At 37.7% G+C, this 72,089-nt stretch overlaps 1 pseudogene; it reads left to right on the top strand.

The window, feature by feature from the left end:
- Positions 1–5,179: 5,179 nt before the first annotated feature.
- LOC142440560 (ATP-dependent RNA helicase DDX19B pseudogene) lies at positions 5,180–46,605 on the top strand (annotated as a pseudogene).
- The last annotated feature ends 25,484 nt before the right edge of the window (positions 46,606–72,089 follow it).

Consider the following 72,089-nt stretch of genomic DNA (forward strand, 5'->3'; position numbering starts at 1 on the left):
ACCTGAATTTCCATCATATTTCAAGATGTTTTCTCTATTGAACATTAATGACAAGATACCTCATGAGCAGCGGGGTGACATTAAGATGACTACTCAGGAAAAAGCTAAATGTTATTAAAATAAAAGAAAGAAAGAACAAAGTGGATATCAGATGAGACACTGAAACTTTTTTATTTTATAGCATAGCTAAGGGAAATGGAAGAAATGAAGAAGTCACAGAACTTAAAAGGGCAACTCAAGAAGACAAATTTAATTATTAAGATGAAATTTGAAATGAATTAGAAGTTGAAAATCAAAATGAAAGAATATACTGACCTTATATTAAGCTGAAAGAATTCAAGAAAAATTCAAGCCTTGAGATAAAATATTGAAATGTTCTATTAGCAAAAGATCGAAGCAGTCAGGTAGTATCAAAAGAATATGCAGAACATATAGAGCAACACTGTGCCAAAAATAACCCATTGCTATTCCGCTTTAAGGAAGTAGCATATGCGAAAGAACTAATGATAAGGAAAGTCATTCAAGCTTCAGGGAAAGTATATGTCAATGAGTTGATGAACCACTGGAAGTAGTCACTCATCTATGGCAAGAAATTTGTAGACAGTTACTTGTCAACTGACTGGAAGAGATCCATATGTGTGCACATTCCAAATAAAGGTGACCCAAAAGAATGCTCAAACTATAAAACAGTGTCATTGATATAGCATGCAAGTAAAATTTTGCTGAAGATCATCGAACCATGGTTGCAGCAGTACATTAACAGAAAACTGCTGTACGTTCAAGTCTCATTCAGAAGGGGATGTGGAACAGGGGTTTTATTGCTGATTTCAGATGAAACTTGGCTCAAAGCAGAGAATCTAAGAACTTGTGTTTTATTGACTGTGCAAAGCATTTGACTGTGTGGACCTCAATAAATTATGGATGACCTTGAGAAGAATAGGAATTCCAGAACACTTCCTTGTGCTCCAGAAGAACTTGTTACATGGATCAAAGGCAGTTGTGCAAACAGAACAAGGGAATACTTCATGGTCTAAAGTCAGGAAATGTGTGTATCCTGTCACTACACTTGTTAAATCTGTATACTGAACAAATACTCAGAAAAACTAGCTTATATGAAGAATAATGCTGTATCAGTATTAAAGAAATACTTATTGACAACCTGTGATATGCAGATAACACAATGTTGCTTGCTAAACGTGAGGATGATTGAATTGCTTGTTTATTAAGATCAAGGAGTTCAGGCTTCAGTATGGATTAAGACTCAATATAAAGAAGATCAAAATCCTTACAAATGGACTGATAGGTACTATCATGATGAATAGATAAAAAGTTTGAATTTGTTGGGGATTTTGTCTTCCTTTGATGCACAATCAATACTCATGAGAGCAGCAGTCAAGAGATCTAAAGACTTATTGCCCTCAGTAAATCTGATGTATAAGATCTCTTTCAGGTATTGAAGACTCTTGAATCATAATGTTTATATTTATATTTTTATATTGTATTGCATTAGTTTTATATTGCACAGCTATATTTATATTTTTATATTGTATTGAAATGAAAAAAATTCAATACTGTTGTACTGTATGACAATGTTTAAATGTCTAAATATTATAGCTAATAATATATTCTCATAATACTTTAAGATGATAGAATTGCATTTGAAATAATTTGCATATTAATAATTCTGTAAGGCATAAAACTTCTACATCTTATACTCTCCAAGCATGTAGCAATTGAAGAAACTAAAACAAGGTATATAGTTGATCTTTTCTTTTCAGAGATTTCAGCTGTCTCTTTTCAGTCAATACTCTGCTTAACTTTGGCCTCTTTAGGGATGTTCAGCATCTTGCTCAGGCTTCCATTGCTGCCAAACACAGCTCCAGGCAAATGTCATGTCCTTTGGCTCAATGTGCATTGCTCTTTTTGTGCCATATTGATTCAAAACTATAACTTCATGGTTTTATTCCTGTGAACAAAGGCTCAAAATTCCAAATGTGCTTTAGTTATAAGGGAAGTCGGACAGAAAAATGACCTTGAAGATTTACATGCCTGAGATTTATACTTCACCATCTGGAGAATGATCACTGAGCCAGATGAGCAGCAAGGATACCAAGCAGTATGGAGCACCTTTTCCCTTAAAATAAATAGATGTTATTTCATAAATACTGGTGAGGGACAAGACTCAGCTCCAAGAAATAAAAAAAAAAAGAAGCTTTTTGAAGTTGTTGTTTTGGTTTTTCCTAGAAAGTTTTAAGACCTATCTTAACTGAAAACAGTAAAACAAAATAATAAAAGAAAACTTAATTTAAAACACATTTTGTAGATTATTAATTTGAGACCAACTTTGAGTGGCTTTGCTTATTTGATACCAAAACCAAACCAAACTCACTGCCTCTGAGACAATGCCAACTCATAGTGACTGTACAAGTCAGGTGAGAACTATGTCTCTGTGTTTCAGAGACTGAAAGTCAAAGGTCATAAACAACTTAACTTTTCTCCTGCTGAGAAGCTGGTGGTTTCAAACTGCTAATCTTGTGGTTAGCAGCCCAATGCATAACCAGTGTTCCACCAGGACTCCTGGCATACTTGATAAACCTACTAATATGTAAATGTAAAATGTTTCCTCAAATAGCTGAAAATGTTTATAAATTGAATGATAATATTATGTATAATTCGTTTACTTCTTTGAGAATGACCAAATTTAACAATGTTGACTTTATTATACTTGGTATTAAAATATTTTTATTCATTTTATATATCTTTCAAATGCTATCTCATGATTAAAGATAAAACTAAAAACAATATTATCAAGTAAGTGTGATGCTTGTTTTCCTTCTCTGCTGTAATTGAGTGCTGACAGTAATTCATATTTGGAATTAAAGAAATTATGTAACGAAAGTGAAATATACTTAGAAAATTCCACTCCTTTTCTTGTTTCCCCTCTCTTTTGTTTTTGTTGCTGTTGTTGTTTTCATTTTATTGAGGGAGGACTCTTACAACGCTTGTCACAATCCAGACGTCACTTGCATCAGCCTAATTTATACATAATGTTGAATTCATTCTTCTCTAGACGTTTACTTTCTGTTGAGCCCTTGCTGTCAGCTCCTCTTTCCCCTCCTCACCCCCACCCTCATAATGTCTTGATGGATTGTACATTGTTATTATTTCCATCTCTCACACCGACCACTGTTTTACTTCCCACATGTTTTCTGTTTTTCTTACCCCTAGAGAGGGGTTTATGTGTCAATCTTTGTGATCAGTTCCCCCTGTCTCCCTTCCTCCCCACCCTCGTCCCCCTACCTGTCTGGTATCACTATTCCCACTTCTGTTCCTGGATTCTGTGTGTCATGAGCTTCCCATCTCTTATCTATACCTGTGTACATGTCCCGGTCTAGTCTGAATTGAGAAGCAACACTGAGCTCATGGTAGTGGGGGGTGAGGAAGCCTCAAGGAACCAGAAGAATATGATGTGTTTCATCGATGTTTTATCGCACCCTGGTTGACTCGACCCTTCCCTGTGGCCCCTCTGTGGGGAGATTGTTCCATTGTCTAAGATAGGCTTTGGATCTCTGCTCCACACCCCCTCATTCTCAACAATATGTTTGTGTTTGCTTGTTATGTGTCTGCTGATGCCTATTACCCAGTCCCTGTGACTACTCACTTCCAGGGAGGGGGTCAGTTTGGCTCTGGTTGGGGCCAGCCCTGTAGCTCTCTCTTTTCATGTGTTCCTCCATTTGGCCACCTCGTCCTCATGGTTTGGTGCACTGCTCTAGGGTCTGCATGCCCACTCCCGGTTCTGTGGAGACAAGACCAGTACTCTCCTCTTGGGTGGATTAGCACCCTGCTCCCTCCTTCATCATTTCACTTTTGCCCTCCCACCCCCACATCTTGTCTCCTTCCTTTCCCCATTTTTGTGTTAGACTAACATGTACCTCCTTGGGTTTGGTCCAACCTCCTCCCGACTCCCTATATCTCAACCCAAATGTTGTGATATAAGTGGCTTCTCTTCTATACCTACTGTGCTGATTACACTTACCTCAGGGGACGCTTGCTGTACCTCTCCTTTGTGATTGGATGACTTGGCTTAGCATAATTTCCTCCAACTCTTCCCGTGAAAAGACGTTTCGTGTGCTTATCAGTGCTTTTTAGCGATGCACAGTACTCCATTGTGTATGTGCCAGAGTTTACTGATCCACTTGTCTACCGATGGGAATTTAGGGTGTTTCCATCTCTGCGATTGTGAATTGAACAGCAACAAACATTGGAGTATATATGACCGGAGGCGATTTATTTCTTACCTCAATGGGTATATTCCCAGTAGAGAAATGGCTGGGTCATAAGATAGATCGATTTTCATTTTTTTAAGTATCGCCAGACTGGTTTCCATAGCAACTGCACATAGCTACAAGACCACAGCAATGGAGGAGGGTTCCTGTACGGCTACACCCGCTCCAGCGTTGGTTGCTGCCTGATACTCTGATCTGGGCCGGCCTCAAGGGCGCTAAATGGCATTTCATGGTGGTTTTGATGGGCATTTCTCTGATGGCTAATGATCAGGAGCGTTTTCTCATATGTTTATTAGACATCCAGGTGTCATCCCTAGTGAAACTTCTTTTCAGTTCTTTTGACAACTTCTTCAAGTGGATAACTGTTTTCCTCTTTTTGCAGACAAGGAGGGTACTGCAGATTTTCATGATAAGCACTTTCTTGTACCATTGCTAGAAATCCTCTCCCAGTCTGTGGGTTGCCTTATAACCCAATTTTAAACCTAAGTGCCCTTCAGTGGCATAGTACTAGGAAATGTGCTGCATAATTTCATACTTAAAATATTTAAGCAAATAAAGTACAGTCCAAAATAGGATATAGAAAAAAATCACACAAGTGAAGACCAAGCAATATCTAAAAACATATTATTTCATCCATTTATAGGAATTTAGTTGTCTCTACATTTGGCTATTTTGAATAATGCTTCAGTGAACATTGCTGCACATGTATGTGTTTGCTTTTAAATCTGTTGGATATGTCCATAACAGTGGGATTGCTGGGTATCACAGATCCAGTATAGATTATAACTCAGTATAAAGAAAATAACAATCCTCACAAATTGACCAAGAGGTAACATCATGATACATGGAGAAAAGACTGAAGTTGTTAAAGATTTGTACTGCTTGGATTCACAATGAATGCTCTTGGAAATCTTGGGAAAAAATTGGTCAAATTTGCTGTACAAGATTACGTTAGAGGTTTGGAAATCAAGGATGCTACTTTGCAGATTAAGGTTTGTCTGTGGCAAGTCAGGATATTTTCAATCCCCGTCTATGCATGTGAAGTTGGACATTGAATAATGAAGACCAAAGAAGGCTTGATACATTTGAAGTATGGTGCTGGTGCCAAATCTTGAAAGTACCATGGAATGCTGAAAGAAGCAACAATCTGTCTTAGAAGAAAAGCAGCCAGAAAGTTCCATGAAAGCATGGATGGTGAAACTTTGTCTCACATATTTTGGACATGATATCAGGGTATTGTAAAAAAAATAAATTAAAAAAGGAAGTGAATGACATGGGACTGGGCCCTATCTGTTCTAATGTAACTAGGGTTGCTATGAGTCAGAATGGACTCAAAAATCTCAACAACACAACTTTACAAACCTCAGGGCACTTCTACTCTGCCTAAGAGGGTTGCTATGCATTTCAATCCACCCTGTGGGTTTAGTTATTTTGCTATTATTGTTTTGGTATTAAGCTTGTTGTTTTATGGTATAGTTCTGCTTTAGTTTTTTGAAGAATTACCATGCTATTTTACACAAAAGCAGTATCATATCACATTACCACTAGTGATAGGTAAATTTTCCAATACCCCCTATCTTTTCTATAACTTGTTATTTCACATTATTTTTGAATTACCCTTTCTAAAACCCACTGCCACAAAGTTGATTCTGACGCATAGCAGTGCTAAAAATATTTATGGGAAATAACAGCCTCATCTGAATCCTGACTTGTGGCTGGTGAGATTTGAACTGCCAACCTTGCAATTAGCAACCCATTCTCTAACCCACAATGTCACCAGAGTTCCTTTTATCCATCCTAGTGGGAGTGAAGGAGCCATGCTCTTGCTCATATTTTGCCTATCTCTTAGCCCCAGAAATCCTGTTGTGGAGATACAGTCATTGGATAGAATGAATTTAAGGTAGATTTGTAAGGATATCTCTTATTGGTTTCATTTTCACATAATTGTCTACAGGGTCAAATCCATTTTATGAGTAATTAATATGTTAAAAAGATTAAATTTAAATACCTTCATGAATATCATTTTTAAATAATTATAAAAATAGTTATGGCAGGCCAAGAAATGGTTCTCCTCAAAATCACCCATAATTCTTAAATCTGGGGATTTATTATATTACACAGAGAGAAGAGGTACAAGTGTTGTTAAATGATCAGGAGAGTTGGTGATTATCCTGGTGTGTTAGCTATGTTTGGTGGCAACATAATTAGGCTAGATTCTCAGCAGTTTGGCAGTTGAGATCTCCCCTATGCTGTGATCTGACACAATGTAATCGGTTGCATGATAGATCCTGCTGTGAACAGCCAGCAGCTATGGGAATACTAAGGAGGAGGGATGTCTCCACAGGAGATGATGTTTCCTCAGGGTACTGGTCTAATTCATGTATAACAACTGTTTTGGAGGTCTTCTTTACTTTATGCTGATCTGGATCCTGGAACTGGCTGACTAACCTCCATGCTTTTTGTTTTTTAAACATGAGCCAGGGGACTGCCATACTGTGTGTTGAATCTGGGAGCCATCAAAACCTTCCATTTCACCTGCCATTTGATGTATGATTCTTGGGTTTTACCTCTCGGCATCCAACAGCTGTGGTCTTCATGTTCATCTTTCTGCTTCCTAGTTTATCTTCTTCCTTCTTTATCAGTCCAGCAGCTCTCTAATTCAGGAAACATCTCCAGTTTAACATATGACCCGCATACTTAAACTAGACTGCACTGGACGTATCTTCTCCAAAAATGTGTGAAGCATTTTATTGATATACATTTCTTTCATCCCATATATGAAACTGGTTTTACTTCTCTTAAGAATCCAATCTAACATACCTAGATTATCCCATGGGAGCCCAATCTCATCACTTAAACCCATTAAAATTGAAGAACTATGTCTACTTAAAAGTATTACTGTACCAAGAGGCAAGAGAGATTCTAAGCATGCGAAAGTTTCAGCCTGTCTTTGCTGACTTTAACACAGAGGAAAGGAGTGATGAGCCATAATTCTGTGGACAGTTTGGCTCCAAATGGTCCTTAGCTGACATGTACAGGAGCTGAATTTCCTCAACAATTTGAAAAGTAAGCTTTTCCCTGACAACTGCTTTTAAAATTTTTTGTAGTAGTATTATTACATAGATTTTAGACCACTGGGATAAGGATCAGAATTCTGAGCTAGAATTGTGATAGGATAAATGTAAATTGTGGTATTATTGTCATACAATAATTCTCAAAAATATAGAAAGAAAGAGGTTTTCAGCTGACTGGGAATGTCAATACTTGTGATAGGTTGTGTTAGTTCAAGAGGACTAGAGAAACATATTCATAAACACTCATATGTGTTCAAGAAAGAGCTTTATATCAAACATCAATTGTATATTGTGAAAACATCCCAGCCCAGTCCAGAGCAAGTCCATAAGTCCAATATTAGGCCATATCTCTGACACTAGTCTATAAATTCTTCTATAGACTCATGCAACACATGCAATGGCACTGAGTACAGGAAAATCACAGGCTACTGAGTGCAAAGTCTTGTGGAACCAATGGCAGTTGAAGCATCTCAGCACTGGGGTGGGTCTCCACATGAATCCTCCAGCTCCCAGGTCAAGCTCCATGTGACTTATCAGCAGGAAGACAAAGCAGAGAGAGTGTATCCACCCTCCTGTGAGCTATTTAACTCTTCAGCAACTCCCAATGTGGTCATCAATTTGTGACCTGACTGACAGGCTAAGCTCCACCTCTTCGCAAGTTGACAGGAATTATGTAACTGCCACACAGATGCATAGTGGTTCATCTTCTGCTGTGATACATATTCCTTGTATTTTCCTTAAATTCTTAGTAATATACTATATTATACCCAAATATAATATAATATACTTAAACCAAACAATTGCAATGGAATCAATTCAAGTCCAGCTCATACTTAGGACAAACCTATGAAATCCTAGTGTAGAGTAACAAAAACTCTTTCTTTTTTTAGTTATAGAAATGAGCATTCTAATAAATACAACATGACTTTTGTCATAGTCACATATAATTAAATAAATGTCCAGAAAATTGGTTAGGATAATAAATTTAATGAATGTAATGATCACCTCTGAGGACAAAGGTATGGAATTCTGACTAGAGAATTAAAAAAAAAACATAATATGAGAAGGTTTAAAAAAATTCTGGGAAAAAAAGTTTTTTTTCGATTTTTTTTAACCCTGGTTTTTATGAACATTTTGAAGATCTCTCCTTGTATAAAACAAGTACAAAACAAATCATTATAAGAGAAAACTCTTGATTGGTTGATGCTAAATTTAATTATGTGCCACAACTGAAGACCTCTTGTGAGAGACCTGGTGACTTAGTGATTACATATTAGGTGGCGAACCACATGGTCACCAGTTCAAAGTCACCAGCAGCTCTGTACGAGAAAGACCAGGCTTTCCACTCTTATATGCAGTGACAGTCTCAGAAACCCACAGCGATAGCTAAAAGTCAACATAAACGCCATGGAAGTGAGTTTGCTTTGGTTTGGAAGACATCTAGAGTGGAGTCAGAAAGTAAAATTTGAGTTGATTATAAAATTGCAATATTTCTCTCCTTTTTTTACGTTTCAAAGCTTGCATGTAGTACAGGCTTGAAAGTTGAACTTACAAAGCAAAAAAGCCACCAACAAGTTTAGCCATGGGCCTTCATTTAAGGAGTTTTAAAGGTAATAGACCACTATTCTTCCTCGGCAGCTTATACATTTATCTTCTTAGGAAAAAAAGATTAATGTATGAATTAGTTCTCTAATGCTTTCTTCCAGAGGCTTTATCCTGAAATTATGCATATTTCTTGCTAGAATTCATATTTATACTAAAAACAAACAGGTCAGATACTCAGATCTATTCCAGAATTGATGCATGAGTTTAGTCTACTTCTTCAGCTTTGTTAGCCTTAGTTAAAGATTACTGCTAATGGCAATGTATCTGAAAATGCATTATAGGCTAGAACGTATTGAAAACTTGGTAAACATAATTCTTTATATCAGCGAATATAGTAACTGTGTTGTAATTGAAAATAGAAACAATTACCTAATATTGTTTCCCCTTTCTTCTGTTGAAATTAATTAATAGCCTCCCATGGTGATTAATTTCCAGCTTATCTGAGACATATTTCATACTCATACTTAATAACATGCTAATTGAAGGGGTATGCTTGTATTTAAAAGCATTTATTAGGCCACCTTTCCTCAGGATAAATGGGTAATAAATATCAGAATATCTTTAATTTTCACTCTCAGCCCCATCTTGTTTTGCTCTCCCTGGAAAGAGTCAAACACTGTTATCATAATCAAAAAATGGTCTCATTGATTCATTTAAAAAGTTGGAAGTATAATTTTATATCTTCATCATTAAAATTTACTTATGTAATCTTATAGGGAAGATATATTTTCAGTTCATTGTGCCCCCTTATAGACTCATATATAATTCATATGCCAATGGATAAAACACACATCTCACCAAAGATGACATCTGAGTGGCCAATAAATATATGCAAAAATGCTCAAGCTCACTAGCCATATAGTAGATGTAAATCAAAGCAAAAACAAGGAGCAATCTTACACTGGAAATGAGAATCATGCTAAAGCAATGGCAACAACCATAAATAAACCAAAAACAAATTAAAAATACTCCAGAAGCTACATAGATTTGATCATTAAATACTGCAGGCTGGTTTATAAAAATATGAAGTCATTGAGGAAAATGTTATGTCACTATGTTACAAAACTGGGACTAAAAATTCCATACAACTCAGTAATTCCTCTGCTGGATATAGAAGGAGACCATTTACCATACCAAGAATAAGGAAAGAATAACCTAAATAAATAACTAACAGTAGAACATTTTGGTACATATGGAGGGCTACCACCCAAAATATGGAATTTGTATACCAAAGCTATGTATTTAATTTTTTTAGCAAAACAACCTATAGCTTTCAAAGTACACTCCATTATACTTAATACATTTGTCAAATCTGTGATTCCATTCTTGGAAACATTTTCAAACTCATCTGTTTGGATGGCTGACAGCATCACCTTCATATTTTTCTTTACTTCTGTATCATCAAATCACTATCCATTCATGTCCCTCTTCATTTGTGGAAAAAATAAAAACAAGTCACACAGAGTCAGGTCAGGTCAGCTGAGTAAGGTGTGTGGGGCAAGAGAGGCATGCTGTTTTTTGCCAAACACTGGTACACTGAGATGGCTGCGTGAGCAGGTGCATTGTCATGGTGGCAAAACCAGTCCCCCACCTGCCACAAGTCAGGCCTGCTTTTGTTGCACACTGTTACATAATATTTTCAGAACCTCAGAAAGCTTGATTAACAATCTGACCTGGTGGAACCAAATCCAAATGCACTATACTCTATTACCATCCAGTGGTATGGACCTGAAGTGAATGAAGACCCAAAGAAAGAGTGGTCAGTGGACTGATGATCCAATGACAAATTTTATTTCCAAAGTACTGCTGTATATCTAATGGGGCAAAGGGTGCACAGTGCCGATAGTATAACAATAACATGGTGATAAAATTGATCTGGGCACAAACAATTCCTTGAGACTAATTCTATCTTCACAAATGCACCTGTGTTCTCAGTGTACACAGGGCATTTTGGAATGTGAGAAAACATAGGACCAATACCCCAATGTTCCGGTTACACAGTGTCCCCAAACACCCCATAAAGTCACTATTATACTTCAGTTAAAACTCAGCGACTCTCTACAATCCTCCTCACGTGAAAAAAAACCCAACAAAATAAAAACAAATGAGCATCATTTTGATCTTTGATTCCAATTGATGAAATTTTGGGGTAAGGTGACGATGGCATCTTCCAATGACTTGATTGATGTTTGCTTTCAAGATCGTAAGAATGGCACTATGTCTCATCATTAGTAATGACCTTGGAAAAAATGACTGGGTCGCTTCTGAGCAGTCCTTTCAGAGGATGACATATTTTTACTAAACAGTCATTTACCTGAAATGACCAAGACACAAATTTCACAGTGACCCTCCTCATTCCAAAATCTTCTGTTAAAATTTGCTGAACTGAGCTCCAAGACAGTCCCAGATAACTTCTCTATCTCTTCAATGATCTGTTGCTCATCTTCAAGCCCAAGTGCACAAATTTTGTTGACATTTATGTCCATTTGGGAAGTGGACGGATGCCCAGAATGAGTTTTGTCATAACATTTCACCTTTTTTGAAATTAGAAAAACACTGGTACACGTGAGTTTTCCCCATAGTGCTGTCCTTGCAAGCTGTATTCAACATCACAACAGTTTCTGTAGCATTTTTTCTGAGCAGGACACAACATTTCCCAGTCACATGCCATTCTTTTAAATCAGTAATCACAAAAGACAGGGTTCCAGTGAAACTGCTTTCATGAAAAAGAAAATCACTGTGACCAGAGAGAACTTCCTAGGCAACACCACTGTGTGTACTAATGCAGAGCGAGTTGCTAGGGAAAAAATGTGTAATAAGGAATTCCTCCCAGAGGAACTTTTTTCTTTCTTTTTTTTTAGGAGTTATCCCTCCTGTACAAAATGGAATACTATGTGTCACTAAAACACAATAAAGAAACCACTAAGCACCTCAAGGCATGGATTGACCTGGAGAACATTATGCAGAGTGTAATTAGTCACAAAGGTGCAACTATTGAATGAGCCCACTATTAAAAGAATAAGGAGGACAAGAGAAGAAGGAACGATAGGTTGGAGCAGAGATCAGAAAATTATGGCTTGTGAGCCATAAGTAAGTTTTTCAGTAAGTACATGTGACTCTGAAATAAAATAATTGCTGCCCCTGGACTGGAGTATTGAAAGTTATTAATTAGGTGAAGGGAAAAATTGATCAACAAGTGAAGTGGCAGAAAATAAATTACAGGAAGTGGGTAGGGTAAGCCAATGAGGGTTTTGGTAAGTAGCCTAAATTGTTGAATGTAAATTTATTATCAGAAATGCAATCCCACTATCTGGTTCACAATATAAAAAATAACACAATGGATTAAATAATTATGCTACATACTTAGAGTAAACAAAAATATATTGAGTAGATATTTTCACAGCTTGTTGGAAAATCTTTGTTCATTGTACTAGTCTGGGTAGACTAGAGAAACAAATTCATAAACATATGTGTATAGCAAAGAGATTTATATATAAGAGCAATTGAATATTGAGAAAATATCCCAGCCCAGTCCAGATCAAGGCCATTAGTCCAATATTAGCATATATGTCTAATACCAATCTATAAAGTCCTCTTCAGAGTCATGAAACACATGTAATGACGTTGAATGTAGGATGATCACAGGCCAGTGTGTGGAAGTCTTCTGGATTCAGTGGCATTGTAAGCATCTCAACACTGGCAGGGGTCACCATGTGTCTTCTTCAGCTCCAGAGGTCTGCTTGCATCAAGGTAGGTTCATGTAACTTTTCCTTATGGATTTTTTGCAGGGAGTCAGCCTGGTCAGTAAAGAATCTCCAAGGGAGTGAGCCTGAGCCAAGAGAGAAGTGTCTCCCGCCTCCAAGGAGGAAATACAGGAGCTCCTAGAATCCTCAGGAGAAGGCTATGCCCATACAGAGGCCTTATTGGTTCTTGATTGACAGGCCAGACCCCACCCCTCCATTTGTAATCCTCTCAGATTGACACCAGATTATGTAACTCCCACATTCATGTAGTAAGTGTTATTAGCCATAGTGAAGCACTTTTCTTGAACCCTGATATCATTACTTGAAATTAATTACAGAATTAAATAACAGTCTCTGACACTCTCTAAGAGCACTCACATCTAAATTTGAGCCTACAGCATGGGTGCACCATTCCTTAAACATTATATGTGAGAGAATGTCATAGCTATCAAGTACATCCAGCAAAAGCTTCCCTACAACTCTCCATTTCTCTGCTTCATTACACTTCAAAGCTTGAGCCTTGTATTTCAACCACTTGCTTTAACTAATATTCTTAAATGCCTCTTATTTTAATTATATCACATAAATTTACCTTAAATATCATAATTAATTTAATTTAAAATTTCTATATTTAATCTTGTAACTTCAAATCTCTCTTTCTTGTACTTTGTCTGTCTCTCTACCTCCCTACCTACCTGCACCAACTTCAAGGCTTTGGACTATTTTTCCTTCTGTATTCTGTGTAATTGGTTTATTTCTTGTATTCTCTCTGAACAAAGAATCCTTAGGGTGAACATTTGACAATGACATGCTAATAATTATAGATGCAATGTTTTCCCTCTGTTAATGTTATTTAATGTACTAACAAGGCACTGTCTACAATAATGAAAATCTGTGAGTGTGCTTTTCAATACAGTACTCACTAGATACATGCATCTCTTAAGCACTTAAATTTTGTTTTGTGAAACTGAGAGACTGAATGTCTAGTTTAATTTTATTTTAAATAGCCATATGTCACTAGAGATTACTATATTGAATACTGATGTTGTAAGATTCCTTTTTCTCTCTCTCTACATAATATGGTTTTCTCTGTATTTGATTTACTTCTAAATCATCTTGCTCTAAGACTGATCATTAATTGCTTTCTTTCTTTATTTCAGACATGTCTTCCAATATTTCCTCTTAAAAGTTCAGTATATTTATAAATACAGGGTTAATTACATGAGTTATATTGAAAGCAACAACTTTGTGAGGTCTAAAAGTGCTCTAGGTTTTTCTCAATTAATAAAAAATGAAAGTGTGAGGAGAAATCAGTACTTAGAAAAGGACATCTTACTTGGTAGCGGCAGAGGGGGAATGAAGAAGTGGAAATCCTTGGACACAATGAATTGGCACAGTGGCTGCAGCAATGAGATGAAACATAACAATTATGAGGATGGTGCGGGGCACGTCAATGTTACAGTCCACGTATTGGAACCAATTCAATGGTCCCTCACAACAAAAAATGTTGGTTAAGTATGCAATCATAGCACTATGTTACTAACCTCTTGAAACTATTTTAAATCACTTTTCAAAAGTCTGTATATGTTTTGTTGAAATTCAGTATATGATTAAAATAGACCCTTAAATATTACAAGGACAAAGAACATAGAAATTTGTGGTTGAATTCAACTTTGCTATTGGATTATTATGTAATTTTGAATCTAAATTTTTTCCAGATTACAAATGATCCTTCATGTACACCAGCCACACACAGAAATTAATGTTCTTAAAATAAAATATTTAAATACAAGTCTTTCCAAATTTTTATTATTAATTCAAAATGATGTCCATTTCTCAAATGAGAGATCTGAAGTATAAAAGGACCAAATAAGTAGTTGGAAATAACATTGCAAGTAAACAGGAAAGCTGGTTTTAAAATCAAGATCTAGTAAATTCATTCTCAACCTTCATGAATTGCTCCCTCTGTCGAATGCCAATAGTGAATTAATGCTTATACACACCAAGGGCTTTTTAACTGGGCAAATTTATGTACTGAAATCGCATGGAGGTTATTTTTGAAATTGTTTTATGTACATTTAATACTAATTAAATAGATAAAACTTTTAAAATGTGATATTAATAGTATGAGATAGTGAAGCAAAATAGATTCTCCTATACTTTTTACATACTTCAGAAAAGAAGATTCAGAATGACATGGATTGGCAGAGTGACTACAAAGGACTCAGAAATAATGATTGCCAAATGAGGTAAGACCATCTAAATGTTCTGTTGTAACAAGGTCACTGCGAGTCTGAACCAACTCAACTGTGACTACCAACAACAATAAGGAGAGTATACTGCCCAGCAGAATTGTGATTGACATGATCTTTTCTGAGAGTAATTTGGTAATAAATTTCAAAGTCTTACCAAATTATCTCTCTCTAACTATGCCTCTTTTAAGAATTTATTTTGCATGAGGTTGAGATTATTTTCTTTGATGTTTTCAGAAAGACATAGTCATGGCAGAAGTCATCAGAATCAGAATGCTGAATTATAGATTAGTAAATGATGTAATTATTTTTAATATATATGAGATATATTATATACCAATTAAAGTAATAGTGTGAGCATGCCCTGTCATCACACATGTTTATATTCCATCTGAATGTAAATTGCAACCATAAATGGACTAAAGTAATTTTTAAAATGAATTTTATCTCTATTTATAGAGATGATACTAACCCATTAAAACCTTTAAAAATCTGTTTTAAATATATTATGGAATGGGGTATGTTATATTACAATGCTCTAATGGGTCACAGAGATATTTAAATTTTTTATTCTCTTTTTTTAAACATTTTATTAGGGGCTCATACAATTCTTATCACAATCCATACATATACATACATCAATTGTATAAAGCACATCCGCACATTCCCTGCCCCAATCATTCTCAAAGCATTTGCTCTCCACTTAAGCCCTTTGTATCAGGTCCTCTTTTTTTTTGCCCCTCCATGCCCTCTCCCCCCTCCCTCATGTGCCCTTGGTAATTTATACATTGTTATTTTGTCATATCTTGCCCTACCCGGAGTCTCCCCCCCCCCTTCTCTGCCGTCCATCTCCCAGGGAGGAGGTCACATGTGGATCCTTGTAATCAGTTCCCCCTTTCCAACCCACTCACCCTCCACTCTCCCAGCATCGCCCCTCACACCCTTGGTCCTGAAGGTATCATGCACCCTGGATTCCCTGTGCCTCCAACCCCCATATGCACCAGTGTACAACCTCTGCCCTATCCAGTCTTGCAAGGTAGAATTTGGATCATGGTAGTTGGCGGGAGGAAGCATCCAGGATCTGGGGGAAAGCTGTGTTCTTCATCGGTACTACCTCGCACCCTGACTGATCCATCTCCTCTCCTAAACCCCTCTATGAGGGGATCTCCAGTGGCTGACACTTGAGCCTTGGGTCTCCACTCTGCTCTTCCCCCTTCATTCAATATGGTATATATATATTATACACACACACACACATATATATATTTTTGCATGATGCCTTATACCTGGTCCCTTTGGCACCTCCTGATTGCACTGGCTGGTGTGCTTCTTCCATGTGGGCTTTTTTGCTTCTGAGCTAGATGACCGCTTGTTCACCTTCAAGCCTTTAAGACCCCAGACACTATCTCTTTTGATAGACAGGCACCATCAGCTTTCTTCACCACATTTGCTTATGCACCCATTTGTCTTCAGCGATACTATCATGGAGGTGTGCAGCCAATGATATGATTTTTTGTTCTTTGATGCCTGTCTCTTTCTTTCCATCTTGGAAGCTTTTGTTTAAGACAAAAATTGAGGGGAAAGAAAAGTTGATTTTATATTTATGAATGTATTATGCATCCACCGCTAGGAGAGCTCATGAAGACAATTCCTGATTACCCGTGTCACTTGCTTTAACTGCTGCATGGTTCTCTTAGACAATGTAAAATTACATCACACCCCAGCCCCACCCCACAAAAAATGGATACTACAATAACACAATATCAAGTAGAATCTGCTTGGACAGGATTCTTCAATGTAAAAATCCTCAGAGGCCTGATTGGCTATTTAAATGGAGAAGAAAATAAAGCTGTGTTTTAAGTTTGTGCAACTTGCTGTGTGACTGCAGACTCTGGTGTCTACTTCAACTAAACCAAGCAGGTGCTACTTAAATCCAGTTCCCACGGTACGGGTCTGTCAGCGTGGTGCCATGGATCTTGTCAGCAGAGCATTTCTCAGGGAGTGAGCAGAGATAGTATCTCCTGCCTCCAAGGAGGAAATACAGGAATTCCCAGAATTCTCAGAGGAAAGCTATGCCCACACAGAGAATTTATTGCCTATGCCCCGATTGACAGTCTAGACTCCACCCCTTCACTCTTAATCCTCGCAAGTTCCTAATTGACACCAGATTATGTAACTACCACACCAGGTTCTTCTGCTTTTTGGCTGCCCTTCTGCTTCACCAATCACAATGTCCTTTTCCAGGGTATGGTCTCTCCTGATAACATGCCCCATGTATTTGACATAAACTCTCACCGTCCAATTTTTATGGTTTATTAACATTTTGTTTAATTCTTTTGACCAACAAAAGAACCAACCAAAGGTTAATTAATAAACTCATGACAGCCAAGGAAAATAAACCAAGGGATTAATAAAATCTAAAATCTGAACACACATACACAAAGCAACAAACATGTCCATAGAATAAATATGCTTCTTATACTGGTAGTTGAACTTCTTTCTTAAGAATCGAGGTCAAATACATATGTCAAAAGTAGGCAGTAGCTAGAAAGTACCTTTTGATTCCATGGAGGTGGATGTGCCTCTGCTTTGGAAGGACTCTGTTGTCATTGTGCTTTACAGTTTTGTGTTTAAGACTGGTATATGACACTTGTTTCAAATAAGATTCTAGAATATTAAGGAATATTGAAATATGAAATGTGATTGTTTCTAGGAGGAAACACTTAAATCAGAGAAATCAAGTATATGAAATTATAGGGAAAAACACAATTGTAATAGAGTTGCATGGTGTAACAAAATGAAGAAAATAAGATATAAGGGATCTATTTGTATTATATTCCAATAAAACTTAATTTGTAATACTTCATTTATTTCTGAGTGTTTCATTACGATTTTATATGTGTGTTTGTGTGTGTGTTAAGGACAATAATAACAGTGCTTAAGGGATAGGTCATTTATTTCTAAACAAGGCAAAAAAAAGGCATAGTTTTTCAATATGATTTCTGGAAAAAACAGAACTATATTACTGTTACTGAAATGTTCTTCAGTAAATGTAGGAGACCATTGAGTTCTCAATAATGCCTAATGAAATGTATAAGTAAGATGACAAGCACTTTAGGAGAAATCATTTTGCTTTGTGAGGAGTGTTCTAATTGATTTAATGAGATTTTTCATTTTGATGTGTGTAGCTCTGCAATAAAAAGGATTATTTCGACTCAAAGTTGTATAAATTGAGAGAACAAAGAGTATATTAGAGGATAGAGACGGAAATCTTACACAGTCGATCTCTGCTAGCAAACATTCCGTGCTCTGCAAGTAGAATTCCTTCCCCCACCAAACAGCGCCAGATGCTGCTTTGTCTGTTTTGCCACAGGCTGTGGTGAATCCCTACGGCACTATAAACAAAATCAAAACCTGGCAGTGTTATCACAGTTATAGATACACCTATGTTAAATAGCTCTGTGTTGTGAAACCAGGAAAACACTATATGCAAAACCTTCATTGTGTTTATTTTTTAATACATTTCTGATTACATTGTCCATAATTGCAAGATAAATCACTTTCTTCCTAGAATTGGGATATAATACATTCTACACATGACCTATTTATTCTACTCCTCCTTTGATAAGAGAAGTACAATGAGATTTTAACTGTGATCCACAGTATTTTCAATGGCTACAATTGATAGCACTAAGTCAATTGATAGCACTAGGTCAGATGCACTGTTGAGTAGATTTTCACCTTCAGCCTTTCAGTTAGTAGCCAATGGAAGACTATGAACTTCACCTAGGATACTTATATGCATATCTATGTTACATAACTTTGGTGAAGTAAAAAGTTCCAATATGGCTTTTCTGTCTACTAACTCCCATGGAATGATAGGTGGAACCATGCAATTAAGATATGTGAACTGTTAATAGAGGGGTTTGGTCACTTTTAGTTGCAATTGCCCTTCACTATGGATAAACCAACTCAGAAGCAGGAACAATAAGAGAAATGCAAGGACCACCAAGGAAGAGGAGTCAACAATGACTTGAGAGCTCTGTCTTAGCAGCAGAGGTAGAGATCAAAGGAACCAGAGGCTGTGGCACAGAGAAAGGAACCAGGACAGACCATAGACCAAGTTAAGGAGACCATAAAGTAGAACAGGATATCAGTGCAGAGACTTTGAGAAAGCACAGTGATCTACCTTCCTGGTTCATGAAAGCAAGCACAAGGAACCAAAGAGATAAGAGGCTGATGACTAGATTGCACTTTAGCTTCTCACTGAGGAGCCATGTTGTGGTGGAAGACAGCATCTATCCTTACAGATACTGTTTACTGATCCTAACTTGTGGTAACTTGTTAACTTCCATCATGAACCCCCTCGATTATGAGTGTTTGGGTGAGTTCTGTGGGGCCATTTCAATGGATGATAAAGCCTAGCATAAAAGTAATGTATTGTGGGAAAAACAGTTGGTGGTACAATGAGATAAATAAGGACAGAGTATGGAGGCATATGTGATCATTGCCTCATGGCAATAGGCTCTGAACTGGTGATGACAGGGATTCTCTTTCTCCATGTGTAGCCAGAAATGGTCAGAAATGGCCGCCATACTAGTTTCTTTCTTTCATTTTTTTCCCCCTCTGTTCCACCATTTTCATAATACTCTTACTGTATACACACACACACACACACACACACACACACACACACACAATTGCTTTCTGCAGAAAATAAGCTGCGTTTGTCCCAGATCACTTACATTTGTATATTAAACATGGTTTTATTATATTGCCTATAATTTGAGTATTTTTTCTATTACTTGAATGTATTGGGTAGTGATTATACGTATGTTTCATTGCAATGAGTTGGTGGATATATACTTCATGTTTTATGTTTATAACTGAATATCTAATCAAGGCAACTATTGCTTCCTTTGTGTATAAGTCTTATTTAACACATACATAAGATAAAATTTATTTTGTAAGTTTAAGGAAGAGTATTAGGATTCTGGCAGGACTGCATAGCCCACTTTAAGCAACATATGTTTGATATCAGAGGATATAATTCAAATATCATTTGCTTTTCTCTTTCTTTCCCTTATCTCCCAGCCCAAACTTCTCGATCCCATCTCCCAAAACTCAAATACCAAATTCAATCCCATCGCGTCAATTGCAATGCATAGTGACCTAATAGGACAGAGTAGAGCCCCCCCTACCCCTCCCCCCCCCACTGAGTTTCTTAGACCTACATAGAAGGCCTCATCCTTCTCCTGAGGAGAAGCCCCAATGAAAACCACTATCCCACCAGGCCTCTTTATTTTCCTGTGAATGATTACTTTGCCTTTTCTCTAACAAGACTTTTAATTTCTTCATTATGACTGTTGCTATTTGCCATCAATTCAATTCTAGCTCATGGCAATACCATATGTTACATATTATAACTTTTCCATATGGTCATGTAGTCATAATCTTAATAGAATCAGATTAGCAAGCATGTATGTGTGTGTGTGAGATGTCTCTGAATGAGTTTTAACCACCCTTTAAATTATTAGTGAAATGCAAATTATTTGTATAACCTAAGGACTTTGTGATTCAGTATAGGTAAATAATTTAGGCAGTGCTAGTGAGTTAAAATGGACTGGACATTTTGAATCAGGAAATAATATGGTTTACTATGCCAGTAATGATACAATCAAGAAAAATGGCATTGCAGGAATTGTCAACAAAGACATTTCAAGATTTCTCCTTAAGTATAATGGTGTGTGATCGGAGTATATCTAACAACATTCAAGGAAACCCAATCAATACAAATATTCAAATTGATACATCAATGAAAAAACTACTGATGAAGAATTCTGCCAATATCCTCAATCAGAAATTAATCAAGTATGCAATCACGAAGGATTAAAAAATATTGGCAATTGGTATGCAAATGCTGTACACAAAAGGAAGGAACTGAAGTTGGAATAATAAATAAAATGCAGTCTTGGTAAGAGAAATAGACTGGAGATTTCATGATAGAATTTTTCAAGATCAATGACTTGTTCATAGCAAATACCTTTTGTAGACAACACAAATAGTGATTGTTCATGTGGACTTCTCTATATGGAATGCACAGAAATCAAATTGAGAGGTCTGTGGGAAAAGACAATGGAGAAATCAAATGTCAGCAACCTAAACCAGCTCAGGGGCAGGTTGTGGAGGAGGCCATCATCTGGTTACTTTGTAAGTTCAGATTGAAGCTGAAGAAAGTGAAAACAAGTTCGCCAGGCTAAAATATAACCTTGAATATATCCCAACTGAGAACATCTAAAGAACAGATGACAGAAGACCTACTGAGATGTAGGAAGACATCTAGAATATTATGACAGAGTAAAAGGTTTTTAAAAATACAAGAAGCAAAAGATCATCCTGAATGTTAGATGAGACTTTAAAACTTGCTAAGGCACATGGAATAAATGATTCAAAAAGAGAACGGGGTGGTGGTGGTGTGGATTGATAGCAATGATGACTATATAACCCCATTCGAGGGGAACAGACAACAGAATGGCAGGGGAACAGATACATTGGATGGTGTAAGATATGGGAGTGGGAAAAGAAATAAAAAAAATAATAATATTTAATATAATAACAAGGACTCTTTGGAGGTAGGGTGGAGGAGGGTGGGGATAAAGAGGACCTGATTCCAAACAATGCAATAAGAAAGAGTTTTGAAGATGATGGTGGCAACAATTGTACAAGCATGTTTGATCTAATTATTAGAATATTTGTAGAGCTCCCAATAAAATGGACAAAAAAGGAAAAACAAATAAAAATAGCTGGATAGACATTTCAAAGGGCAGCTCAATATAAAAGTAAAATAGTATAATGAAATGTGCAAAGATCTAGAGTTAAAAAAGCAAAAAGGAGAACATGCTCAGTATATAATAAATTGACAGCTATCCAGAGAAAAATCAAACTTGGGTTCCAATATTGAAAGATGCTATGGGAAAATACTGAATGGTGCAGGAAGCATAAAAAGAAGATGGAAATAATACACAGTGTCAATGTCCCCAAAAGAACTATTCTATATTTCATCATTTCAGAAGGTAGGATATGAGCAAGAATGAATTGTATCGACATAAAAATATCAGGCTGCACTGAAAGCATTAACCAAAAACAAGGCTCCAGGTATTAATGGAATGTCAATTCATGTTTCAAGAAGTTGATGTATCACTAGACATTTCTATGTTGAGAAATGTGGAAGAATGCTAATGGCTAACTGACTGGAATTGAAAAATATTAGTACTCATTCCAAAGATAAGTGACCCAATAGGATGTTCAAACAATAGAACAAAATCATTGATAACTCATGCAAGGTAAAATTTGCTGGAGGTCATCCAACATTAAGTTCAGCAGTAAGTTGGCAGGGAGCTGCCAGAAGTTCAGGCCAGTTTCAGAAGGAGATATGGAACAAAGGATATAATTGCTGATGCCAGACTCAAAGCAGAGAATACTAGAAACATGTTTACTTGTGCTTTACTTATTATGCCAAAGCATTCGACTGTGTGGATCCTAACAAACTATGAAGAACCTTGAGAAGAATGGGAGTTCCTGAGCACTGCATTCTGCTCATGTCAAAGTTGTATATGGAACAAGAGCCACTTGTGAACAGAAAAAGAGAATACTGCATAATTTTAATAAGAAGTGTACAACAGTGCTGAGTACTATGTTTATTCCATCTTTATGCTGAGTTTATAATCAAAGAATCTGGATCATATGATGAAGAATGTGGAATTGGAATTGGAAGAAAGCTTATGAACAATTGGAAATATAAAGATGATGAAATCTTGCTTGCTGAGTGTGAGGAAGATTTAAAGTACTTGCAGGTTTTACTATAGATTACAAAATTATAAAGAAGAGTAAAATCCTCACAACTTCATCCATAGGTAATATCATCATACATGAAGGAAAGGCTAAATCTGCGGTGCATTTCTTCTTGTCTGGCTCCATAATCAATGCTCATGGAAGAAGCAGTCAAGAGATCAAACAACACATTGTGTTGAATAACCCCACACAAGACATCTTTAGAGTATTGAAAAGCAGGGAGGAGTACCAAGAGGACTAAGCCCAAGCCATTGTATTTTCAATTGTCTCAAATGCATGTGAAGGCTGGCCATTGAATAAGGCACACAAAAGAAGACTTGGTGCATTTAAATTATGTTGATGGTGAAGAAAATGGAAAAATCCATGAACTTTTGATAGAACAGTTAATTTTGTGTTGAAAGAACTACAGAAAGAAGACGCATTGTATGTAAGGATGTGTATCCTTTTTCTGTCATATATCGGACATTTTGTCAGGAGAGACCAGTCTCTGGTGAAAACCATCATGTTTGGTGAAGTATATGGGCAATGAAAACCAGGAAGGTCCGTTTCATGATGGGCTGATACAGGCTCCGGCAATAGGCTGAAGCAGAGGAAGAATTGTGAGGATGGGGCAAGACTGGGCAATGTTTCATTCTGTTATGCATAGGACCTCAATTGGTTAAAACCAATTGCATAGCACTTCATGACCTTTTTACCTTGCTTTTTGCTTCTATTATCCTGGGCAGTGAATATTGTTGATGACATATCCAGATTTTCTTTACCAGGCTGATGCTCTCATTGCCAGTGATGGCAGGGGTCAGAAATGTCCTGTGCATGAATCTTTCTTTCATGAAAGATGGTCCATATGGAATGGGATCATTCATGGGCAATGCCTGTGATCTGTGTGGCTATGCCCTAGCCTCACTCTTGGAAAAGGCTCTTAGAGTGAACCCATCTTTTATCGTATGGAGACAACTCTAGCATGGCAGTTCATCTTCCAGAACTATTTGTGCTTTCAAATGTAACATTTTCAGCTGAGCTCAAAATCTTACTTCAGCCCCTAGGTTCCCACACTTGGTTGAGCATTGGAATCACCTCAGGAAATGGTGAAAACAGAGATCCAAAGGTTCCTGTTGCAACCTAATGAATAAGAATCTCCATGTGGAGCAGTCCAGGGATCTGAAGTGGCCCCAGATCCTCAGGGGATTCCACATAGATTGGTAATTCCCGATAAAACCACATTCGGGTTTTAGTCTTTCCCTCGTCCCTCTATGTACTTTTCCTCACTGCCTTACATGTTTCTGAAATCATGAGTATAAGAATCCCTGTATCACACTCTGGTTCTGAGGAACATGACCTAAGATGTAATTATTATGTTATTTTTTTTCAGATGCCAACAACTCCATTCTCAACTCACGGTGACCTCATGCACAATAAAACCAAATGCTGCCTTTTCCTGTGTCATCCTCATGATTAGATGTAAATCAGACTATTGTAATGTTAAGTAGGGTTTCACTTGCTTGTTTTCAAAGGTGTATTACAAGATATTTCTTCCCTGTCCTTAATCAGAAAGCTGCTCTGAGACCTGTGTCGTATTATAACAAGTGCAATTGGTGGCTGGGTAGACCATGCATTGGCCAGAAATTTTATTGAGGTTCCTTACATAGAAGGTGAGAATTTTACCATGGAACCACTAATGCCTGTCTGTTCTTATTATGTTATTTGTTAGATTGATTTTTTTTCTGGCTCATAGCAACTTGTGCACAAGAGAATGAAATATGTTCCAGTCCTGAAACATCTTCACAACGTTTGTCATATTTGACCCTAGAATTTCAGCCATTGTGTTAATCTGTGTTGTTAATGGGATTCCTCTTTTATAATTGAACTGCACGTTACCAATTATGATGTCAGTTTAAAGGAGGAACGGTCTCAATGAGATAGCGTGGCACAATGACTGTAACAACGAATAAACTGAAAGTTGTTAGGAGGGTACAGAGTGGCAGTGTTTCATTCTGTTGTATGTGCTTCACCACATCTGACCTTCTCTAGGATCATAAGGAAGAAAGAAAATCAAAATTCTTATACACCCAAACATGTCACACATGCCTCAAATCTTCATCTTTTTAAAAAATCATATTCTGACAACTGTCCCCACCTCAGCCCTCTAATTCTCAATTAGATCAGATAATCCATTGTAAAGGTCACACAGAATTCAAAGACAGTACTCATGATTACGTGGTTTTTAGCAACAATAGCAGATTATATGTCAAGTTAAGAAAACATAAGGAAACAATGGTTTTGTCTGCAATGATTCTTCGCAAATATGCCCATCTCTCTCTGGTCCTTACCCACTCAGTCACACGTCCTGAACTTCTGCCTTGCCTGCTAAAGTATTAGAAAGCTTATTTAAACTTCCTGAAGGCCTTATACTCTTCCATGACTGGGAAGCCCGCCGCTCTGTCACCAGTCTAGGCACTGTGCCCCTGCTTCCTATCCTATCCTAGTTTGTCTGAGCTTTGCTTCCAGCTCTTCTTTTGTCACGAGCAGTGGGTTCTTTGTTCCTTCTTCTGAAGTAGCTCACTTTTTACCCAGCTGAATGGGAAAACTGACCAATCCCTCCCACTAGTATTCCACACAAACGATTTGTATGGTTCCAACCAATCATTTGTTGAGAGTTACAAAAATGATGAATGGAGGAGTCATACTGGGTAATTTAGCTTCAATGCCCTGTGCTTCTCCTGGGAGTTGTCCTTCCTGATACCATGCTCAAAGTATGTAAGATGAAGACTTTCCAGCCATTTACACATCTAAGGCCTACTTCATCCATAGTAGATTTTTTAATATTCTTAGAGAAAATAATAGTTAAAGAAATGGGCATTATTAAAGTAAATCAATGCAAATAAACTATGAATTAGTTGAAAAATTGATAAAAACCTGTAGAGAACTAAAAGTATTACTTAGTAAAATAAATATTATATATCTATCCTTGAAGTGAAGCACATGAATGAAAACAAGTTTCTTGAACTGAATGCCGGTTAAACTTTATTTTTCCTAGAAATAATTGTGGGTTGATAAACTGCAGGTTTGGACAGTCATAGTAAAATGACTAATAGAGTCATTATGAGAAAGAGGTGATGTGTCAGAAGTCAATTGCATCAATTTATTAAAATTGATTGCAACGGTCACACAGAACCCATAGTAGAATATTCAGACATGTTTCCAGACTATTTGACCACAGTTAATGTTATCCTCTGGAGTCTAGATAAGAAACAGGATATCAGAAAAGTCTGAGAGATGACAGTATTTTATTCTTTCCTTATCTCTACTTTCATTCTGCCTATCTATTTAATTTGCAAATAAATTTGTATGTATTTATAGGACCCTTGGTGACATAATGCTTTTGCCTTTGGCTGCTCAGTGAAATGCCAGCAGTTTGAAATTACCAGCCACTCTATTGGAAAAAGATAGGGCTTTCTGCTCCCTTAAAGAACTACAGTCTAGGAAACTCCGTTTCTATTTCTAATTAATATTTTCATTTTTTCTAATTAATACATTTCCTTCTCATTTAAATATTCACTACTCTATCCTTGACCTGTTTAAAAATGTTTGACAAGTAGTAGAAGATCAACAATATTTCAGAAGAAGATATTTGTCATTATATCTGTCTTCCAATATATTATTGATTTGAGTAATGGATGAATTACTAGATGAAGATCTAGGCTTTATTCTTAGGATGATTTACCTATAAAATCAAACCAAATTCATGGCAGTTGAGTTAATGCTGACTCATACCGATCCTAGAGTTCAGTGAAGAACTGCCCCTGTGAGTTTCCTAGACTGGATTTCTTTAAGGGAGCAGAAAGCCCCATCATTTTCCTACAGAGTGGCTGGTAATTTCTAACCACTGACCCTTCAGTTAGCAGCCAAATATCAGGCAAATGCTCAATTTAGCCAACAGTTAATTCATATTACCTATCTGTCCTTATAGGCATTTTGAGAAATTCTCATGAATTCATTGCTAAAATACAGAAACAATGCATCCCTAAGCCATATTCAAGATATGGACTATTACTTATGGAATTACTACAAGGAAGTCTCTGGAGATTAATACTTATTTTAAAATTACTTTTTAAGGTTACATTATTTTATTATAATTTTCTAAAGTTTTATGAGAATTGATAATATAAGCCATTTGATTTTTCTGAAGTTGCTGATTTTAAACCCAAATTTTCAAATTGTTTATATTTTGTGAGGAATGTTAGAAATATGCTTGCAAAATCATAACTGATCATTCCAAATCAAATGGCACCAAATAGTCCCAATGTTTCATTATCAATATTGCAGTATTTGCCCATCTCTCTGCTCCTCGCACCTCCTCTCTGCAACACAAAGTCTCAAAGATTTATGAAGTGGTTTTGTGATTAGATCAGTAATTATTTTCAGGTCCTCTTATGGAATTCGTCTGACTCTGGAGATTTGAATACATTTAGACATACTAATCCTCTTTTACTGCTCCCTGTACTTTTATTGCATTTCAATTGTTTCCACATAACTATGTTCATTCCACTATTTTCAGTTCTTCTGGAAAGAGGAGATAGAAACTAAAAAATAACGTTGGCAATAATCTATAACCATCCCTTTTAAAACAATACAATTCACCTCACACTAATACTTGTTTTCATGCTCTGTATTAGGCCGAGAAAGCGGCAGTCCTTTGCCCTTCACCTTTTCACAAGTTTAAGTTCATTCTGACTGCACTTATAGGCTGTGCTTTTCTATTTTGAATGTGTTATGTACTTCATCCAGGCAACCTCGATGTATAATCTCGTGTCCTTCATGGTTAGATCAGTTTGAAGATCCAAGGGAAACACGTCAAGTGTTCAACTTGAATACATAAAACAATGCAGCGGCAGTTAAAATTGCATGTACCATATAAAAACTATGAGCCTTAAAGTATCAGCCCATTAAAAAAGCCCAATTAAAAAGTGATTCTTTCACTCTTCCCTGACGGTCAGTAGACCAAAGTCCAACAGATGGACAATTTGGTATGACTTACCTTTCCTGCATATTCCTAAAAGAAACCTGATTCTTTAAAAGACAATTTAATATTATATTCTGAAATTCTACTTATTGTAAAAAAATGTAAAAATATTAAACATCAAAAAAGAAAATTTACCTGTCTATGCAAACGCACCTTTAGATGTCTGTGCTTGCTGGCTTGCTTTTCACAGGTATGTATATTAACTGTGTCAGCTGAGCTATATGGCCCTTCTAGTCATTATTTCTTCTGTGATTATGTTATAATCCTGAACTTTATATGCATATGTCTATAATCCTGTACTGGAGGGCAAGCTCTACTATACTAATGGACAAGATTAGGGTTGGATAACCACCGGACATTAATAGTAGATGAAAACCAAGCCCTTTCCTTTGTTCCTTTGGGGACATCTTTACTACTCCACCTTAGCACAGGATGTGATTTAAGACTTCATTTTATACGCTTTGGGCATGTTTCCAGGGGAGACCAATTCCTGGAGAAGGACATCGTGTGGTAAAGTAGTTGGGCGATACAAATAGGAAGACAGTCAAAGAGATGGGTTGACACCATGGCTACAACCATGGGCTTAAGTACAGAATTACTTGTAAGGATGATACAGGACTAGGCAGTGTTTCATTCTGTTGTGCATAGGTCACTATGGGTCGGAACCAAACAGCATCTCACCTGGAAAGTCATACTTTCATTTTCTGAGTGAGATTTGGTAGAAGTACAAAAATCTGTTGTGACTCTTGAACATTTTTGGCTTCTAGCTCTGGATCCTGCAGTTAGCTCACAACTGTTGGACCTTTAGATTTGGGATGGAATAGCATCAACCACTATAAAATTCATACCCCAATGTTTTATGTGTTTCTGTGGAACATTGCAGTTAGTCACAAAAGACAGGGACATGCGGGAATATGCTCAATGGAGGAACTGGGAGAAATAGAGCACTGCAACAACTTGGTAGAGTTGGACATTTGGGACATCTTTAATTTCCAAAACTTGGTGGACTAGTCTGGTATTAATTCCTCTAAAAGAAATTATTACCACATGTTGTGTTAGACAGATACCTTCATATAATATATTCCCTTCATTTCTGTCTCGCTATCTGCATTTCTTTTCCTATTTTTAAGACACCAGCTAATATTCGCATGTGGAGGACAGAAAAAAACAATATCATATAAGGAAAAGACAGGAATACTCAAAGATGACAAAATACAATTTTAAATAGGTAGCAACAAGGAAGAAGAATAAATTGAAATTAATAGGACATACTTAAATGGGAATCATCAGATGTTTATATGTAGTTTTTGAAGAATTTATGTAGTCCTGCATAACTCTTTATGTGAATAATCACCAGTTATAACAAAATCCCAGGGGAGTAATATAATTTGGAAAACTGATAAGAATACAGAGCAAATTATGTTACATGCTTACCCAAAAGCTTAAACAAACTTCATTTGTTTTACTAAAATTGTGGAGTGCTAACGGACACTTTTACTAATAGGTTGATAGTGAATACACATTGAGTTGATGGATAGATAAAAGAGAAAAAAATGGCCATACTTAAAAACATTAAAACCTCAGTGTAATAACCGGAGAGATAATTTATGACCTAGAATTAATGCCATGGGAATGTATTCAGAATGATGCATATAGAAACAAAAGAAAAAAGCGATGGAAAACAAAGGAAGAGTCAGGGAGTGTACAGTAAGAATATTTTGTATTTTGATTCCTATCATCCTAGAATAAGATAAACCTCTGAAGACACATGGCTTGAACCTTTCCAAAGGAAAAGAAATCAAACTATAAACTGAAGCAATATTATAAACACTAAACTGGAAACACCATGACTTGATTCTTGAAATCCACACTAAGAATTCATAATGAATTAAAAAATGAGTCAGATTCAAACTTCTGAAAATAAAATGTAAAGAAATTAATTTTTTAGATAGGCAAAATAGTTACAATTAAAATTACACCAGCATTTCAACAAGAAATAATAAAAAGGAATTTTATCATTAGCGTGTTAACAAAAAGTCCTGCCAATTCTATAAAATAACCTTTTTAAATTAAGGTACAGTAAATGTATCTTCTCACCAACAATAATGATAGAATTGTGTTTTTGTTTTTTATATGCAACAAAGTCCATGTTGACTGATAATGACCCCATGTGATAGAGTAAAGTTGTCCCAAAAGTTCTGTAGGCTACAATGTTTGCAAAAACAGATTGCCAGGCCTTTTCTCCTTTGGAAACCCCGAATGGGTTCAAACTAAGAATCTTTCAGTTAGCCAATGAGTATTGTTATGGCTTCTGTGGTGAAAAAAAAATCGCTATATTTATGCACCAAAGGAAATAATAAAACATTGTTTATAATTATTACTAAGTTGATATCAGATAGAAGATTAAAGATGTAGGGAAAAGAAGATATCTAGATGAAACAGTAAAGAAATGGCTCTAAGCAATCATGATCCGTTATATGCTTTAACATATAGAAAGAATGATAATATAAAAACAGTACACAAACTAAGAAGAGACTAAATTGAGTCTTTCATGGTCCAGAGAAAGTATATGCTTATTAATTGGTATCTGTTGTGGAATGAATTGCATCTCCAAGAAGGATAGATGGTATTAATATCCTAACACTTCTGGAACAGATTATCAATGGCTCATATGTTAATTCAGGTTAAAAGTTAAAAAATAAAACTGATAAATGAATGCCAAGAAACAAAAACAAACTCTGAGTATATCACACCTGAATTTAAAGAACATCCCAAGGAAACGTCTGATGCATTGAACACTAACAACAGAAACATGATGGGTGTGGGTGACTCCAAACTCTCAGTGATGAAGAAAGAATGAAGTCATTAAAAGAAAAGATGAGAGAGGAGCCTCTGAAACATGCTGTTGCACATGCAGTAACTAAAGCAATGGAAGAAATAGTAAAGGAAAGAAGCTGAATAGAAAATGTCAAAGGGCAACTGAGGAAAACCAAGTATAGTAAAATATAGAAAGACCTAGTGCGAGAACACCAAGATACAGGACATGTTCATCATGTCTGAAGCTGAAAGAACTGAAGAAAAAAATGTTCCAGCATTGAGTTACCATATTGACACTTAGTATGGAGGACAGGATTCAATGACCAAGGAACCATCAAAAGAAAACACAAGGAATATGGAGAGACACTGTATCATGAAAGAACAGGTCAACATTCACTTAGTTCAAATGGTATCACATGATCAAGACCCAAAGGTGTGGCAGGAAGACATCTAAGCTGAACTAAAGGCATTAACCAAAAGCAAAAATTCCAGAATTTGACAGAATACCCATGGAAATATTTCATTAAGTTGATGAAACATTGAAGTACTCACCAATTTATATAAAAATATTTATAAGACAGCTGCCTGGCCAACCAACTGAAAGAGACTCATGTCTGTACCCATTCTAAAGAAAGGCGATACAACTGTGTACACAACATATCTAACTTATTAATATCACATGCAATTAAATTTTTCTGAACATCTTCAGACAATGGTTGTAGCAATGCATTGACATAGAGCTTCCAGAAATTCAAGATGAATTTAGGAGAGGACATAGCTTGAGGGATATCATTGCTGATATTATATAGATCATAATTGAAAGCAGATATACCAGATAGTTAGTTGTTTACCCATGTTTAATTATGCAAAATCATTCAACTCTGTGCATCTTAAAAGCTATTGATACATTGAGAAGATTGTTAACTCCAGAACATGTCACAGTGTTCATGCAAAAACTGTACAAGATTCCAGTAGGCAGTTGCATGAACAGATCAAAGGGATACGGTATGGTTTGAAATCAGGAAAGGTATGTGTCAAGATTGTACATTATGTATCCAAATATGGTGAAGATTGATACATATGATCAAATTTTTGAGAAGGTGGACTATATAAAAAAGAACTTGGCATCAGGATTGTAGGAATGCTTATTAACTTTCTGCCATATGCAGGTGACACAACCTTGCTTGCTGAAAGTGTGGAGGAGATTCCAACTGAATGTAAAGAAAACCAAAACCCCTCACAAAATGCCCAATAGACAGTATCATGATGGAGAATTAATTGAAGCTGCCAAGGGTTTCATTTTGCTGTGATTCATGTCAATGCACATGAAACAGCAGTCTAGAATTCAAAGGACATGTTGTATTTCTCCAGTCCGTTGCACAAACCAGCTTTGAATTGTTGATGAACAAGGATGACACCTTGCACATTAGAGTGCTCTTCATCTAAAGCGGGGTATTGTGAATTAATTTGCAGCTTTCAAAATGCCTTTTCAAGTAGGACACTGAAGGAGGAATGGAGAACTGACAGATTGGAATGACAGTTGTGGTGAAGAATATTGAAAGTACTAGTATCTGCCAGAGGATAGATAAGTCTGTCTTGGATCAAGTATAGAATGCTCCTGAGAAGTGAAGATGGCAAGATATGTCTGTTCACACGTACATTGGACATGTTCTAAGAAGAGGTCAGTCCCTGGAAAATGGCATTGCACTTGTTAAAGCAGAATGTAAGTGAGCATGCAGAAGACCTTCAAGGAGATAGATTGACATAGTGCTTGCAACAATGGCTTCAAACATAACAAGTGTGATGATAGCACAGGATTGAGCCTGTTTTATTCCATTTACATTGCATCACTATAAGTCAGAACTAATTGCATGTTAACTAGAACTACAGCCCATGCCCCTGAATGCAAGATCATTGTTAACAGGTTCTTTGAAAATATCATCAAATATGTTAACATGATATCACTATGGAATACTGAAAGGCAGTTGCTCTTAATCCTATGTGACTTTTGTTCTTAAAAAGGGTAGAAAAGACACAGGGCAGAGAAAGAACTATTATATCTGATACTTAATTCGCAAAATAAGGAATGCTTGAAGCATCCAGTAACTAGGATAGGAACTTAGGTTTTCCTTCAACGCCTCATAAAGTATCAGCATAGTCAATAACCTGATCTCAACTCTCAATTTCTAGCACTGCAGGATAATTAAATTCTGGTGTTTAATACCATCTATTTTATAGTTTTTTTTATTACAAACCCTAGGAAAAATATGAATGAGTTTCAAAAATGGAAATGGAAATAAAAGCCCAAAATAAAAAATATAAACTTTATTTCTCAACATAAGCTCCCTCAAGGTCAAGCAATTTTATAAGCTTTAATATCATAGTCATTTAGTTTATCTTTAAAGAACTAGAGGTCCTGAGAATTTAACCATGCTATTGCAATTTTTTAATATGAGTGCCCTTTAAAGTTTTTAATATTAGAAAGAAGAAAGAAGTCAGAAGGAGCCTAATCAGGATTGTAAAGTGGATGTCTAAAATTTTCCATTTATACACTTGCAATATTGCCATTGTTTGATGAGAAAAATGAACACACACATTCGTGGTGTGGAGAAGGAATCTGTAGTTAAAATTTTCATGATATGTTTTTGCTGAAGCTCAATCAAAGCATTTTCATAAAAGCAGATGTTATTATTTGGCCCTTCAGAAAGTCAGCAAGCAAAATTACTTGAGTCCCAAAGAATTGGTGGCATGACCTTAGCCCTTGACTTATTGGCTTTTTGACTGGACCATTTTGTACCTTATGGTAGGCACTATTTTGATTGTAGTTTGTCCCCAAGATCATACTGGTAAACTCATATTTTATCAATTCTTCCAAGAAATGATTCAGGATCAAGACCTATCACTGCCATGGAGTCAACTTCACCTCCTAGTGATGCTATTGGACCGGGAAGAACTACCCATAATGGTTTCCTACACTGACTATGAGCGTGGAAGTTCTCTTCTTTTCCTTTGGAGTGGCGGGTGGTTTTGAACTTCTGACCTTGAAATTAGCAACCCAACTCTTATTCGCTATATCGTGAAGGCTACTTCAGATCCCTGTGCTTAAAATGTCCACTGAAATGTCTGCTCTTGTCTGCAGCACATCTGGGTACTACATTAACGCTCAACAAACAAAATCTACTCAGCTTTAACGTTTCAATCAGTATTATGTAAGCTGAATCCATTTAAATGAAGCTAGTTTCTCCTGTCAATGTTTGGTCCTTTTCAATGTGTTATTGTTATTAGGTTCCTTCAAGTCAGTTTTGACTCAGAGCGACTCTGTGCACAACAGGAGGAAACAATGGGGGTCCTGTGCCATTCCCACAATTGTCATATTTGAGCCTTTCGTTTGGGCTACTGTGACCATCCATGTAATCGCAAGCCTTTCTCTTCCATTATGACCTTGGATATTCCTTTCGTCATAAATTGCTGTGGATGGTCTTCTATTGTGGGCTTCATCTTTACCATCCTTTATTAAAATGAGTGACCCCTTTTGAAATTCTGATTTCTTTGGTGAATTATCCTGATAAACTCTTTGTAAATAATCAGTAAATTTAACATTCCTTCAACAAAGCATCACTATAAACTTGATGATGTTTAGTTTTATTTCAAATTTAGCAGACATGTTTCTGCTCTGATAGGTCTTTTTATCAAATCCCTGTAATACTTTTCTTACTGACTCAACTAGGTCCTATTTGGACATATTACAAAAAGTTAGTGTGAGTTTATTTTGGTACCCCAAAATAAACAAGATAAATCAATATGTAATTCAAAATTAAACCATGGGCTGGTAAGAGAATCAAACTCATAAGGCCAAGGATGATTCTTTAGTCATGTCTTCACCCACAAATTTCCTTACCAATACTGACACCCACCCCTGCTCCCACAGTACCCTCTCCTTCTTAGACGAGTTAGAAAATCGATTGCAATAGTTACACAGATACAATGGACCATAATTATATTATGGCTTTTATTATGTGGTTGCTGTCATTGTTAGGTGCCTTTGAGTTGACTCTGACCCATATGACCTTATGCACAACAGAACAAAACGCCCCCGTGTCCTGCATCCTCCTCACAAGTATTCATATCCTAGGGTCCCTTGTTGCAAGGACTGTGTCAGTTTATCTCATTGGGGATCTTTCTCTCCTTTGCTGCCCATATAGTTTACCAAGCACAATGTCCTTCTCTAGGTACAGGTGTCTCTTGACAACATGTCCAAGGTATACAAGACAAAAGTCTCACTGTTTTTGCCTCTAAGGTGCACTCTGGACATACTTCCAATACACATTTGCTTGTATTTTTGGCAGTCCATAGTACTCAATATTTTTCACCAGCACCACAATTTAAATGCATAGATTCTTCTTTGGTCTTCTTTATTCAATGTCCAGTTTTCACGTGCATATATGACCATTGAAAATAACAGTGATTGGATCAGGCACCTTGTCATCCCCAAGGTGACATACTAGCTCTTCGGTGCTTTAAAGAGATCTTGTGCAATATATTTATCCATCACAATGCACTTTTTTAATCTCTTGACTGCTGTTTCCAAATGCATTGATTGTGGATCCAAACAAGACAAAATCCTTGAAGTTCAATCATTTATCCTTTTATGCTGATGCTCTCCATTGGTCCAGTTGTGAGAATTTGGGTCCTTATATTGAGTCTTAATCCATACTGAAAGCTGCAATTCTTGCTCTTCGCCAGCAAGTGCTTCAGGTCCTTCTCACTGCCAGCAATCAGGCTTCTGTCATCTACGCATCACAGCTTGTTGAGTATTTTGCCAATCTTGATGTTGATTCTTCTTCATATAATCCATCTTCTCTGTTTATATGCTTAACACACAGATTGAATAAGTGTGCACACCTTGACGCACGCCTCTTCTGATTTGAACCATGCAGTATTCTCTGGTTTTGTTCACACAATTGCCTCTTTGTCCTTGCATAAACTACGCATAAGCACCACGAAGCTTCTGGCATTCCCATTCTTCTCAAGGTTATCCATAATTTGTTATGATTCACATAGGCATATGCCTTTGCATAGCAAATAAAACAGAAGTTAATATGTTTCTGGTATTTTCTGCTTTCATCCAATATCCACCTGACATCAGCATTGCTAGCCCTTGTCGCACATCATGTTCTGAGTGCTGCTGGCACCTCTGGCAGCTCCCTGTCAATGTGCTGCTCCACACGTTGTCGGATGAGCCTGAACGACATTTTACTTACACGTAATTTCAATGATATTGTTCTATAATTTGAGAATTCTCTCGTGTCACCTTTCTTTGGAAGGGGTACAAATATGGATCACTGCCAATCAGTTTCACAAGAAGCTGTCTTCATCCTTTCGTGACATAGACCAGTAAGTGCCTCCAGTGCTTCATCAGCTTGTTGAAACATTTCAATTGATATTCCATCAATTCTTGGAGCCTTGTCTATGGCTTGTGCTTTCAGTGCAGCTTTCAGTGACAGATACTGTAACTCTGTAAGGGAGTGGAACACCTCTCTGCCCTCATCCACATCTTTCTCTCTTGAGGGGCTGGTGGTTTTGAGCTGCTGACTTTATGGTTAGCAGCCCACTGCATAACCACTGCATCACCAGGGTTTCTCAATCTCTTACAGAGAAGGTGTGGATTAGGCCACTGAGATATCAGTGCTCTCAAACTACTTTTCCGAATCATGAGTGCTTTCATGTTCATGTAGCAAAATGAAATCACTGCAGGAAAACAAACAAACAAACAAAAAAAACCAAAATGTAGGTGAACATTTTCTTAATGCCTCTGCATCAGCGTTAGTCAATAAAATGTTGGTATTGTCTGGCAGTAATCTGTTTTACATTCACTCTGGTTATAACATTGGGTTTTATTTTTCAAAAATAAACTGTCAAATTCTTTCTCCATCACCTTTGGTTCTTGCTGTGATGATACTTCTTGAAATGGAAGAATGTGAACTAGAGTTTTGTTCTGTTTGTTACAGTGGCTCTGTGTTTCATTTCCATTTTCGCTGATGCTTCTTGCACTTTTCATTAATTTGTCCATAGAATCTTTTAATATTGAAACTAGAGGTTTGAATGTTTTCTTGGTTTCTTTCGGTTTAAGATATGTTGAACATGTTCTTCATTTTTTGTTTTCTAAGTCTAAGTCTTTGCACATTTTATGATAGCATTTTACTTTGTCTTCTTGACCTGCCCTTTGAAATTTTCTGTTGAGATGTTTGATGCCAGCATATCTTCCATTTACTTTACCATGGTAAAGAGGAAGTTCCCAGAGTCTCTTTTGACACTCAATCTGACCTTTTATAGCTTTCCTATCTTTTAAGTGACCACTTGCTTTCTTCATAAACGATATTGTGCAACTCCCATAGTGTATCAGGTCTTCTGTCCTTAATGTTCAATGCATAAAAACTATTCTTGAAATTTAGGTAGGCAACACTTAAAGTCATATTTTGGCTCTTGTGGACTTGTTTTTAATTTTTTTCAGCTTCACTGTGTTAAGCAATGTTCTGAAGAGAAAAAAAAAACAGGGCATTTTTGAATACATATGCTTTATATAGCAAGAAGGAGTATAAGAGCTAATTAGCCATACAGCAGCAAGAGGACTCAGTTCAACTCACTTTTGTGGAACAATCAATATACTGAAGGTTCTTCAACTGGCTTCTGGTTCAACATTAAGGAAGCAGACAGAAATATCTGCCCGCAGGCATGGCAAGCAGGCAGCCTGCAGGCAGCAGATGGCAGAGTGGAGCAACAACAGCCAGTAGCACAGGAGTATAGTGAAACAGGTCCTGATGGGGTCTCAAGCTCTAGCTATGCATGACAAGATGACATGATCAACTGGTTGGATTGGTCCACAGGTAGTGTAGCACATGGTTGAGGTAAAGGACTAGTTTAAGCAGCAGCATGCTGGTCTAATCACCGGGGAAAAAGAAGAAGAGGCCAGCTTCCTAGAGTCATTTATCTCAGTTATCCTCCAATCAAGCTGTTTAAAGTCTGCCCACCTGATCCTATGGAGCCCTATTTTGCACAATACACTTCTCACATTCACCATGACCATACATATGAGCAACTATTCCACTTTCTACTGATTGCATGACTTTAGCTGATGGCATTGAGCTTTCCCAATGTCTCTTCCCACCGATGTAATTAATTTAATTTCTGTGTATTCCATCTGGTGAAGTCAATGTATATAGTGAATGTCTGTGTTCTTTGTTTTAAAAAAAAGGTAACTGCTATGAACAAGTCATCAATCTTGCAAAATTACACTATGGACTCTGCAGCTTCCTTTCTGTCAACAAGACCATATTTCTCAACTATTATTCCTTCTGCTTTATTTCCAGGTTTTGCATTTCAATTGTCAATAATTACCAATGCATCATGATGGATTTTTTTTTCTTAAATTCCGACTGAAATCTTTGGTAGATTTTTCAATTTTTTCTTTATTGGCTTTTTGGTTTGTTGTAAAAATTTGAATAAGAGTTGGATTGAATGGATTTCCTTTAATGTATATCAATATAATCTTATCAGAGACAGCACTGCACTTGAAGATTGGTATTGAAATGACCTTCATCACAATGACTGCAACACCATTCCTTTTGATCTTATCCTTGCTGTCAGACTAGACCATATGATTTTCTTATTTAAAACTGCTAACGCAAGTCCATACCAGCTCACTCAATCGAAGTCTACCAATGTTTATCTGTTCCATTTAATAGTTACTCATTCCAATATTCCTAGATTCATACTTTCTACATTCCAAAGTATGATTCTTAGTAGACTTTTGATGCTATTTCTTCTCACCCCCATCACCAAAAGAAGATCCCCATCACTAAAAGAAGATCCAGAAGGATCCACTGTCACAGGCTTAATGCCATTAACATCACCATGGTCAACACTACCTTGGGAAAGCAGCATCTTCTCAGTCACATTTTTCGTGCCTCTGACCCATCGTTAGGCAATAACTCAGACATTATTCCACTTCTTATCATTACAAATTCACTATACAATGATGTTTAGGTGCTATGCATAATTTTCTGTGATAAAGATCATTTTATTGGGGGATCTTACAGAGCTTATTACAATCCATACATCATTTATAGCAAACATATTTATACACATGTTGCCATGATCATTTTCTAAACATTCACTTCTATTTGAGCCCATGGTATCAGCTTCTCTTCCCCTCCCTCCCTTGGCCCTTTGTTAAACGATAAATTATTATTTCCATATCTTATTATTTTCAGACTGACTGCTGTCTCCCTTCACCTATGTTTCTTTTGTTTGTCCCCTTCAGGGGCAGAGAGGATGTTATGCATCAATCATTGCGACCAATTCCCCCTTCCTCCCCACCTGTCTCCCCTGCCTCCTGGTATCGCTACTCCTATTTCTATTCTTGAGGCATTTATCTGACCTGCATCATGTGTCCCGAGCTCTTATCTGTACCAATGTACATGTTCCAATCTAGCAAGATCTAAAAGGTAGGACTGGGGTCACGACAGTCGGGGAGGAAAAGGGGGTTGAAGAAATCTTAAAGAATGATAGTAATATTATGTGTTTCAATGGTGCTATACTGTGGCATGATTGACTCATCCCTTCCTGGTGACCCTTCTATAAGGGGGTGTCCTATTGTCTACATATGGGTTTGGGTCTCTGCTCCAACCCCCTACATTCTCAACAATATATTTTTTGGTTTGGGTATACTGATGCCTGTTACCTAATCCTGTTGACACCTCATAATTGCACAAGCTGGTGTGCTTCTTCAATGTGGACTTCTGCTTCTCTGCTAAATGGCTGCTTGTTTCACTTCAAGCCTCCAGATACTATGTCTTTTGATAACCGGACACCATCAGCTTTCTTCACCACATTTGCTTAGGCACCCATTTTGTCTTCAGTGATCGTGTTGGTAGGGTGAGCATCAAAGAATTCCAGGTTGTTAGAACAAGAGACACAAAATCCGCCCATCTCCTCAATGAATTGCCACATAAATATATGTACATAGGCCAATACCTTTATTTTTATTAATTAGTATTTTTACATAAGTTCACATCTATGCTTACACCTCTATCCATAGCTTTTATGCATGATATTTTTCCCAGAGGCTACTTCCTTAGAAAGTGGGCAGCTTATTCCCTTCTTCATAGCCGACTCTTTGTCTGGAAGCTTTGCTGACACCTGTTCACAGTGGGTGACTCTGCTGGCATTTGAGATATCATTGCCATAGTTTGCAGGATCACATCAATACACAAGCCACTAGCTTATGAAAAACTCAGACGCGGTGGATTTTGGAGGCTAGTGCATTACAAATCAAGATCAGATATGCTCAAGACAGAGTTCTGTGGTCAGATCAGCCTTTCCCAATTTTACCTACAGGCAAACCTATCTTTGGCTAATACCCTCTATCAAGAGTCCCTTTGATGGATATTCTCATGCTTTCAATCTTTAGCGTTGCTTAAAAACATCGGGTTGATTCCAATACATAGTGACCTTTTCTGACAGGGTCCCACTGCTTGTGAATATGTCATAAAACCCAGCTCAATGCCTCTTCCCTCTACTGAGTGAGTCAACAAACCTAGAGCTCCAGTTATGAGCACGGCTCCTCCAGAAGCAAGCCTCCTAACTATCTGGCCCTGGATTAAGGATCTTTGGTGTATGCTCCACTCCTGAGTCCAAAGTTAAATGTCAACTCCTGCGATTTCCTTCTTGATGGTAGTGAGATCTTGCCTCTTGCTTTTCAAATACCTCATTTTATGCTAGCAGTGAAAATGAGCACATATCTGTCAGTTTGTTGTACTTTAGTAGCTTGAGTATTGCGGTAAAGTTGCTGGAAGTTAGGACACTGATATTTCAAATGCCAGCATGGTTATAAAAAATGATCAGGTTTGGGCAGAACTTCCAGTCTGAGGGCACACAATAAGGAAGGACTGAACTCCTCACATTGGAAGAAGGAACAGCTTAAAACCTTATGTAGAATTCCTAAACTCTGTCAGACACTGAAAGAATGGAAGCAGACCATTGTTTGAGATTGTGCCAGAGGATGGTGTCCCCGGCTGGGATGGTTCTCAAAATGTGACTGAGCTCTGGGTAATTTCACAGAGGGTGGTCGACGATGGTGACCTGACTCCAGTAAGGTCTGTGGGAGTGGAGTATTCTGATCTTCATTTACTGATGGAGCATGACTCCAGGTAAAGGAGAAAGGCCTACAAATATCTGCTAATGATCAGAACTTGGAATGTGTAAAATAGGATTAGAAAAATAGGAAGTTATCCAAAATGAAATGGAATGCATCAAGATCAATATTTTAGGTATTAGTGAGTTGAAATGGACTGGTATGAAATGAGAAAATCATATGATTCACTCTGCTGGGAATAACACAATCAAGAGGATTAGGATGGCATCCATTGTGAAAACGGGCATTGAAAACTCAATCATGAAATATAATATTCTTTGCAATAAGATTTTATCTATCATACTTTAATGAAATTAAAGAAATAAATATTATTCAAATTTATGCACCAACCAATGAAGCTAGTGAGGAAGAAATTGTAGAATTCTACCAATCACATGAATTGGAAATTGATAAAATATGTACTGAAGATGCATTGATCATTACTGGTGATTGACATGCAAAAGTTGGAAACAAAGAGTAAGGAATAGTAATTGGCAAATATTGACTTGGTGACAGAATCTAAGTTGGAGATCACATGCTAGAATTCTGCAAGTTCAGTCCTTCTTAACTGTATGGCTTCAGACTGGAAGTTCTGCCCAAACCAGACCATTTTTTATAACCATGCTGGCATTTGAAATATCAGTGACTTTGTTCATAGCAAATATCATTTTCCAACAACACAAAAGACAACTCTAATACACGTGGAATTCTTTAGATGGAATACACAAAAATCAAATTGACTATATTTGTGGAAGAGATACTGGAGAAACCCTTTATCAGCTAAAACCAGGACAGGAGATGGGTATGAAACAGACTATCAATTGCTCATATGTAAAATCAGGATACAGTTTATGAAAATTAAAACAAGTCTATGAGAGCCAAATAGCACCTCAAGTCTATCCCACCTGAATTTTGAAAACATCTTAAGAAGAGATTAGTTGCATTGAACACTAAGGACAGAAGCCCTGATGAGCTGTAGTCTAATATTAGGAGTGTCATTAATGAAGAAAGCAAATGGTCATTAAAAAGGCAAGGTAAAAACAAAGAGCCAAGTGAAAGTCAGAAGAGCTTCTGAAACTTGTTCTTAATCCAGGAGTCGCTAACACAAAAGGAAGAAATGATTCATTCAAAGAGCTGAATAGAAAATTTCAAGGAAAAAGCCTAATATTATTTTAAAATGTGCAAAGTCCTAGAATTAGAAAACTAAAAGAGAAGAACACACTTAGCATATCTTAAACTGAAAAATACAACAAAAAAATATGGGACTTGAATGACCATTCTAGCATTTGCAATACCAGTGAAATGATAGCCTTTGAAATGATAACTTCCGGCATCACAGAAATAAGGCCAGAGTACTTCCTAGAAGCAAGGAGAGCCGGGCTTCATCTATAGACTTTGGACGTCTTGTTAGGAGAAAGTAGTCCCTGGAGAAGGACATCGTGTTTGGTAAAGCAGAGAGGCAATTGAAGGGGAAGGCCCTCAACGAGATGGATTGACACAGTGGTTCCAACAATGGGTTCAAGCATTTGAATGCTTGTGAGGATGGCACCGACCCTGGTGATGTTTCATTCTGTTGTGCCGAGGGTCGCCATGGATTGGACCTGATTCGATGACACCTAACAGCTACAGGTGGCAGCTACAGATAGCATAGCCATTAATCTTTGGGCTGCTAACGGCAAGGGCATCGGTTGAAAATCACCAGTCATTCCCCAAAAGAAAGATGGAGCTTTCTACTCCAATAAAGAGTTATATTCTTGGAAATGCATAGCGGCAATTCTACTCTGTCGTACAGGGTTGCTATGAGCCAGTTCCAATTCAGTGGCAGGATTCTGGTTTGGTTTCGTTTTTGAGGTGGCAGTTTTATATATTTGGCAGCATTATTATAATTTTATAAGTTACACACCTTTGCTTTGAGTTCTATTGCTGTTAGGTATTGCCAATATCCAAGTAAAATAATTCAAAACATAGAAACTAAAGTTTAATATTTCCTTATCTAACCCAAAGTCCTTTAAAAGTAGTGCTCCCTCAAACACTTCGAATTTAGCAACAAAAAAGGGGAACCATCAGAACCAAGAGTTATTCACAATGAGAGCTTGTTATACTATACATTCATTTTTACATTAAAATTTTTATGAATAGTGAAGTATGCTTCCCCCCCCCTTAAATAGGAGATAAAATACAGTGCTGTCAACTTTAATAGTGAGTTCCTAAATTTTTGTAATTAAATCTTCTGTTATAGTTAAAAGTCATTGAAGCATAATATGAATAATTTGCATGTAGTGGATGTACCTCATTTCATGGGTTTAAGGGAATGCGACTTATTTAGTTTTAATAAATTTAATGTTATTTAACTTATTCACTGAATTACAACTTTGTCAATTTTCAGTATTCTGTTTTTCCTTATTGAATCCTTCACGTTGAAATTGTGTGTGCTTGTGTGTGTGTGTGCGTGTGTGTGCATGTGTGCGTGTGTGCTTGTGTGTGTGTGCGTGTGTGTGTGTGTGCGTGTGTGTGCGTCTGCGTGTGTGTGCGTGTGTGTGTCTGTGTGAGCTGTACACACTAAGTGTTTTCTTCTCTGGGTTCAGCATCAGTGGATATTTTGGGCGTACAATTCTCCACTCAAACTATTTATTTATTGCCCTTTTAGCCGTTATGCCCAACTCTGCAATCACCTCTGATAGTCCTCCCCTTCCCCAGTGCCTTCCATAACTAAATCATCCATCTAAGAACAAGACAGGGATACTTATCTTCAGCATCTCGAATCACTTTGATAGTCTGTCTCAACTCTGGTAATTCTTCTCTAATTTCAGATTTTCATCAAAAGCTGTCAAACTCAAGAAAAGACCCCTTGAAGAGCCAGAAATCAACTCCAAAATCAATGATACAACGGACAGATAGATACATTTGTCAAGTGCCAACTTGAAAATGGGTGTGTGAAAGATAGGCTAAGGACATTGTATGTCAAACTGCTTGCCTCAAAGTGTCTATGGTTTTCAAAAGGGGTTGTATTTCATTTAAAAGCAAAAAAGAGTCAGAATAAGTCATAGACTTGAAAGGCGAAGGATCATTTAATGTTGTGAACACTTTGTTAAATACATAGGTGATATGCTTTTGTGAACGCTGAAAGGAGAGCTTATTTTGTATGCATGCTTGAAGTGCAGACACCATTATACACATAGATGGTATTTCCATTATATTTTGCATTGAAACATAGTGAAAGGATGAGGACAATCATTCTGTTAATGATATGCCAATGAAGCGTGTGTGCTTTTCCTGCTTGCCACAGTAGTCTTTCTTCATCTATTAGATCTGATCAGAAGACAAAGAAAATAGCCTTATGTTGTGTAAATAATGTTAACTACCTTATTCTTCACTTGGTTCATTTCTAAGAACTGTGAAAGTGATGATCTAAAATGCTGTCTATGAATACATTTCAAATTTGTTCTGCTGCCTGTTTTAGACACAGATCAAATGAACAGAATGAAAATCCTAGAAATAGACCTACGTGCATATGTTCTACTGGTTTTTGAGAAAAATTCACGATAATTTAGTTTAGGACAGATAGACATTCAACATATGGAACCAGTAATGCTCATATCCATACGCAGACAAACTCTTTTCTGTTTGTTATGAATGCTGTCCACACAGCAATTTTGAGAACTTTTGTTTTCTTTACATTGAGGTGTCATCACCACTGAATGTTCTCGGTCGTCTGGGATCTTGATCAGTGAATACTTCCCGTCCTTCTAGCTTTCAGCAACCAAGATCGTCATCTGCATTTTATTCTTCCTTCCTCCAATCTGATACTGTTCTTTTTCATATAAACCCAGTTACTTGACTTATTTGCTCAGTGTACATATTGAATAAGTAAAGTGAAGGGTACAACCCTGACATTCACCTTTCTTGATTTTAAACCATGTATTATCCTCTTATTCTTTTAAGACTGATTGTCTCCTGATTTGTGTGTAGGTTCTGATGACAAGTATTCTGATGAAATATTTTTGAGTTCTCAAGCTTCACAAAGTTATCCATAGTTTGTCAATAAAATATATTTGCATAATCAACAAAACACAAGTAAGCAAAGTCCTTATGCTCTTGATTCTTACTTTCTAAGTCAGCAATGCCCTAGTTACATGCCTTCTTCTAAAGCCAGCTTGGATATCTGGCAGCTTCTTGTAGATGCCCTGTTGAAACCTTGTTAAAAGATCTTCAGTAAAATTGCACTTTGATGTAAAATGTGTTGATGTATCACAACATACATTTAAAAAGTTCTGCTTAGCAAATGATCCTTGTATAGTTCGACAATTTCTACAGTGTGTGGAGTTATCTGTGGTAAAAGACAATGAAGGATCATATCTGACTACTTCTAGCTTTCCCATTGCTAGGAGGCAAGGGTAAAACACGCCTCCATCATCAATCCTTCTTTACCTATGCTAACACCGACCATTCCTCCTATGCACTCTCCATCGATGCTAGCTTTGATATTTTGTTGCAATGGCCACGCAGAACTGACAGACAATGCTCACACTAAAGGAGGTTTATCATGGAAGTTAATAGGTTGCAAGTCAGGATCAGCGAACAGTAAGGATACAGTCATTGGTCTCCTCACATAGTAGTCAAGTCTCTCCAACACTCAGCCTTTTACCCATGTGATAGCCCATTCTCTCTCTGATCCTGGGTCTATCAGCCACACCATCTCTTGACCTTTTCTCCTTGGACCAGAAAGGGAGCCTGTCTGTTGCTCTATACCACAGTTCTATCATCTTAGGCCAGGTGAGAAGGTGCTCCATATTCTCCAAGCTGCTCCTCTGGTGCAGGTAGAACCTGCAAACAGATACCCCGGTGTTTGTGCCTCTCCCCAACATATGAGCTGGCCCTTCAGACGGGAAGAGTGATTGAGCAGATGGGCAGATTGTACCCCGAACTGAAGCTAGCTTATGTTGTTCTAGGCAACAAAATTGAAAGAGGCCAAAAGATCAGTGAACAGATCATGGGAAACCCTGGAACTGTGCTGGACTGGTGCACCAAGCTCATATTCTTTGACCCCAAGAAGATCAAGGTGTTTGTTCTGATGAGGCTGATGTAATGATAGTCATTTAGGGCCACCAACATCAGAGCATCTGAATCCAGAGGATGCTGCCAAGGAACTGCCAGATGCTGCTTTTCACAGTCACCTTTGAAGACTCCGTGTGGAAATTTGCCCAGAAAGTGGTTCCCAACCCCAACATCATCAAACTGAAGCGTGAGGGGGAGTATTATGTCCTGTGCATTAATCGAGATGAGAAGTCACAGGCCTTGTGTAACCTCTATGAGGCCATCACCATTGCCCAGGCCATGATCTTCTGCCACACTTGCAAGATAGTCAGCTGACTGGCAGCAGAGCTCTCAAAGGAAGACCACCAGGTGGCTCTGCTGAGTGGCGAGATGGTGGTGGAGCAGAGAGCTGTGGTGCTCAAGGGCTTCCTAGAGGGCAAAGAGAAGGTTCTAGTGACCACCAACATGTGTGCCCAGGACATAAATGTGGAACAAGTGTCCATCTCATCCACTTTGACCTTCCAGTGGACAAGGATGGGAACCCGGACAAGGAGACGCACCTGCACCGGATCGGGTGCACTGGCCGCTTTGGCAAGAGGGGCCTGGCTGTGAACATGGTGGACAGCATGCACAGCATGAACATCCTCAACAGGATCCAGGAGCATTTCAATAAGAAGATAGAAAGATTGGACACGGACGACTTAGATGAGATTGAGAAAATCGCCAACTGAGAAGTGGGCCCTGGGCGCTGTGCTCACCCTCGGGCCACCTGCAGGGACATGTAGGTGCTTTTTGGCCCGGGCACCCAGCCCCCAGGGACAAAGGTGCGAATAGAGAAAACACCTACATCATTTTGAATTACGTTCAGACTTGACCAAAAAAATAGTGTAAATGATGGGGGATGGTAGAAAATAATTGTTTACAATTAATGTAGGTTTAAAATTATGAAAGGTGTTCATCAGAATTGTATCCATTCATCATACTTATTCAGTTGTATGCTAGCAAATCATCATCCATGTTGAATTTTATGAAGAGAAGTGTGGCATCAGGCTCAGGAAAAGGCTTATTAACAACCCGAGATATGCAGATGACACAACTTTGCTTGATGTAAGTGAGGAGGACTTGAATCACTTGCTGATGAAGGTCAAGAATTGCAGCCCTCAGTATGGACTCTGACCCAATCTAAAGAAAATCAAAATATTCGACACTGGATTACATCATGAGAAATTGAGAAAACGTTGAAATTGATAAGGATTTTGTCTTCCTTGTTTCCACAATCAATGCTCATGGAAATAGCAATCAAGATATCAAAAGGCACAGGCATTAGGTAAGCCTGCTGCACAAAACCTATTTAGAGTAATCCACAGCAAGAATGTTATTTTGAGAACTGATGTACACCTGATCTAAGCCATGGGATTTTCAATTGCCTCATAACCACGTGCAAAATTGAACATTTAATAAGAAGACCGCATAGAATCACTGTTTAAGGATTTTGGTGCTGGGGAAGAATATTGAAAGTAAGTAACATGGACTGCCAAAAAGACAAACAAAATGGTCTTGGGAAAAGCAAGACCAGAGTACTCCTTGGAGGCAAGAATGGTGAGACTCGTCCTTACATACTTTGGGCATATTGTCAGAAGGGACCAGTCCCTAGAGAGGAGCACCCTGCTTGTTAAAATGAAGAGACAGCAAAAAAAAAAAAAAGGAATGTTCTCACGGAGATGGATTGACACACTGGCTATAACAATGGAGTCAAACATGAGAACTTTTCTGAGTATGGAACAGGACTGGGCAGTGTTTTGTCCCATTGTGCATAAGGTCACCATAAGTTTGAATGGACATAACAACAACACTCAAGCATTTGGCAGGAGTTAGAAAATCCTGGGTAGAAGAGCCACGGTAAGAAATTTCACTCTACCACACACCCTTTCTTTGTAATGTGCACAAGCTTCCAGGGAGTTGGTCGGGCTTTCATCTTCCAATTTATTTGCATAGACTGATGCATACTTCCAGCGCTGTATCAGTGTATTGAAGTATTTCATTTTGAATTCTCTCAATTAATTCTCAGAGTTTCCTTGTTCACTAATTGCTTCAGTAAAGTTTGAACTTTTTCTTAAAACACCATCTGCTCTTGATCTACATTTTCAAAACGGTGAATGTGTACCAACTTTTTGGATTAAAAAAAACAACACAAAAACAACTTAGAAAAGAGTAATCCCAGAGCACTGAGCTCCACCAAATGTCAAGCAGATAACTGACATCAGCAGCCACTATACAAAGCAAGAGTAACAAAACATAATGTTAGAGAAGGATATGAACCTAGGGAGATGCATAGAAGAGACAGATTTTTAACTGCAATAGAAAGAAATCTTCGGTATGCTGCTTAGAGTCAGTCATAAAGGATATATGGGGAATCAATACCAAGAAAGTATGAAATATAGGATAGATTCACCTACCAAAGGGAAATGAAAGAGTTAAAGGAAAATACAGCAGAAGCATAGCAAATCGTAAAAGGTCTTAACACTGGACTGAAAGAGGTGAATAATTGTATCAGCAACCTCATACATACCCAAGAAGAATTCAACAAATGTGAAAGACAATTGTACAGGACAATCAAAGAAGCTGAATAAAATCTGAAAACAAAGATTGATTCTATGAAGAGGAATAATATTAGAATAATTGAGTTTCCTGAGCAAGGGATAACAAAATGTTCAACAGCCAAGATAACGTCCCTAGTTGGAAGAAAACTTCCCCAAATTCATGAAGGAGAATCAAACAATTATCCAGAAAGAAGACAGGACATCAATTAGATTGAACCCCAGGGACAACACACCAAGGCATATAGTAATTAATCTATCCAAGTTTGAGGGAAAGGAGAAAATCAAAAGAACATTTAGAGGGAAAACAAGATTGTCACATATAAGGGTAATCAGATAAGAAGATTCTTAGACTTGTCAGCAGAAATCATGAAGAAGGACAGAATGGAGTAGCATCTTCCAAGCATTGAGGGAAAATAAATTTAATCCAATAATTTTATATTCTGCCAAATTGTGCATCAAAATAGACAGAGAAGGAAGGGGTTTCCCAGATTGGGAAAAAATTAGAGAATGCATTATAAAAATCTACAAGAATTAATTCCAGTTCACTTTGGTCAGAAGACCAACATCCACAATGCACAAACATGAGACCACCATATAGTGTAACTCTATCCAAAAGTCAGAGCACTGAAAGAATGCCCAAGTCATCTTTGACACAATGGTGAAAGAAGTCAAGAATGAATGCCACCACACATAAAAAACACATTGCTAACTAGGGATGACAGAAAAGGTTTATCACAAAAGGTACAAGATAACAGCAAAGAATCCATGGACGGATGTGATAACACTGAATGGCAGTGGTTTGAGTTTCACCATTAAAAGACAAAGGTTGTCAGACTGGAATAGGAAATGCAATCCAGCAATCTGTTGTCTGAAAGAAACACATCTCAAGCTCACAGCAAAAATAGGTTGAGGCTTATAGGCTCATGGAAAGTATACCAGGCTAACAGCAATGTTACAGAAGCAGAAGGGGCAATTCGGATCTTGGACAAAATTGATTTCAAGGTACAGGACATAACAAGAGATAAGTATGGGCATTATGTGATGCTTAAGGTACCAGTAGACCAAGAGCCAGTCAGCATAAAAAACATACATGTACCCTACAAGAGACTCATAATATTTGTCAATCAAATCATCCAAAAGATGAGAAAAGAAATCACGAGATCAACAATCATAGGAGGAGACTTCAATGCACCACTCTCTGAGGTTAGATCAACAGGAAAGAAGCTCAACAAGCAGGCTACAGAACTAAACCCTATAATTAGTCAACTCGACCTGAAAGACACACTCAGAGGTCTCCAATGAACTACAAAAAAAATTCACATTCTTTTCAAGCTCACATGGCACATATTTGAAAATAGACAACATGCTGGGATCCAAATCAAGTTTTAGCAATTTCAAATGTATAGAGGCCACTCAGACTTCCTTCTCTGACCACTATGCCAATAGAGCTGAAAGTCAACAAAAGAAAGTTACACAAAACAAGGACAAATATTTGGAGGATGAATAACTTAATTCTCCAAATGGAGTGAACCAAATAAGAGACAAAAATAGGAAGTCTATGGAAACCAATGAGAATACAACATACTAAAATCTATGGATCCATCAAAGGTAGTTATAAGATGATGCATGATCGTGATAAATGTGAGAGATTTGTGGTGGATACCCTCTCACAAAATCTTCAGCAGTTGGAACAAAGTCAACAGAAGAATCCTTATAATAGCAAAAGAAAATAAATTACACAAATCAGAGATAGATAAATGAGTGGGAAAGCAAATGAATTATGGAGAAAACATAGAAAAAAAGATGGTTTATCAGAAGGATTAACAATCAACAAATCACTTGTAAAACTAACAAAAGATGGGAAGGAGCAGATGTGAATATTCAGAATGAGGGATGAAATGGGAAATCACAACGGACCTCAATGAAATTAAATGACTAATTGCACCTTACTATGAAAGGCTGCACTACAAGGATTACAAGAACTTGGAAGACAAGGACAAATACCTGGAAAAACACACCCGTCCCAGATTATCCCACATAGATGTCAATAACTTGAACAGACGCAGAGCAAAAGAAGAAATAGATAAGGTTATCAAGGAACACCAACTATCAAAAGCCCCAGCTCAGATGATTTCTCAGGAGAATTCTACCGAGCATTCAGGGGAAAGCAGGCACTGATACTACACAAGCTCTTCCAGAAAATAGAGAAGGACGGCAAACTCCCAAACACATTTTATGAAGCTAGTCTAACACTGATACCAAAACCGGGAAAGGATCTGACAAGAATTGAGAACTACAAGCCAATATCTCTAATGAATACAGATGCAAAAATCCTTTAGAAAATTGTGCCCAATAGTATACAGAATTAAATAAAAAGAATAATCTATTATGACCAAGCGAGAGTCATACCAGGGATGCAGGGTTAATTCAACAATTAAAAATTCATCAACCACCATGTTGAAAAAAAAAGAAAAGGGGCCGCATATGATATAATTAGACTCAGATAAGGCATTTCGCAACATTCAACACCCATTCCTAATTAAGACAATGAAGAAGGTAGAACTAGAAGGAAAATAACATGATATAATTAAAGCTATATATGCAAATCAAACAGCAATATTTACATTCAAGGAAGAAAAGCCAAAATATTCCCACTGAAAAAAGGAACCAGATAAGGATGCCCTTTCCCCCTACTTTCATTCAATATAGTCCTTGAGGTTCTGGCTAATAACATAAAGCAACAGAAGGATATTAAATGTATATGTGAAAGGTAGGCTTTGAGCGGGACCCAGAAGCAGAAAAGGCTCTGCAACAAGTTCAGGCTGCCGTGAAAGCTGCTTTGTCACTGGGACCATAGGATCCAGCTGACCTGATGGTGCTAGAAGTGTCGATTGTAGATGGAGACGCAGTATGGAGTCTTTGGCAGGCCCCTATTGGTGAATCACAGCATGGACTATTGGGTTTGGGGAGTAAAGTCTAGCCATCCTCTGCAGACAATTCTATTGTTAAATGGAAGTGGTATATAGCAGGTCGGAGCAGAGCAGGACATAAAGGGATAAGTAAGCTGCATGAAGAAATGGCCCAAATGCCCACAGTCTCCACTCATATCACATTACCTTCTTTCTCCCAGTCTTCACCTATGGCCTCCTGGGGAGTTCCTTACCATACTTCAACTGAAGACCAAAAAATCATGCTTGGTTTATGGATGGCTCTGCATGATATGCAGGTGCCAATCTTAAGTGGGCAGCAGCAGCACTACAGCCCCTTTCTGGGATCTCCCTAAAGGACAGCAGTAAAGGGAAATCCTCACCACGGGCAGAACTTTGAGCACTGCACCTGGCTGTTCGGTTTGCCTGGAAGATGAAATGGCCAGATGTGAGACTATATACTGATTCATGGGCTGTGGCTAATGGCGTGACTGAATGGTCCGGGAACTGGAAGGAACATGATTGGAAAATTGGTGACAAGCAGATGTGGGGAAAATGTATGTGGATAGATCTTTCTACATGGGCCAAGAAAGTAAGATAATCGTGTCTCATGTGAACACTCATCAAAGGGTTCCCTCTGAAGAGGAGGACTTTAATAATCAAGTGGATAAGATGACATGTGCTGTGGAGACTGGTCGTCCTCTTTCCTGTGTCAATCCTGTTATCACCCAATGGGCACATGAACAAAGTAGACATGGTGGCAGGGATGGAGGTTATGCATGGGCTCAGCAACATGGACTTCCACTCACCAAGGCTGACTTGGCCACTGCCACTGCTGAATGCCCCATCTGCCAGCAGCAGAAGCCAGCACTAAGTCCAAGATAAAGGACAATACCTCAGGGAGATCAACTGACAACCTGTTGGCAGGTTGATTACATAGGACAACCTCTGTCATGGAGGGGGAAACATTTTGTTCTTAATGGAATAGACATCTACTCTGGATATGGATTTGCTTCCCTGAAAAAAAATGCTTCTGCCCAAACTACCATTCGTGGACTTACAGAATGCCTCATCCACAGGTATGGCATCCCACATAGCATTCTTCAGATCAAGGAACTCACTTCACATGAAATGCAGTGTGGCAATGGGCCCATTCCCATGGAATCCACTGGTTGTATCATGTTCCTCATCATCCTGAAGCTGCCGGCTTGATAGAACGATGGAATTGGCTCCTAAAGACACAATTATGGTGCCAACTAGGTGGCAACAACTTGCGGGGCTGGGGCAATGTTCTCCAGAAAGCTGTATACGCTCTATACCAGCAGCCAATATATGGTGCTGTCTCCAATAGCCAGAATGCATGGGTCCAGGAACCAAGGGATGATAGCTGGAAAAGCACCACTCACTATTACTCCTAGTGATCCACTTGCAGCATTTTTGCTTCCTGTCCCAGCAACTCTGTGTTCCTCAGGCCTGGAGGTACTGGTCCCGAAGGTAGGAACTCTCCCACCTGGAAACAGCATGGATTCCACTGAACTGGCAGCTGAGAATGCCCCCTGGCCACGTTGAGCTTCCCGTGTTTTTGGATCAACAAGTCAGGAAGGGTGTCACTGTACTAAGTGGTGTGGTTGATCCTGATTATCAAGAAGAAATTGGACTGGTGTTACATAAGGGAGGTAAAGAAGACTATGTCTGGAATCCAGGAGATCCCATAGGCCATCTCTTCGTACTACCATGCCCTGTGATTAAAGTAAATGGTAAACTACAGCAACCCAATCCTAAAGCAGGGGTTCTGCATTTTTTTTTAACAGGGGGCCTGTTCACTGTCCCTCAGACCCATTGGAGAGCGAGTCTATAGTTTTAAAAAAAACTATGAACAAATTCCTGTGCACACTGCACATATCTTATTTTGAAGTAAAAAACAAAAGTAACAAAAACATCAGAAACACCCGGCGGGCCAGATTAATGTCCTCAGCGGGCTGTAAGTGGCCCGCAGGCCGTAGTTTGAGGAGCCTTGTCTAATAAGATGTCTAATGACCCAGAATCCCTCAGGAATGAAGGTCTGGGTGACCCCACCAGGCAAACAACCACAGCCAGCTGAGGTGATGGCCTAGGACAAAGGTAATTCAGAATGGGTAGTAGAAGAAGGTAGTTCTACCTGTGAGTTCTGACCATGTGATCAATTCCAAAAGCAAGGTTTGTGACTGTCCGTTTATTTTCTTTATATGCGCTTATTGCATATCTCTCCTTTGCTCATGTATGATGTACCAGATGCAATTGGATTCAATGTGTTTTCACTTATGTGTATGATAGAGGCCTGATGTTAGGTGTGTTATTTCAGTAATATCTGGAAATTATGTGGCTGAAGAATTCAAGTTGACAAGGGATGGACTATGGTAGGTAGGTTTATTGTGCTAGCCTGGCCAATAAGAACATGCCAGATTAATAAGGTCACAATTTGACTGGAGGGCAAAGAGATTAAATGGCTCTGTGAGGCCAGCCTCTCTCTCTCTCTCTCTCTCTTGCTTTCTGGTGATTGGACCAGTGTGTGACAGCCTTAGCTAGTTCTCTGCCTCAACTTGTGAGTTACTCTCCCAGTGGGACACCCAAACTGTGGATCATGTAGTTAGAGCTTGAGGTTCCTGGAGAACTGCTTTGCTACTCTGCTGGCATATACATCACTTGAGTTTGGGATTGGTGGATGCCGTCATCTGGCTGAGTGTTTGTTACCCGCCCTGATGCTTGCTGCCTCTGACTGGACTGCCTACATTCCTCTGTGGAAAATTCAGCTGTCTGCTTCCTTGATCTTGGACTGAGCAGCCCTCATGACCTGAAGGACGTCCAGTATATAAACTGTTTTACAGAATTGAGTTGAATTGAACACTCTGTAGTGATCTATAGTCTAATTAGCTGTTACATTTCTTCGTGCTGTGCATATCTATCTATCTATCTATCTATCTATCTATCTATCTATCTATCTATCTATCTATCTATATTCATAAGTTTCCTGATTTTGTTTCTCTAGAGAGCCCTGCATAACACAGTGTATATCTCGGGAAAGAAGAAGTGAAATTATTTTTATTTGTATATGATATGATTGTATATATTAAGAACCCCTAAGGCGCCAAATAGGATTGCTGGAAGCAATAGAAGAATATGATAGAGTGGCAGGATTCAAGATCAACAAACAGAAATTAATTGGATTTCTATATATCACATGGGATTACAGAAAAATAAATCAAAAGGTACTACCCTCAAAATTCCCAAGCATAAATTGAAATATTTAGAATATACCTGACCTAAAAATCAAAGATCAGTATGAGAGAAATTATAAAACATTTGTACAAGAAACCAAATGGGACTTCACCTATGGAAAAATATACCATGCTTGTGGATCGGTCCATGCAACATTGTAAAGATGTCAATCTTACCTAAGGAACTACATAGGTTCAATCAAATCCTGACACAAATACAAGCATCGTTTTTCAAAGAACTGGAAAAACTGACTACCAACTTCATATGGAAAGGGAAGAGACACAGAATTGGCAAATCACTCCTCCAGAAGAAGAATAAAGTTTGTGTGTGAAAGGTGTGGGGGGGCTTGCGTTACCTGACTTTAAAACTCATTATACAGCCACGGTTGTCAAAATAGCTTGATACAGGTATAACAATAGATACACAGACCAATGGATAAGAACAGAAGATCCAGTAATAAAAACAGCAGAATACAGAAAACTGATCTTTGATAAGGCCCCCCACCAAAAAAAAAAATCCAATGGGAAGCAGATGCCCTTTTAAAGAAATTATGCTGAAAAACTGGATGTCAACCTTCAGAAGAATGAACCAAGGCATTTACCTCACTCCATACAAAAGGGCAAATCCAAGGTTGATCACTTTGCCTTGAGGTAAAATCCCAAATTATGACGCCCATCAATGTAAAAATAGAGTCAAATTAAGATCTGTAACACAGGTACTATATGGGCTATCAGCAATAATGAAGGATGCTCACTCAGAGGAAGAGAACATACATGTGTGGAACATAGCAAAGATAAAACACTTGTGGGCATCGAAAGACTTCTTCAAGAGAGAAATAAGAGAGCTCACAAACTGGGAAAAAAGATGGCAATGGTGGGACAGGGCACTTATCCACCCAAGAGGAGGGTATTGTTTATGTCCCCACAGGAAGGAGGGGGAGAGAGAGAGAGAGAGAGAGAGAGAGAGAGAGAGAGAGAGAGAGAGAGAGAGAGAGAGAGAGAGGAAGATAGGGAGAGGGAGAGGGAGAGAGAGGAGAGTGGGAGAGTGGCCCACATGACCAGCCCACATGGAAGCAAACCATGAAGGGAGTGCAGCAGACAGACCAACAATGGGAGCAAAGACACAAAGTTCCTGAGGAGTCTTGATAGCAGACATTTGACTGGCGGGCAGGACTTGTTCACTATCTGAGCAGGTTGGAGATACTCACAAAGGGCCTCAATGAAAATTAGAGGTATAACGGGGTGGGGGTGGAACAGTAGGCTGCTCCATCATTGAATGCAGGATAGCAAAGGGATCTTGCAAAGGTGTGCCACTCAGGCCCAAATGCTGAGGACAAGAAGGGAATAAGTGCTGTTGAATAAGTAGGTCCTGGGAGATGGATCCCTGAAAGAAAAGGGGGATGGATCTATGGATTTTACCAGGGCCTGCTTGCTATTTCACAGAGGGGGTCTCATCTACCAGGGGCCAGGATAATATTTGACATGAAATTATTAGTGTGGACTTTTTTCCCCTTTCTTTTTTTCTCTTTTGGAATATATATATATATATCATAGAGAGGATAATCAACCCCAAGGAGATGGCAATGGGACTGAAGGTTGAGGGGGGAGGGGAGGCATTTGGAGAGGGGAAGGCAAGGGGAAGGGGTCAATAAGTCAATAATGAGAGGGATTGAGACAAGGAGATAGCAAGGGATCAAAAAGTTATGGTGACGAGGGAATAGTGTTCATGGTCATGTTTAATAAATTGAAATATATCTGAGAAGAACTACTGAGAGGATAATGATAGGTAAGGATGATAGTGGGGCAGAAGGAAAGAAAAATGAAATAGAAGAGAGTACTGATTCCCTTAGGTTACAAAAAGGGGGAGGGGGGGGAAGAGCTGGTAGAAATGATGATTATATAACCCCACTCAAGGGGAACGGAAAACAGAATGTCAGGTGAACAGATACACTGGATGGTGTAAGATATGAGGAGCAGGGGATGACAATAATAATAATAATATTTAATATAACAAGGGTTCTTGGAGGGTACAGTGGGGGAGGGTGCAGTTAAAGGGGAGGTGACACCAAAGAGTAAACAAAGAAATATAGTGGTTTGAAAATGATGGTGGCAACAACTGCAAAATCATGGCTGATCTAATTAAACCATGGATTGTTATAATTAATATCTGTAGAGTGTCCAATCAAATTGGGAAAAAAATGAATATATACTATATATATGTCATTTCATTCCCAGATAAGAAAGTAATATGGCCTTATTATTTGATAATTATAAATGGAAGTAGAGATAATTGATGGAAATTAGAATTCCTTAAAAATAGTGATTTAAAAGGTTAAATTGAGCATCTTTTTAATTTATTTTTGTCTACTTCAGTCTGTGAAATAATGGGAAAGGAATTGGTTATTTTGAATTAAGAAATATATTTTAAAGAATATTGTATTTTTAAATCAATTAGATAAGTGACTCAGTTAAAAAACTTTATGACCTTCTTATATTAGCAAACAAAAAAAGAAAACAGAAAATTAACTTATGTAATTGTACTTTTGCAACATAAAGCATTTATATTTTCAGAATATTAAATAAAATTACCATATGATATCCTGGCACCACCTCATTTAGGAAATCATTATTATGATTCTTATCACTCAATAGTCATTTTGAATATGTATTTTAATAATTTTATTGGGGGCTTGTATAGTACAGCTTGTATCACAATCCATATATACATCCACGTGTCAAGCACATTTGTACACATATTGCTATCATCATTTTCTAAAATTTTTCTTTCTACTTGAGTCCTTGATATCAGTTCATTTTCCCCTCCATTACCCTTCCTCCCTCATAAATACTTGATAATTTCTAAATTATTATTTGTCATGTCTTACACCAAGCACTGTCTCCCTTCACCCACTTTTCTGTTGTTCATATCCCTGGGGAAGGGTAGTCATTTTGAATATTATACCATCAATGACATGTTATTATGTCATTTTAGTTCTTTAATAGCAATTGTTATAAAGACACTTATAGCAGGAGGCAATATAAAATCAGGATTAAGAAACGAGGCTTTACATCCAGACTACTTGATTTTGAAATTGCTGTCTCTACTTATTGAGTAAACCCTGGTGGGTTCATAAATCTTGCTAGAATGTTTCCTGAAAATATGAATAATAATGACTTTCCGCCCACATTTTTAAGTAATAGTATTATTGGGAGCAAGATAACAGTATTTTGGGAAGAAAAGTTTCATCTTTGTTTGAGGTAATTCCAAATCACTAATGCTCATAATCCAATTATTGCATTTCTTTTTAATGAAGAACACAATCTAAGTTTCTACATTTTAAGTGATGGTACTAATTCGCTGAGCACCTGCAAAGCAAAGAAAGTGTAATCAATACCTACTGTTTGGGGGAAGGAGACCTACTGGCATAGTGGGTTATGTATTGGCCTCCTGAGTGCAGAGTCAGCAGTTTGAAAACACCAGCTGCTCTGCAGGGAAAGACGAGACAATCCTGTCCTAATGCATCACAGAGTTAGACTTTACTCAAGGCCGTGCCTTTGGTTTGGTTTGGGAAGTTGTTCAGGAAAATATCCTGAATAGCACTGCAATGTTAACCCCACAATCTGTGAGTTCTTAATTCATATTCTCTATTATTACATCTCTGGCTTCTAGTATCCATTGCAATGGCTAAGAAGAACTCACAGAAAAAAATCATGAGTAAAGTGTTTAATAAGGAAGTTAACAAGTTGTAATGCCTATAAGAAATGTTCAAGGTTGTTTATCAGGACATGTTACAAAATTGTGTCAAGTTTGTTAAAAATGCCCAAAGGGTATACCACTGTGCTATAGATGTCAACTCGAAGGCATTCCATTTAAGTTCCGTTGGTCAGGAAACCCATTCCCTGAATTACATCCGAATGAGACTGCTGATTGTGCAAAGGCAATCCACTTCAGTAAGCCTCAGCCCAAAGGCACTGGGCTCCACTCCATGGGTCAGCACGCCCAACCTCCCAATTAAGTGACAAAAGGCCCCCCACTCATAAAGCCAGCTTCCTGCACAGCTTTCCGCTTTACTTATTTCCTATGCAGGCAGTCCATCACCATGTTTCATGCTCTGCCTGTTGATTCTGCTCCTCCTCTGGTGGTGATGCTGTCTGGATCCAGGAGGTTCACAGCACAAGGACCTTGAGTCTGGAAGATATGCTCCACTCCTGGATCTTGCTGGTAATAAAATCCCTCCTGCTTCTAAGAGGACTCATTTTATACCTAGGAAGATACCACTCAGGGTGATCTCTTTTCTATAACTCATAGTTTAACACTATCAGTATTTCCCCCAGATTCTTACCAGACGCATTATGGGAAAGATATTCTGGTTGGAGTTAGAGACTTTACCTATAAACACCATATTAAATCACTTACTGCTCCAGAAATCTGCGGTGCAAATCCACTAACTTCTCTGAGGAAGAGAGGTGAGACCATCTGCTTCCATAAAGAACTCCTAGATCGGGTCTCTACATATGAGTCAGAATAGACTCAAGGGCTGTAGTTCAGCTTTGGTTTAGCTGTTAAGGAGCTCTAGTGGTCTGTCAGGAACATTGTACTGCTAACTGTAATATTAGCTGTTGAAACCTACTAGCTTCTTCTCAAGAGAACATGAGGCTAGCACGATGGGGAAGGTTTATATCCTCAGAAAATCTACATAGGGCTGCTATGAGCTGGAATGAACTTGATGTCAGTGGGTGGACTGGTGTGAGATGACTTACACAAACTCTGTGTAAGATTGAAGGACATGCTACCATATCATTCAAACACCCAAATTATGTTGGATCCCATTATTGTATCCATTGCGCCAGTCCTTGTTGAGAGTGTTTTTTTCTTTTATTTCTGGCCTTTGTCATTACCAAGCATGATGTGGTTCCCAAGAATCGGTTTCCACACTCTAGGGAGTGATATTTGCTTAGTGGGAGAAGTTATTTAAACATTGGCAGGATATCTATAGAAATCAGCCTCAAAACCCCTGGGGAGTAGGATATTGATATTCCTATACTCTAGTCTCTCGAGTTTGCCTGTCAGCTTGTCAAATTTTGGTGCCTTGTGAGTTGTGATGCTGGAAGCAATGTCAGTGGTACTTCGAATACCCGCTGGGTCACCCAAAGCGAGCAGGTTTCAGCAGTGCTTTCAGACTAAATATGGATATCCTAGCCATTAGTGAGTTGGAATGGACTGGCATTAGTCATTTTGAATTAAAAATATCACATGAGTTACTATGTCAGAATGACACAAACAAGAGGAATGTCATTAGACCAACCGCAAAAGGAGGAAGAAATTAAATAATTCTACCATTGTTTGCAGTCAAAATTGACCAAACATGCAAGATGCATTCATGAGTATTAGGAATTGGATTTCAAAAGTTGGAAACAAAAAGAAAGAACAGTAGTTGAAAAATATGGACTTGGTGATAGAAACCAAGCTGGAGATATCATGATAGAATTTTACAAGAACAATAACTTGTTCAGAGCAAATATCTTTTTTTTTCAACAACACAAAAGGCAATTATTCAGATGGACTGCTCCATATGGCATACATGAAAGTCAAATTGTCTACATCTGGTGTAGTTATTTATTTATTAAGTTTTGGTTATTTATTAAGTTTTGGTCACCATGATCGGCAGTTCAAAACCACCAGCAACTCTGAGAAAGTGCTTTCTAGTTCTGTAAACAGTTTTGGAAACCCACAAGGTGCTACTATGAGCATTGCCTTGATGGCCGTGAGTGGGAAGGGGAGAAAACCAATGCCAACTGCTCAAACCAGGTTAATGGTTGACACTGGAACAGCGTTTCTCATATGTAAGCAGTTTCTCATATGTAAGTTCAGAGTGAAGTTGAGGAAAATTAAAACAAGTCCATAAGAGTCAAAATATGACTTTGAGGCTACCCCACCAGAATTTTGAGAACATTTCAATAATTGATTTGAGAATTGAACACTAAAGACAGAAAACCTGGTGAGCCATGGGCTAATATCAAGAATATCATTCATGAAGAAAGCAAAACATCATTTAAAAGACGGGAAAGAAAGAAAAGAGAAAAGTGGATGTCAGAAGAGACTCTGAAACATACTCTTACTCAGACTAGCTAAAGCAAATGGCAGATGTGATGGAGTCAAAGAGCTGAATATAAAATGTCAAGTGCAGCTGGAGAGGATGAAGTTGAGCATTATACTGAAATGCACAAAGACTTGGAATTACAAAAGCAAAAGACAAGAACATGGCCAGCATATCTTGAACTGAAAGAACTCAGGAAAAAACATCAGTCTTCCAGTTGTGGTTTTGAAAGATTCATAAAGGATTGATTGATTCAGGATGCCTCAAAAGAAGATAGCTTGCCGGATCTACATATAACCCTGTCCCTGGGGATGGACAACAGAAAAAGTAGGTGAAGGGAGACATTGGACAGTGTAAGACATGACAAAGTAATAATTTATAAATTATCAACGGTTCATGAGGGAGGAGGGAGCAGGGAGGAAGGGGAAACTATGAGGAGTTGATACCAAGGGCTCAAATAGAAAGCAAAAGTTTAGAGAATGATGAGGATAACAAGTGTACAAATGTGCTGACACAATTGGTTTATGTGTAGATTGTGGATTGTGATAAGAATTGCATCAGCCCTGAATAAAATGATTAAAAAAATTAAACCATACTTTAAAATAATTCAATAAAATCACATTTGCTACAGAAAAAAAGAAGATAGAAAGAATACACAGAGTAATTATACCAAACAGCCAAAGAGGACTAGTCTCGATTCCTTCCTGTCAGGAGGACACAGCAGAGTAAAATCCAATGGTACTGAAGGAAGAAGTTCAAGCGGTACCTGAAAGCATAAGTCCAAAACAAAACTCCAGGAATTGATGGAATACCAATGGATATACTTCCACAAGCTGATGAAGCACTGGAAGTTCTGACTGCTGTATGCCAGAAAATTTGGAAGACAGCTACTTGGCCAACTGCTTGGAAGAGATCCTTATTTGTACCTATTTTCAGAAAGGTGACACAACAGAATACTCAATATATAGAATGATAATATTGACATCACATTCAATAAAAAATTCCACTGAAGATCATTCATCAATGGTTTCAGCAACATATTGAAAGGGAGATTCCAGAAATACAGAGAAGATTCTGGGGTGGACAAGGAACAAGGGAAATCCTTGCTGACGTCATATGAATATTAGTTGAATGCAGAGAATCCCAGGAAGGTGTTTACTTGTGTTGTATTGAGTATGGCAACGCATTCAACTGCATGGATCATAACACACTACGGATAACCTAGAGGAGAATGGGCACTGCAGAACACTTCATTTTGCTCCTGGGGGACTTGTACAGGGATCAAAAGGGAGTTGCAGGAACAGAACAAGGACTATTGCGTGGTTTAAAAGCAGGAAAGTTGTGCATCAGGAGTTTATCTTCTCAACACATGTATTCAATCTGTATTCTGAGCAAATAATCTTGAAGACTGAATTAGATGAAGAATCCAGCATCAGGATTGGTGGGAGGCTTCTTAACAACCTGAAATATTCATAAACATATCTCTGCTTTCTGAAAGTGAGGAAGACCTAAAACACTTGCTGATGAAGATCAAGGATTGCAACCTTCAGTATTGATTACAAGTCGATGTAAAGAAGAAAATAATCCTCACGACCAGACCAATAGATAACTTAATAATAGAGAGAAGGCTGATGGTGTCAAAGATTTTATCTTGCCTGGATCTAAAATCAATTCTCATGGAAGCAGCAATCAAGATATCAGAAGATACATTCCTTTAGGTAAATCTGCTGCAGAAAAATTCTTTAGAATATTGAAAGGCAAGGGATGTTGCTTAGACAACTAAGGGGCACCTCACCAAAGGCAGGCCCGATAAACACATGAAAGTTAGGCATCAAATAGGGCCGGTCAAAGAAAAACCAATGCATTTCAATTGTGGTGCTGAAGAAGAATGTTGAAAGTGTAATGGACTGCTAAAAGGGCAAACTCACCGTCTTGGAAGCAGCATGGCCACAATGCTCCTTAGAGGCAAGGATGGGGAGACTTCAACTTGAGTACTTTGGACATGTCAGAAGAGCCCAGTCCCTGTAGAAGCACATCATACTGGGTAAAATAGGAGGCAGCAATAAAGAGAAGGCCCTCGGCGAAACTGATTGACACTGTGACTGGAGCAATGGGCTTAAGCATAGATGCAATTGAAAAGATGGAGCAGGTCTGCACAGTATTTTACCCTGTTTTGCATAGGGTCACTATGAATCAGAACCAACTAGGTGGCATCTAATAACAATAACCATCTCTAACTAGCTAAGCTGGACATTGTTTAGCTTACTCTTGGTGTTGAATTTAAGTAGAGGTGGAAGAATTTGATGGATGATAAAATCTTGCTGTATGACCAATTAATGTGAAATTGACTAGAAATACTGTGAAATATAGACATTATGATGAAAGAGAATATACTTAAGTATGACACTTTTGTTGGCGATTTTTGAATAAGAGATTTAGTTACAATAAAACCCCGGTCCTCGAACACATCAGTACACAACATAATCAGATTTTGACGCAAAGTGTCAAGAAAATTTTGCATGAGATCTAAAACAAAACATTGGAATCTGATCCGATGCAGGTGCTTTTGTAAACAAAAGCAGTTTGTGTTTCAGTCACTTAGCATTAGTTGTTGTTAGCTAGCACGTATTGTTTAAATATTTTTGCAGCTGTGTTCCAACCGTTGTACTATAATTTTCTTAGTTTTTGTGACATTTTGTACAGTTTTTAGATTAAAAAATGGATTCTAGTAAAGAGTTTTTTGAAGAGTATCATTTTGATAAGGAATTGGTTAACCGTATTATCTAGTTCATATTCAGCTCTACCTTTTCTCTAGATCATTAGTTTTCTGTAATTGTATGCATAATTATATATGTCTGCTTAATGTAAAATGCCACCACATAAATTCTATAAGTATAGTTATAGAGTACACACTATTATTTGATGGATTTAGATAATGATGGAAAACACTGTTCAAAAAATCTTCTGTCTGCCTCATTTTTAACATGCTCCATTATATAGCAAATGCATTATATTCAAATTCTGATCTAGTGCTGAGTCTCTTAGCTCATTTTCCCCCTGGCCTCTTTAGCTTGTTTGAATTTATTACTTGGCTATTTAAAAGACCTTTTGATTGGGGCATTTATCTACTGCAATAACAACATCCAAGAAAGTAATATTCAGAAAAAGTCAAAGAAAGTAATATTCCTCATCATATTAAGCCAAGTAGTGTAAGGTCAATTCAATAATGTAATTGGGAAAAGATTGTTTTATTGTTGGCTGTTTTTGGCATGTTGCCTATGGGCCTACAGCCAGAGTAATAAAAATATTCAGTGTTTGGTGCCTCTGATATTTCATATGTTGGCTATCTCTGAACCAAAGCTAGTGAGTTCTTCTTGAAGTTTGTAATTTTTCCCCTAAGTCAAATCTCAGAATTGATCTGTATTGACTGTGATTAATAATTGATAGAATTCATATTAAACAAAGTAGATTGTTTTTGGCGTATTCATAAAGGATTTATAAAAAGAGATATAATAAGTATAATTCAATTTTGTATAAAACAGGAGCCTCAACAGTTACATGGAAAATCTAGCTTGGCATTTTTTTCTTATTAATATATTATTTTATGATTGGAACATAATCACAGTTGTTTATTTACAGTTTGAATATGACTGTTTTGTAGCTGAGAGAGAGACATGATTGCCAAAGCAAAATATAGGTATTGCTTCACGATTTATAGATAAGTGGACAGCAAAAGTTATGAAAAAAACTAATTGTAAAATTTATTTTGTTTCCTGGATATTCTTCTTACAGTGTTGAAATAAATAGCATTTTTTAAAAATCTGGTAATGTGCTAGTCTGGGTGGACTAGAGAAACAAATTCAGAGACTCATATGTGAATAAGAAAACATTTTATATAAAAGAAAAATTGTATCTTGAGAAAATATCCCAACCCACTCCAGATCAAGTCCATAAGTCTGATATTAGCCCATATGTCTGGCACCAGTCTATAAATTCCTCTTCCTGCCTAATGCAGGAAGATCACAGGCCAGTGGGTAGAAAATCTTGTAGATCCATTGGCAGTGTAAGCATCTCAGCACTGGCAGAGGCTCCATATGGCTCCTTCAGCTCCAGGATTCTAATATACCTCCATGTGTTTTGTCTTCTCACAAGGTGTGAGCATGTGTCCCGCCTCCAGCAATATATTTATCTTATTAGAGTCTCCAAGGGAGGTCATCGAGTTGTGACCTGATTGATAGACTAAACTCCACCCATTTGCTTTTAAGTCGCAAATTGACAACAGATTATATAACTACTACAATGAATAAGAAAATTAATAACAGTAATTTTTAATTTAAAGTTCTTTTTAGTTATTTATCTTCTTATTGTGTTATTTACATAATTTCATGTCAACTTACATATGAATGGAGTGGAGTCTATACTGTCAATCAGGTCATAGTCAGGTGATTCTTCCTTGTGGGCATGGCCTTATCATGAGGATTCTGGGACTTCACTTCCCCCCTGGAGGTGGGAAACACTCTTTTGCTAGTTCACCTTCCTGTTGACAAGTCACATAGACCTATGCTGATGGCAGTCAATATTTTCCCCAATTATTGAAGTTTTCAACAAATTTATGTGAATGCTACCCCACTTAAGGCCACAGTTTTCAGATGGATACAGTATGGTAGGAAGACTCAGAGACTTCAAAGAAGACCCTAGAGAGGAAAAACTACGTTAGGTTGGTTAGCTGGAAAATGCATATCTAGTGACACTCATAAACACAAAGAAAGGGATTTATATCAAGAGTTAGTTATTATATAAAGAAGGCATTCAAGCCCTGTCCAACCCAAGTCTATAAGTCCTATAAGTCCCTGTTCAGACTCATGTAGCTGCTGCCGAAAGGTGACATGGGAAGCAGGGAGATCACAGGCTGGAGGGTGCAGACAAGAAAGGATTCAAGGTCCATATAGACATGGCAGGGCAGAAGCAATTCTCAGGATCCGGTAGCCCACATGGGCTAACCCTTCAGGCAGAGTTCATTCAGGCATAGTTTGAAGAGGCAGAGAGACAGGCAGTTCCCAGAGTCCTTCACTGTCACACAAAAGACCACACCTCGAAGCTACAACTCAATTGACAGGTTTGACACTACACCTAACCATGAGTGTTTAGACCATATAAAAGTCATCCAATAACCACAAGTGTCATCAAACTAGATGAATAAATAAAAAAGAATATGTCTGCAACCCAGAAATTAGTGGCGAATAGAAAATATCATTGATGTGATAGCTACTGAAGTTGGGACTTTACATATATACCATTGTCAATTTTAAGCAAACATCTTGACTTCAGCAAGTTTTGTCTGGATTGGTGCCAAAATCACTGTGTAAAGATCAGCTAGTTAAAAAAACTATTTTCATAAGTCTTTAAACAAAATCAAACACAATGAAGAAAGTTTATGGGACAAACATAAACTTGGAGCAAGTCTTGAATCCATCTATGTAGTCTCAAGAACAAAATCCAGTAACAACAGTGAACTGTGAGGAGATCTACCGTGCATAATTCATTCAGGCAATAAAGCTATGAAGAGAACAGTTCAGAAAGTTATACATTTTTTAATTACAAAGGGATTGTTCTGATAGATTTTCTTGAAGGACACGGGGTTATAATGGAGGCTTCTTAAGAAAAAGTTTTAAGGAGATACAAAAACTGCATTGATTGGTAAAAGTACATGAAAGATGTGCTGGTGATATTTTTCTCCATTGTTACTATACACCTACTCTTTTTTAAGGATTGTAAGGACTTCCCTAAAATAATTTTGTTGGGAAATGAAGAAATTTCCAGGGAGCCAAGTCTGCTGACCTCCACTGACTACACAGTGGGAAAGATAATTCAATTCCTGAGCATCCCAAAGCCAATTGCTACATGGAAGAGTTCAGACATGACCTTAAATTTCTACTTTTTTTTAAAACCATATTCTGACATCTCACCAATGTCTATCGGTCATATTGTGGTGGCATATGTGTTGCTGTCATGCTAGAAGCTACATCTCCTGGAAGCACTCACTCATTTCTACCCAGAAATTTAGAGGACAGCTACTGGCCAACTGACTGCAAGAGGTCCATATTTATATGCCTTCTAACAAAACTTGTCATAACAGAATACAGAAATTATGAAACTATACCATTAATATTATATACAAGTAATATTTTACTGAAGAAAATTTCAATAACAATTGTAGAGAGTTATATCCAAAAGGAGCCTGGAGAAATTTAATCTGGATTCAGTAGAGGACTTGGAATGAGGGATATCATTCCTTATGTCAAATGGATCTTTGCTGAAATCAGAGAATCCAAGAGATATATTATTTGTGTTTCATTGACCCTGCAAAGACATTTGACCATAAAGAACTTAAACTATGGATAACACTGAAAAGGACAGAAATTCCCAAGCACGTCATTGAGCACATGTGAAAATTGAATAAAAATCAAAAGGCAATTGGTTGACCAAAACAAGGGAATATTTCATGATTTAAATTGAGGAAAATTGTGACAGTGTTGTAGACTTTCACTATATTTATTCAATCTGCATAGTGAGCAAATGATCATAGAACCTGGACTGTACATCAAGATTGAAGGAAAGTTTATTAACACTCTGTGGTATGCAGATGATACAAACTTGCTGATGAAATTCAGAGTTCATCCTTCAGTGTGGATTACAACTCAATAGAAAGGAAACCAAAGTTCTGACAGCTGAACCAACAGACTGTATCATGACAAACAAAGGAGAGATGATTTAAGCTTTCAAGATTTTCATTTTGCTTGGTTCCACAATCAATGCTTTCAACAAACCAAGAAATCAAACACTGTACTGCATCGAGAAAGCATTAAACAATGTCTTTCAAGTGCAAGGATGTCACCTGGAGGACAAAATTGCACTCGAGTCAAACTGCAACGTTTTCAGCCATCTCATATACATGTGAAAGCCGGTCAATGAATAATGAAGGCTGCAGAAGAATTGCCGAATTTGAATTATGTTGTTGGTGAAGACTAATGAAAGAATCATGGACTGCCAGAAGAACCCCAGCAAAAATCTATTTATAAATAGTACTACCAGATTGTTTGAGAAGTGAGCAGAGGGAGATTTTGCGTCATGCATCATGGGTATGTTATCTGTCCCTGGAAAAAAGACATCCTGCTTGGTAACGTGGAGGGTCAACACAAAAGTGGAAGACTCTCAAGGAAATCATTGGCACGGTGACAAGGAGCACAAATATGAATATAACAACAATTTTGAGCATGAGGCAGCCCTGGGCAGTCTTATTTTCTTTTGTACACAGGGTCACTATGAGTTAGAACCAACAACGGCAATATTCTAACACAAATCCTCTTCCCAAGGTATTCTGCTTCTCCACTGGGTTTGATAAAATTTTGCAGTGACAACAAATAGTTCACCGACAACAGTCATCACTTGGGGGAGAAAATATTTTAGCTGAGCTACATAACTGACTACCACAAATCAGTGTAAGAAAATATTAGGAATGCAGTTCTTTTATCCACAGCAGTCCATTTCCTCTGTCATGCCAGCAGGCATGTATCTCTTTGCTCCTCAGGCTCTGGATCTCCCCTCCTCTCGACCTGTGCCCTGCTCAGCCAGTTTACAAAGATCCTTTAGCATGTACAACCCAAATGATAGCTCATTCTGCAAGCCAGCCTCCTGTCTGAAGTCCTTAGAAATACTTTTCTCATGGGCAGGGAAAGACACTGCTCCATCTTATGGGGCCGATGCTGTGGTCTCTGGTGCCTTTGCTACTTCCAACCCCTCGGGTAGGGATATCATATGCACGCAGCTGGTGCTTTTAAAAAATTGAGCGTTGCATGATTCCTCTACTTACTTCTGAAATGGCTCTCCATATGTCCACTGAAGTAGCAATTGCTCCCATCCCTGAGTTAGAGTCCCGTATCCCTTGTTTTCATGGTAATCCATCAGTAGGTGGGAGATATCAAGATTATTGTAGTCATACCAAGTAATTAACTCCAACACAGCAACCTTAATACATCCAAACCAGAGCCTTGCTTTGCTTTTCAGATTTCTTTTTGTCCTTAAAATTAAAGACCATTTCAAGAAACCATGATTTGTGTCTCTTACTGAGGCAAACATTTCTGTTTGACAAATTATACCTAAACCATAGTGCAGAAATCCTCAGGGATGGGCTGTTTAGTTGCTGCCAGGTGCCATTGAAATGGTTATGATTTAGAGTGGTAAGAGAATGAAAGAATATGCAGCCATGGCCCATCATCAAATTTGTTTACATGTGTGACCCAATCCATCCCCTGGAGGCTTTTCTTCTTTTCCACTGACTTTCTGTTTCACAAAAATATGATGTCCTTTCCCAGGACCTTATTTTTCCTGATAACATGCTCAAATTATGCAAGACAAGTTTCCATGATGCCTGATTTTATAAAGCATTCTGGCTATAATCTTCTAAGATAGATTTGTTTGTTCTGGCAGACAACACATCATGTGCATGTCAGTTTGTCATATTGTAGTGGCTGGTGTATTGTTGTGATGCTGGAAGTTATGTCATTGGTATTTCAAATAACAGCAGTGTCACCCAAATTTAAGAGGGACAGCAGAGCTTCCAGACTAGGAACAGAGACTGCAGAGAAGGAATAGTCTAACCACTTCTGAGGAATTAGTCACTGAAAATTTTATGGACAGCACTGAAACATTGTCATGAATAACATCATAATATTATCAGAATTAGTGCCAGAATATGAGCACAACAGGTGAGACGGAACTCACAATATGAGTGAGGAAGAGCTGCTACCTCAAAGTAGAGTCAACCATGAGGATATGGATGGCATAAGACTCCAGCAGAAAAGCTTTGGGGGCTTCTTTTAGATGATGACTCAAAATGATAATGAACATCTGCAAGCATCTGTTAATAATGTAACTTAGAATCTACAAAGTATGAATCTAAGAAATTAGAAGTTGTCAAAATGAAACAGAATGCATAAAGATTAACCTTCTGGGCAATAGTGAGCTCAAATGGACTGATATTGTCCATTTTGAAACAGAAAATCATACAGCTTACTATGCCAGGAATTACAGATTAAAAAGGCATGGTATCGCATTCCTCATCAAAAAGGACATTTCAAGATCCAACTTGAAGTACAATATTATCTAGGATAGGATATTATATATTCAAATATAAGGAAATGCAGTCGATGCAATTATTATGCAAATTTATGCATCAACCCCTAAAGCTATTGATGAAGAAATTGAAGAATTCTACCAACTTCTTCAGTCTGAAATTGATCAAATATGCAATCAAGATGCATGGACTAGTATTGGAGGTTGGAATGCAAAGTTGATAACAAAGATGAAGGAATAGTAGATATAGTCTGGGTGACAGAAATGAAGCTGGAGTTCATGTGACAGAATTTTGCAATATCAGCAATTTTATTGCAAATACTTTTTTCCCAACACAACAAAAGGTGACTATATACGTGGATTTCTCCAGATGAAACACAAAGTTATCAAATCGGCTATATATGTGGGAAGAGACAATAGACAAGCTTAAGATCATTGGCTAAAATGAGGCTTGTGACACAGATAATAATTGCTAATACATAAATTCAGGTTGAAACTGAAGATTATTAAAACAAATACAGGAGAATTGAACTGTAACCTTGAGTATATCTCACTTAAATGTTGGGAACACCTGAACAGACCTGAGGCTTAGAGCAATAATGCCAGGACACTTTTTGAGCCATGGGATGAAATAAGAACATATGTTTTCATTTTTCAGTATATAAAACCATGGATTGATCAACCTTAGGGAGAGAACATAGAATTCTGGGTTTCTGGGAGGTACAGTGGTGGTGGTGGGTTGGGGGTGGGGGTAAAAGAAAGCCAATATCAAAGAGTTCAAAAAGGAAAATAATATTATGAAACTGATTGTGGTAGCTTTTGAACAATATTGCTTGATGTGACTGAACTATGGGATGATAACTCCATAATTATCATTAGCTATGATTAAATAGTTTTGAAAAAGAAAGAATAATATATGTAAAGAAGCAAAACATTATTTTAAAAAACAGGAACAAACGCAGTGTGCATGTCAGAAAAGAATCTGAGACTTGCTGTTCCCCAAAGAGTAGTAAGGCAAAGGGTAGAAATGACAGAATACAAAGGTTGGATAGAAAATGTCAAAGGGAAGCTCAAGTGAACTATGTGAACTATTACAATGAAATGTGGAAAGACTTAGAAAACCAAAAAGGAAGAACATGTTTATCATATTTAAACTGAAATAACTCAAGGAACTTGTACCTGGATCTAGAGGCAATTGTGTGAACAGAAGAAGGGAATGCCGCATGCGTTTAAATCAAGTGAGTTGTGTATCAGCTTTGCATCCTATCACCATACTTATTCAATCTGCACTAAACAAATATCAGAGAAGCTGGGCTATGTGAAGAAAAATGCCTTATCAGAATCAGAGGAAGTTTATTAACAAGCTGGTAGATGCAGATGAAACAACCTATCTTGTTGAAAGTGAGAAACCTGGAAGCACTCGCTGATGAAGCTCAAGCTTTATAACCTTCAATATGGACTAGAACTCAAAGAAAACCAAAATCTTCACTACTGGACCAATAGGTCACATCATGATAAATGAAGAAAAGATTCAAGTTTTCAAGAATTTTATCTGGTGATCTATAACCAATGCTCATTGAAGCAGTAGTCAGAGATCAAATGACCCTTAATATTAACTAAATTTGTTGCACATGGCCACTTTAAAGTGTTGACAAGGAGAATGTTACTCTGAGAACTAAGATGTGGCTAACTCAAGCCATCACCAAACATGCATGTGAAATTAGACTATGAATAAGAGAAACCAGAGAAGAATAGATGCATCGGAATGCTGGTGCTGGTTAAGAAGATTTAAAGAGTAAACAAATCTGTCTTGGAAAAAGTACAATCAGAATGCAAAGATGGTGAAGCTTCATCTCCTGTACTTGGGATATGTTATCAAGAGGGATCAGTCCCTGGAAAAGTACATGTTGCTTCATAAGGTAGAAAGGATGTGAAAAAGAGGAAGACCCTGGACCAGATGGGTTGACATAGTGGTTTCAATAATGGATCGAAACATAACAACATTGGTAAGGATGGGATGAGGGTGCAGGGCAGAGCTGTGTTTTTGTTCCATTTCACACAGAGTTGCTATGAGATGTAACTTACATACGGACACATGAGAACTACAACAACAACTAGCAGTCCATATTCAATATTCTTCACCAGAACAATCATTCAATTATATCGATTCTTCTTTGAGCTTCTAAAAAGTGTCCAATGTTCAC

This window comes from Tenrec ecaudatus, chromosome 2 (genome assembly GCF_050624435.1).
Source record: "Tenrec ecaudatus isolate mTenEca1 chromosome 2, mTenEca1.hap1, whole genome shotgun sequence".
NCBI lineage: Eukaryota > Metazoa > Chordata > Mammalia > Afrosoricida > Tenrecidae > Tenrec > Tenrec ecaudatus.